General features: G+C 42.9%; 2 protein-coding genes across 2 annotated transcripts in view; one reads left to right on the top strand and one right to left on the bottom strand.

Annotated features, from left to right (window-relative positions):
* Nucleotides 1-2,674, top strand: part of LOC141157351 (haloacid dehalogenase-like hydrolase domain-containing 5) — a 27,124-nt gene extending 24,450 nt beyond the window's left edge. Inside the window, exons 7-8 of the mRNA XM_073644482.1 lie at nucleotides 623-811; nucleotides 2,152-2,674. Of these exons, the coding sequence (XP_073500583.1) occupies nucleotides 623-811; nucleotides 2,152-2,554 (592 nt within the window). The 3' untranslated portion in view covers nucleotides 2,555-2,674. The remainder of the gene's footprint in view (nucleotides 1-622; nucleotides 812-2,151) is intronic.
* Nucleotides 2,675-27,750: 25,076 nt separating this feature from the next.
* RAB43 (RAB43, member RAS oncogene family) lies at nucleotides 27,751-38,013 on the bottom strand. Its single transcript, XM_073644481.1, has 3 exons — nucleotides 37,705-38,013; nucleotides 32,178-32,361; nucleotides 27,751-28,736 (listed from the first exon to the last, which is right to left on the bottom strand). Exons 1-3 carry the CDS (start codon nucleotides 37,894-37,896, stop codon nucleotides 28,483-28,485), a joined length of 630 nt encoding a protein of 209 aa, XP_073500582.1. The 5' UTR covers nucleotides 37,897-38,013; the 3' UTR covers nucleotides 27,751-28,482.
* Nucleotides 38,014-72,089: the final 34,076 nt, after the last annotated feature.

The raw sequence follows: 72,089 nt of genomic DNA, 5'->3' as shown, positions 1-72,089 counted from the left end.
GTAAGAAACTCATTGATGGTTACCGGAAGCGGTTGTTCGCAGTTATTTTGGCTAAAGGTTGTGCAACCAAGTATTAGGCTGAGGGTGCCAATACTTTTGTCCGCCTATTTTTGGAGTTTTGTGTGAAATGATCAATGATTTGATTTTTGCTTCATTCTCTTTTGTGTTTTTTCCTTGCAAGCAAATTAAATGAAGAGAATAATACCAAAGAATTTGTGATTGCAATCATTTTCAGGAAGAAACTGAGTATTATCTGACAGAATTGCAGGGGTGCCAATACTTTTGGCCAGCACTGTATATGCTTGGTGGTTGCACACTTTACCCATGGTTGTTGTGTCCCCCAAAGAAGTTTTTATAACAAGTACCAAAAATCCTCTCTCGTATGGCTATGCAGACAGTAAGAAAAAAATTATAATAAATTATGGCTCTTGGAGGAAGGGGAATAAAATTAAATAAATATCTATATATAATCTATATCTATATCTCTCTCTATATGCAAAAAATAAAATTTAGTCTCAGTGGAAGGGGGTTTAAAATATTTTGTAAAATTTTAATATACTTATCAAATCAAAGCAAGAAACATTGAAGAAAGTTTCAAAAACATTGATATTTTTGATTGCAGGTTTGGCCATGGGATCTTCATGGTTTGTTTAGAGAACATCTATAAGAAGATTACAGGAAAGGAGCTGAAATATGAGGCCTTGATGGGAAAACCCAGCGAGGTGACTTATCAGTATGCGGAGTACCTCATCCGGACCAAGGCGGCGGAGATGCAGTGGAATAAGCCTGTCCAAACTCTTTATGCTATAGGGTAATTAACTATGTAAATGGTATTCTGCTTCACAATATCCCTATTCCATCTAGATCGGGGGAGGCCAAATAGTCATTTATCATTTACTGGCCCAAAACAAAGCAGTGGCCATGTCATGTGTCTTTTTTCAATTTCTTGGAGTGAATTGAGCTGTCACTGCAAGAAATCAAATGGAGCCTGGCTGCCTGGGGACACTATTGAGTAGCGTTGTTTGTGACGCTGTGGGTATACATGTTTGTAATAGATTTAGAAAGCTAAATTTGATATATTTCTGACATAGTGGTGTCAGTGGGGGGGGGGGGTAATCCATGCAAGTCATGCATACATAGGACTCCTACTGACGATCGCTAGCACGAAGTACAGTCTAGTGCTGCAGATTAGTGTTTTCTGTGCCAAAACGAGGCTTCATTAAAGTCATGAAATGCTTATATCTCTACATTCAGCATCTCCAGAGCTATCAATGATTTCCTCAGATCGGGCATCTTGCAGACAGGTTCTGTTTTTAAAATGATTTGTGAGACTGCAACTGACTTAGCAGCCATCCTATTGGGTGGGCTGGCATGCAGCTTTTGCTTGGCCCCCGTGGTTGGCTGACATGCAGCTTTTGCTTGGCCCCCGTGGGTGGCTGGCATGCACCTCTTTGTTTGGCTCCCTTGGTTGGCCAGCATGCAGCTTTTGCTTGGCTCCTGTGGTTGGCCGGCATGCTGCTTTTGCTTGGCCCCCGTGGGTGGCTGGCATGCACCTCTTTGCTTGGCTCCCGTGGTTGGCCGGCATGCAGCTTTTGCTTGGCCCCCGTGGGTGGCTGGCATGCACCTCCTTGCTTGGCTCCCGTGGTTGGCTGACATGCAGCTTTTGCTTGGCCCCCGTGGGTGGCTGGCATGCACCTCTTTGCTTGGCTCCCGTGGTTGGCCGGCATGCAGCTTTTGCTTGGCCCCCGTGGGTGGCTGGCATGCACCTCCTTGCTTGGCTCCCGTGGTTGGCTGACATGCAGCTTTTGCTTGGCCCCCGTGGTTGGCTGACATGCAGCTTTTGCTTGGCCCCCGTGGTTGGCTGACATGCAGCTTTTGCTTGGCCCCCGTGGTTGGCCGGCATGCAGCTTTTGCTTGGCCCCCGTGGTTGGCCGGCATGCAGCTTTTGCTTGGCCCCCGTGGTTGGCCGGCATGCCCCTTTTTTGCTTGCCCCCCCTCCCCCCGTGATTGGCTGACTTGCAGCTTTTGCTTGGCCCACCTGCTCTTTTGGGAGCCCCTGTGGCAGCCGCAATGCTCTTTTGGGAGCCCCCATGGTGAGCATATTGTTACGGTTGTATGATTTTAATAACTTTCCTTATTTCTATTTTGCAGGGACAATTTAATGACTGATATCTATGGTGCTAACCTCTACAACCGCTACCTTCAGAGCACAAACTCTAGACAAGGCTCCAAGACAATGGTACAAGCCGGCTCTGGAGCCCGAGTAGCCACAGTGCCTCAGGAGGAGGAGGCAGCTTGGGAAAGTGAGCTCGACTTTCCCAGTGCCACTCGGTGTAAGTCCGTTCTTGTTTGCACTGGGATCTACAATCCTCATGCCGAAGTGCCTGGCGATCCCTCACAATCCGTTACTGAAACAGTGTTTCACGGCCATCGGGATTTCAGGATTGATCCGGCTTTGGTGGAGCCAGATCACATCGTTCCTGATGTTAATGCTGCCGTTGATCTGATCTTCCAGTTAGAAATCTTTGTGCCAACCAGCAATAAGAGGACATAATAGAGATTTCTTTATAGCTCTATATATCAGGATATAACTCAGTAAACCTCAAACCGTTTTAATTTTTCTTTCTGCACTTTACCAGTTCCCAACTCCTTTTTCCTTTTTTTTTTTTTTTTTTTTTTCTACTCCTTTTTAATTGCAATATTTGGGCAAGTTTTTAATACTTTTTAATTGTTTTATTTATATTGTTACCTGGAATAGGAAGACTGTACAATATAAGTAAGTTTAAGTACCAGAACACTTCTTGCTTCTGGTTAAAAAGAAAAAAAAAAACCTAGACCCTCACCCTTGTGTGTACAATGTATATGATTTGTATTTCTTCCGTTGTATCCTCTATATACTGTGTGACTAAGGGCTTCTTACATGGATAAAAGATCCCCTTGGACTATCGGCTGTGTCGTCTCCAGACATGTATTCTCCACACACTGGTGACCCTTTTGGGCTTGGTGGTAGTAGGGATGAAATATTGGTCAATTGCATTCTGTCTTATTAATTTTCTACTCTTGCCATATTGGAAAATACTAGACTCGTGTCTCTAACCTGTTGATAAACTGAAGTGAGACCATATGGAACTTATTTCTACACATCTTGCCTGCTATAATTGTAAATGATGTCCTAGAGAAGGTATTGGGGCATTTCAGAAAATAACTCTTAAATATTTGATACATATGAAATTTTAATATTTTTTTTTCTTTCGCTCCAATGCATTAAAGGGAATTTATCAGCAGTTTTTTTGCTATCTTATCTGAGAGCTGCATGATATCGGGGTAGAGACCCTGATTCCAGCGATGTATCACTTACTGGTGTGCTTGCTTCAGTTTTGATAGAATCCCTGTCTTTCTCTGAATGCTGAGATGTGTATAACCCCGCCCACAACCCCTGGTTGGCAGCTTCCTGTGTATATTGTCAGCAAGCAGCCAATCAGTGGTGGGGGTGTGGTTACACAGATTGGCTGGACTGTCTGGCACATGAAACCTAGTCCTGCAGTGATAATCTCCTGCTGATAAAACACTGATTGTATAGAAAGTACAGCACACAGCCTAATAAGTGACACATCCCTGGAATCAGGCTCTCAGTCCCTATATCGTGCTGCTCTCAGATTAAATAGTAAAAACCTGCTGACAGATGCCCTTTTAAAATATTTGACTGTGTATGCATCTCTATTGCATACTGAGCTATAGGCTATACGCTTTGTATAGTCTGATTCTGCAAAATGTTAACCCCTTCCATCTGTCCCAAAATGGTCAAAAAGGGGCAGATGGAAGGAAATAACATGACTGCATCAATCTTGTACAATCTGCAAACCTATGCGTCTCATGTGCTGTGTACTAGACTTGTGTGAAAAGATTTGCAAGTCCTTGTTCCAGCGGCACATCGAAGGCCTGTGGCCAGAATCCTGTGAACCTCCTCCTACCTGTTGGCATCCCCGATACCTGGTCTGATAATTCGGACCGGTGCAATAACATGTGGCATGGTGCTACCATGATGACAATCGCTGCTGATGCCAGCAATTAGGAGGAGGTTCAGAGCTCTGTGCCAACATGGCCACTTGACCAGGTTCCTTTATGCTCAACTCTACAGCATAAACAAATTTTCTATGATATTTGTAATAAAGATTATTTTATAGTTACTGTATCTTTAGTTTTGGGTGCATTGGCACCATAGCAAATATAGTTACAATGATGCCCTTACCCAATGATGGGTACAGCAGCAATAGTGGATGTGCCAAATGCTGGGTATGGATATGACGTTGATACTCTCTAGCAATTATCACATGGATTTAGCATTTGCAATATTGGCAGATTCACCATGCAGAGCGTATATGCTTGGGATATTTGCACAAGTAGATATTTAGTCCATGTAACCCTAAGGTTATTTTATGCACAAACACACTTGTGTCCTATAGTCCATAGTCACCAGTGTACAATAAACCAAGATGGTGCTGGATCCTCTTTTTACAGATCTGCTTCTGCTTCACAGCAGGATTTTATGTCGTCGAGATAATATACGGAGACAAATGTTTCAGTGCAATATTTCGCATAAATATTTTATACAACATTTTTCACTGTTTTTAAGGGCATTTTAATTGACTGAAACTTTTTTTTTTTTTTCTTTTACTGTATTTCTGACATAGTAATGGGCAACACATGCCCAGGTTGTGACTTGAATTATTTTCTTTTGCCTGCCGTTTTGTTTAGTGCATGTTTATGTTGATATACAGCATGCATTTTGCTTATCCTTTTTGTCTGTTACAGAATATTCTCTCCATACGGTTGTAATAAAAGTGTCTTATTATAAAAATACTGTGTGGTTTTTTTTTTTTTTTTTTTTTTTTTTTTCCCTCTTCTTTTTGGAAGAGTTGAGCGTCGTCATACACATTAGACTAGACTAAAAATTGGACTGAACCCAAGGATTATCTAATGTTCATGGACGGGCCTCTCCGCTCCCCCCTGACAGATGTCGTGTAGCAAAGGATTTGGGTAGTTTGAATTCAATCCATTTTCTTCAAGCGGTGGTCGGAAATGTCTAAATGAAGTCTGTTCTCCTCCTTATTGCTATTGCAGCTGGTTGAGCTGATGGTCCATGTGTATTGTGGTGGGGAGATCGGAAAAGATTGGGCATACTACCGACAACATTCATTCATCCATCCGACTGCTATCATGTGTGGGCACCATTAGTGCTGTGCAATCATGGTAGATCACTTTGCACGATTAAACTTTAAGGGTACACTGGGAGTTGCTGTTTTTTTTTTTTTTAATGTGCCCATTTGTAAAAAAAAAAAATCCATGCTAAAAACCTGTGATTTTACAAATGCATCCTTTGCCATGAATAAAGAAGATCAAGCATTGAAAATAAAAACCCTATGGGTGCTCATTAATAGTCTGTAGCATCCTAACCCCAAATTATACTAGACAGCAGGTCATTTTCAAGATTGTGATAAATTGCTTCCTCCTGACTCCTAATTCTCAGTGATCATTTAGTCCTCCTACAAGGAGCTCATCTCTGCCAACCTTTACAAAAAACCTATGGAGTTATAAATCATTTACTTTACCAGAAAAGAGGTTATCCAAAATAATTAAAAAAACAAAAAAAAAACCTCACACAGGCAGCAATAAATCTAAAACAAGATATACTCACCCTTTTACCACCCATTGTTACAATGGATTTAGGTAAATTGGTCTGAATACACAATTCAAAGAGAAGCCGATAATTCATTTCAATAAAATCTTTTGTTACAAATGTCACATGACAAACTGTAACGTTATCGTCTGTATTACACCTCTACTGAACAGGACTTGGATCAGTACATGATTCTACGTTGGTCTAAGTCCCAGTTCTGTAGGAGTGAAGGATGTCAGGGTGTTCTAGCTGCAAGACAGATGAACAACTGTTTTCCTATAAGGCATCATTCAGACATAACTTTTTTTTTCACTTTTGTATTAATCAGTGTACAATCTGCTTCATTTTGGAGTGCCAGGTAATAATTAACAAGAGCTACCAGATCTTTTAAATGGGATTTATTACAAATGGGGTATTTACAATGACATAAGGGAAACCTATCTAAGGGGCAAGGGTACAAGGAAAAGGACAAAGTTACAGGAGAGGGTGGTGGATGTTGGGAAGTGCCTAATTTGCTTAATGTGCTACCTTATATCACATATGCAAATTGTCTCTTCAGAGAGGAAGAGGACTAGTACTCTAGTGCCACCTATTGGAAGTAGCAATCCTAAAAGTCACTATAGATCCTTAAATAGCCTTGTCACATGACTTAGGATAAGGCTATGTGCCCACGTTGCGGACCTGAAGCATATTTTTTACGCTTCTCCCTGGCGGGAAAATCGCATGCGGATATTACATGCGGTTTTCCCGCCAGGTAGAAGCATTTGTGAGGCGTCTTTGCATGCATTTCCGCATGCGGGTTATCAAGCACTTCTCCAAGCATCACTTGGAAAAGTGCTTGACAACTTGTTCAGAATGGTAAAAAATAAAAAAATAAACTTTATACTCACCTTCTGATGCATCCTCTGCCCCGTCCGGAGTCTTGAGCGGCTCACGCTGTTGTGTGCAGGACCTGCGGTGACGTCATTGAGTCATGTGGTGGGTCACATGACTCAATGACATGGCAGGTCCTTCAGACAACAGCGCGACGGAGGGAAAACATCAGAAGATAAGTATAAACTTTATTTTATTCTTTTTTTTACAGGTTCTTTGGTACCCAGGTCTGGATGAGAGTCTCCTCTCCTCCAGACCTGGGTACCATCCGCACATTGATTCCGCTGCGCTTCCGCAAAATTAATGAACATGCTGCGGATTTTTGACTGCAGCATATACGCTGCGGAAAAATCCGCAGCATGGGCATTGACATTGCGGAATGCCATTGGGGACCATGGGGTGCGGATATACATGCGTTTTTCAAGCGTTTACGCTGCGGAAATTCCGCAGCATATACGCTTGAAAAACGCTACGTGGGCACACAGCCTAAAAGCCAAACCAGAATCTCAATTTGCAGACACTGTGTGTCAGGGTCATCATAAGCAGAGTATATAAAAATAGTCAAGTTTATTAAACAATATACAAATAAATGGTAGAAGGTCCACTAAACCAATCAGGATAATTATTGTGACCTTATATGATTAAATCTTCCAAGAGAAAGCGTCAATAGGTCGCCCCCCCCCCCCCCCCCCCCACCAAAAAAAAAAAAAAAAAAAAGTGAGCATTTCCCCGGTCAGTATATAATATATGCAAAGAGTCAGTATGAAGAGTAATAATTGTCCATGAAAAATATATAGCAAGAAATGATACAAATATCAATGTTCAGAGCACCGTATAGACATTCTGAGGCCAGTAATATAGAAGGGGAGAGATACTGGGAGGGAGGCGCACAAGCACCCCGACGCGTGTTTCACCGAACTGGGCTTCGTCAAGGGTATTGCTCCTCCTCAATGCAAAGCATAAGATCTGATATGGTTGTATGAGAAGCCTCCTTACCCTGGCATGTCGCTCTCCACAAGGAGAAATATTAGCCACACAGTCATACATGGCCCATCCCTATAACCCCTCCACATAAAAGTGTGGGCGCAACGAGCCCACCAGAGTTGATGTGCAAGGCCAGATTACCGGTGCTGTAATGAACGAGCTTGGAGAATCAATAGGCAGCACACACAGTGTCCAGCAAGAGATTCTGATATAATGAAATGCACGTGGGGTTTATATAGACCCCTGAACAGAAAGGGCTTCACGCCAAGAAGCAAACCACTGTTTTGTGTGATTTAGAGACAGATGTGTCTGGTTTGATTTAATCTCTCAGGCACTTGGAATGTGTTGGGTGGGGGGCGACTTTGTGTACAGGTGCTACGTGATAGATTTAGAACATAAAGTGAGGACTGAGAAGACTCAATTGATCCTGATTTCCCACAATAGTATCATCCAGTCAGATCACAGTCTTTCGAGTTTTACAGGAACATGCACATGGGTGAAGGTGGTGCTCTTAGGTTTAGAATGGGTTCGAGGGTCTTTACAAATGTAGTTGCAGTGGTCTTCATCTTCTTATGGGTGGAGTCCTTACATTTAGGGCTCTTTCACACGTTAGCATCTCCGGTACGTGTGGCGACAGTTTTGAAATGTACTGGAGACACTGACACACGTAGACCCATTCATATCTATGGGTCTGTGCACATGTCAGTGTGTTTCCACGGACTGTGTGTCTGTGTGTTCCACATGCTGACATGTCTATTTTTTACACGCTGCACGGTCTGAAAAATATCTCACGCTGAACACACACAGATGACATCCATATGTCATCAGTGTGACACGTACCGGCGCCTGGGAATTAGAGGTACAGTTAGCGCTGTTCGCAAGCGCCGGGTGCTGATTTCTGCCCTCGTCATTGCCCCCTGCTTGCGTTGTGATCAGCATGAGCAAGGGACAATGTTGGGAGTAGTAGTTTGCTCTCGCAGTGTCCCTGTGTTAATAAAATTAAAATCCTTATACTCATCTGTTTGGAGATGTTCCCCGCTGTAATCCATGCGACCGCTGATGCTGGGGAGAATGAGCCGCTTGAGCGAGCGGGCCCTGCACTGAGCGGAGCTCACTGAGTGACAGGACACTGCTCCTGAACTCAGCGCAGCTCTGGGGCTGCCGGAGTGGCTCATTCTCCTCAGCTCCTTGGCGTCAGCTGTCAAAGGATTAGAGCGGGGGACATCTCCGGACAGGTGAGTATAAAGATTTTATTATTTTATTCTTATCTTTACACAGGGACACTGCAGGAGCAGACTACTACTTCCAACATTGTCCCTTGCTCATGCTGATCACAGTGCGAGCAAGGGATAATGATGAGGGCTGCATTCAGCACCCGGCACTTGGGAGCAGTGCAAACTGTACACTGATTCCCAGGCGCCGGTACGTGTGACCCTGATGCGGCACACTGTTGCCACACAAGGGGAACATGGATATCTCCGGTACTGTTTTTTCCGATATCAGAAATATCCAGACATATGAAACCGCCCTTAGGAAAAGTCTTTGTATCAAAAGGCCTGGGGATAGGTTCAAACTCCATTTGGGGTAGAGACAAGATGTTTATATCAAGAACAATGGTTTATATTCCAAAGCCACAGGGGTTGTGTACAGATGGACCTTACAAGAGGCCAGAGACAAGATGTCTATCTCAGGTATAATTGCACTCTTTATCAAGAGAACAAAGAGCAATACACCACAGGACACCAATTATCCTTCTTCCTCACAGGTTTTATGACCCCCACAGCACATGGTCTATCTCTTGGGGGTAGGCCTTTTGATGACCTTTAAGGCTATGTGCCCACGATGCAGAAATGAAGCAGAAAATTTCTGCAGCATTTTAGCATCTCCCTGGCAGAAAAAACGCATGCAGATTGTGCATGCGTTTTTCCTGCAGAATACATGCGGATCCACATGCGTTTCCGCATGCAGATTGACAAGCGCTTTCCAGGCGATAGCATCACTTGGAAAGTGCTTGACAACTAGGTCACACTATATAAATCCATGCAAACGGCATGGATTTATACAGTGTGAACCGTAAAAATTAAAACAAATAAAGCTATACTCTCCCCCGAGGCCCCGGCGTGTGCTGCAGCGCTCATTCCTGTCTGGTTCCCGGCTGCCGGCATATCGCGAGACAGAGCGGTGAAGGGCCTGCGGTCACATGACTGTGACGTCACCGCAGGTCCTCAAGCGATGCTGGCATTCAGAGAAAAGCCTTCGGAAAGGAGAGTATAAACTTTATTTATTTTATTCTTTATTTACAGGTACAATGGTACCCAGGTCTGGATGAGAGTCTCCTCTCCTCCAGAACTGGGTACCATCCGCACATAGAGACGCATAGAAGCCACTTGTACAAATGTACAGTCGCGGTTTCTATGCGTTTCAATGCAAGTCAATGGCGGGAGTTCCGCTGCGCTTCCGCAAAATTAAATGACATGCTGCGGATTTTTGTACGCAGCATAAACGCTGCGGAAAAATCCGCAGCATGTGCATAGAACATGCGGAATCCCCTTGGGGACCATGGGGTGCTGATTACCTAGCGTTTCACAAGCATTTCCGCTGCGGAAATTCCGCAGCATAAACGCTTGAAAAACGCTAAGTGGGCACCCAGCCTAAAGATCTTCAGAGTTCTTGGATCAAACTGTGAGCTCATGGTTGATATTACACATATTATAGATATTGTCCATGATGGCTTCCAACAATCAGTGTGTTGGAAAAGATTTTCATCAGTGTTTGTAATTTTTTTTTGCAAATGAGAAAGTCCAAAGTTTCTATGCACTACAATGTTAAAATAAAAAACAGGCGATCCATGACTTTCATGGACCCATAGACTTGTATGGGTGATTTTTTTGTTTCCCCTCTGACTCCAATCAAAAACAGACATCTCAGTGATTATTTTTATTGGCACATGGTCTGCAAAATAACACGGACATGTGAACAGCTCCATAAACTTTAATGGGTACGTGTTCTGTCCATGAAAACTACAGAACATGTACGGGATTGTAGTCTAAAAAATTATGACTTATTCAGACATCTATGAGTCACATACACATTCTGTGTTTTTCATGGACAGAACATTAAAGTCTATGGAGCTGTTCACATGTCCTTGTAAAAAAATCACAGTGACATCAGTTTTTGATACAAATCACAGATCGAATTTACCCATAAAATTCTATAGATCCATGAATATCACAGACCGCAAACAGATGACTACATTGTGTTAGAAAATTAAAATTGTATAAGGGAATAGCACACCAAGAATAGGCACAGAAAAATGTTTTAGCACACCGCATTCCTCTATATCCACTGCATGTTATACCACTGAGTACAAAGTGGACATTCTGCATTTTTTTCATCCAAGAAAGACATTCCACACATCCTGTTAACAGCCTGATGAAGGGTACATAACCCGAAACGTTATGTGACGCTCACAGCCCTCCCTGGGAAATGGGGTTACTCGGAGCAGGGTCAGTGTAGGTGTCTCGGGGTTGCAGTCGTGTCCCGGACCCGGTCCGTGCTCAGGGCGATCACATAAAAGATTTAATGGGTTTTCAGGGTTCAGTGGTATTTTCCGACTACGCCACCTACGGTTTCCGGTGATAGACACCAGCGCTGCTTCAGTCCACTAAGGCCGGTGTTACAGGCAGCTAAGATGGAACGGCTCTCCGCAGGCAGAGCAGGCCTCAGGGCAGGTGAGAAGGAATGGTGGGTGCAGTGCCGCGCAGGAAATAACAGGCTGAAGCGGGGTGTGAAGTCATCCAGGGTTTTTACTCACATTCAGATGAACTCTAGCCGCAAAGCTTCCCTCTGCTCCTCACGGCGTACTGCAGCCACCAGGAAGGGGGGTCCAGCACTTTCCAGGTAGATCAGGAGCACCTGTCGAGACCCCTCTGGTGTGTGTTCCTCTCCTTGGTGAGTTCTCCCACTAAGTCTTCTCCTGACTGTATGTGTGGTTGGAACTAGGTGCAAGGCCGGGTCCCACTGGATAAACGCAGGAAGAGAGTTACAGGTGGCGTATGCCGCTCCATCCGTATCCCTCCTGGGATCCACTAAGCCTCTGGGCTTTTCTGACTGAGACGTGAAGTAACAGAGTCAGATATTGGGGGCCGGTCACCCCTCTTGCAGCAGGAGTCCCTCTGACTAGGCCAGAGTAAGAAATACAGGTGGCGTATGCCGCTCCGTCCGTATCCCCCTGGGATCCTTTTGCCTGTGGAGCTTGTCTCCTCTGCTCCCCTCCAGGCCTTCTTAGGTAGGGACCTTGACCGGGTAGAGACAGTGGTTAACTCTGACCCGCTCCTCGCCTCAAGGCCAGAGAACGAGGATCGTGTATCTTCAGTCAGATGAGGCCTATTACTGAACTCTGGTGGGTGACCACAATCAGAGACGGAGACCACAATCACTGATGAAGATCACAATCAAAGACCTTGAACCTAAGATGGCCGTAGATTAAATATGAATTAGTAAGTGTACCCTAAAAGTGTGCTCTCCACCCTCACCCACTACATGGTTCCCCCTATCTTTGGTTCCCCCCATTTCCTATATCCCGGGCCGATGCAGCACCCTGGTGCATTTAGGCCCCCTACAGGACAGGAGTGGTGTAGTGTTGAGTGATGAAGTGGTGTCCTGAGAGATGCTCCATCCTTAGCCGGAAGAGGAGATACCACACCTCAAGCTGAGGTGCAGTACCCCTGTGGCGACTGAATCCTCAGGGGCGCCACAGTTACTATTAGTGATGAGCCAGTATGTTTTATTAACCCTTTCGCCGAGTATGCTCGGGCAAGCACCGAGTAGTTACAGCTGCTCGGTGTTATGTTTGAATCACTCCTGTGTGCATGATTTGCGACTGTTTGACAGCTATAATACATGTGAGGAATGTGTAAGAAGCAGACATTCCTCATCACTAGTCACTATACTTCACTTTGCGTTGTAATAACTTTTTGGGGGTAAGAGGGTAGAAAATTAAAAGCATTCAAAAACATTCCATTTTGTGCCTATTCTTGGTGTGACATTATGATATCTGACGAGTAAGGAGTAATGTGGCCTGCTTCATTCACAATTTTTTCCTCTCTAATTCCCTTAACCTTCTGGCTATTACAGAAACCTGGATCCAGCAGTCAGACACCACCGCCGCTGCTGCTCTCTCGTTTGGTGGGCTGAAATTTTCACATACCGCCACACCTGAGAACAGACAGCATGGAGGTGTTGGTTTGCTCCTCACAATGTGCTTTCCAGGTCATCCCCCCGGTTCCCTCACAGGTGCATCTCACTAAATTTAAATATCATCAAAAAGTTAATTTAATTCAGTTCTTCAATACAAAAAGTGAAACTCATACAGTTATATGAAAAAGTTTGGGCACCCCTATTAATCTTAAGCTTAATGTTTTATAAAAATTGGTGCTTTTGCAACAGGTATTTCAGTTTGATATATGTAATAACTGTTGGACACGTAATGTTTCTGCCTTGAAATGAGGTTTATTGTACTAACAGAAAATGTGCAATCTGCATTCAAACAAAATTTGACAGGTGCATAAGTATGGGCACCCTTATCATTTTCTTGTTTTAAATACTCGTACCTACTTTTTACTGACTTACTAAAGCACTTTTTTTGGTTCTGTAACCTCATTGAGCTTTGAACTTCATAGCCAGGTGTATGCAATCATGAGAAAAGCTACTTAAAGTGGCCACTTGCAAGTTGTTCTCCTGTTTGAATCTCCTCTGAAGAGTGTCATCATGGGCTCCTCAAAACAACTGTCAAATGATCTGAAAACAAAGATTATTCAACATAGTTGTTCAGGGGAAGGATACAAAAAGCTGTCTCAGCGATTTAACCTGTCAGTTTCCACTGTGAGGAACATAGTAAGGAAATGGAAGAACACAGGGACAGTTCTTGTTAAGGCCAGAAGTGGCAGGCCAAGAAAAACATCAGAAAGGCAGAGAAGAAGAATGGTGAGATCAGTCAAGGACAATCCTCAGACCACCTCCAGAGAGCTGCAGCATCAACTTGCTGCAGATGGTGTCACTATGCATCGGTCAACTATACAACGCACTTTGCACAAGGAGAAGCTGTATGGGAGAGTGATGCGAAAGAAGCCGTTTCTGCAAGCACGCCACAAACAGAGGCGGCTGAGGTATGCAAAAGCACATTTAGGGAAGCCAATTTCTTTTTGGAAGAAGGTCCTGTGGACTGATGAAACCAAGATTGAGTTGTTTGGTCATACAAAAAGGCGTTATGCATGGCGGCAAAAAACACAGCATTCCAAGAAAAACGCTTGCTACCCACAGTAAAATTTGGTGGAGGTTCCATCATGCTTTGGGGCTGTGTGGCCAATGCCGGCACCGGGAATCTTGTTAAAGTTGAGGGACGCATGGATTCCACTCAGTATCAGCAGATTCTTGACAATAATGTTCAAGAATCAGTGATAAAGTTGAAGTTACGCAGGGGATGGATCTTTCAGCAAGACAATAATCCAAAACACCGCTCCAAATCTACTCAGGCATTCATGCAGATGAACAATTACAATGTTCTGGAATGGCCATCCCAGTCCCAAGACCTGAATATCATTGAACATCTGTGGGATCATTTGAAGAGGGATGTCCATGCTCGGCGACCATCAAACTTAACTGAACTGGAATTGTTTTGTAAAGAGGAATGGTCAAAAATAACTTCATTCAGGATCCAGGAACTCATTAAAAGCTACAGGAAGCGACTTGAGGCTGTTATTTTTGCAAAAGGAGGATCTACTAAATATTAATGTCACTTTTCTGGTGAGGTGCCCATACTTATGCACCTGTCAAATTTTGTTTGAATGCAGATTGCACATTTTCTGTTAGTACAATAAACCTCATTTCAAGGCAGAAACATTACTGTGTCCAACAGTTATTACATATATCAAACTGAAATAGCTGTTGCAAAAACACCAATTTTTATAAAACATTAAGCTTAAGATTAATAGGGGAGCCCAAACTTTTTCACATAACTGTATATTATATAGAGTCATTACAGAGTGATTTCAAGTGTTTAGTTCTGTTAATGTTGATGATTATGGCTTACAGCCAATGAAAACACAAAAGTCATTATCTCAGTAAATTAGAATACTTTATAACAACAGCTTGAAAAATGATTTTAAAATCCAAAATGTTGGCCTACTGAAATGTATGTTCAGTAAATGCACTCAATACTTGGTCGGGGCTCCTTTTGCATCAATTACTGCTTCAATGCGGCAATGTGGCATGGAGGCGATCAGTCTGTGGCACTGCTGAGGTGTTATGGAAGCCCAGGTTTCTTTGATAGCAGCCTTCAGCTTGTCTGCATTGTTGGGTCTGGTGTCTCTCATCTTCCTCTTGACAATACCCCATAGATTCTCTATGGGGTTAAGGTCAGGCGAGTTTCCTGCCAATCAAGCACAGTGATACTGTTCTTTTTAAACCAGGTATTGGCACTTTTGGCAGTGTGGACAGGCGCCAAATCTTGCTGGAGAATGAAATTTCCATCTCCAAAAAGCTTGTCGGCAGAGGGAAGCATGAAGTGCTCTAAAATTTCCTAGTAGACGGCTGCGCTGACCTTGGTCTTGATAAAACACAGTGGACCTATACCAGCAGATGACATGGCTCCCCAAACCATCACTGATTGTGGAAACTTCACACTAGACCTCAAGCAGCTTGGATTGTGGCCTCTCCACTCTTCCTGCAGACTCTGGGACCTTGCTTTCCAAATGAAAATTGGAACTCTGGGACCTTGTGGAGTGTGTCAATGACTGCCTTCTGGACATCTGCCAAGTCAGCAGTCTTCCGATGATTCTAGAGCCTACTGAAACAGACTAAGGGACCTTTTTAAATGCTTAGGAAGCCTTTGCAGGTGTTTTTTGTTAATTATTTTAATTTACTGAGATAATGACTTTTGTGTTTTCATTGGATATAAGCCACAATCATCAACATTAACAGAAATAAATACTTGAAATAAATCACTCTGTTTGTAATAACTCTATATAATATGAGTTTCATTTTTTGTATTCTTGTATTGAAGAACTGAAATAAATTAACTTTTTGATCGTATTCTAATTTTGTGAGATGCACCTGTATGTTTCATCCCTTTGAAGTCCACACTGTGAGACTCTTCAAACCCTTCTCCCTGTGAGTGGCGGTTGTGTATCACCCTCCAGGTTCCTCCCACCAGTTCCTGGATCAGTTTGCCACCTGGATTCCTCACTATCTATCCTGTGACATGCCCACCTTGATCATGGGAGACTTTAACATACCCATCGATGATCACCTCTCCCAATCTGCCTCTCATCTACTTTCTCTAACCTCCTCATTCAGCCTCTCACAGTTTACTAACTCCCCTATGCATGAAGACGGGAATACTCTGGACCTGGTCTTCTCCCATCTCTGCTCGCTGCATGACTTTACTAACTCTTCTCTCCCGCTCTCGGATCACATCCTTCTTTCCTTCTCTGCCAAGTACTGTCTCCTCATCCGGGACACCCCCACTTACCACACTTATAGGTATACATGTACCATTAATACCCAGGAGCTTATGGACAATCTACACACATCTTTAGCTCCTATCTCCTTCCTCTCCTGTCCAGACTTCGCATTGTCACACTACAAAAATACACTGAAGATTGCCCTAGATGAAGCAGCCCCTTCTACATGCAGAAAGACCCGACACAGACAACGGCAGCCCTGACACACGATGCAAACACGTTTTCTTCAGCGTTGTTCAAGGTGTGCCGAGCGTCAGTAGAGAAAATCACTTTTAGCAGAATACTTCATCCACTATAAATTCATGCTCAAAACCTATAACTCTGCCCTTCATCTGGCCAAACAATCCTACTTCACCACCCTCATCACTTCACTATCCAACATTCCAAAACGACTTTTTGAAACCTTAAACTCCCTCCTGAAACCAAACCACAGGCCCCCATCACCAACCTCAGCGGTGAGGATCTGGCCACTTATTTCCTAGAAAAAATCAACCACATCCATCAGGACATCTCAGCCCAATCTCCTCAGTGCCTGCCGCACTTCAAGGTCACTTGCCTTCTTTGAGCCTGTCACAGAAGAAGAAGTTACCCAGCTCCTCACTTCTTCTCGGCCTACAACCTGCAACAATGACCCAATTCCCTCACATCTCCTGCAGTCTCTCTCACCGGTGGTCACCACTCACCGGACTAAAATATTTAACCTCTCTCTTTCTTCAGGTATCTTTCCCTCCTCATTTAAACATGCCATAATAACCCCGTTACTTAATCTTAATCTTTACTTAATCTCTAATCTTCCATTCAACTCTAAACTCCTGGAACGCTAGGTCCACTCCCGTCTAACCACTATCTCTCAGATAACTCTCTTCTCGACCCTCTACAATCTGGTTTCTGCTCTTTACACTCCATTGAAACTGACCTCACTAAAGTCTCTAATGATCTACTTACAGCTAAATCCAAAGGTCACTGCTCCCTGCTGATCTCCAGGATCTCTCTGGGGCATTTGACACTGTGGATCATCAGCTAATCCTCACTATGCTCTGCTTTATAGGTCTCAAGGAAACCGTTCTCTCCTGGTTCTCCTCCTACCTCTCTGACCGCTCCTTCACTGTATCTTTTGCCGGCTCCTCTTCCTCTCCTTGTCCCCTTACTATTGGGATCCCGCAGGGCTCAGTCCTAGGCCCCCTCCTCTTCTCTCTATACACTGCCCCTATTGGACTAACAATCAGCATATTTGGGTTCCAATATCATCTCTATGCTGACAACACCCAATTGTACACTTCTTCCCAGGGGCGGACACAGACTGTAGTGGGCCCCTGTTGCAGAAATGACCGGAAGTCAGGGGAATCATGAAGGCGCTGCCGCAGCAGCGCTGCACTGCTACACAAAAGAAAGCAGCGCTGAGATGTCCCGGCGCTTAGTGCTCAGCATGGGGCCGGGGGCCCAGGGCTGGCTCCAGGTTTTTGTGGGCCCCAGGCGAAAGAGTCTCAGTGGGCCCCGTTAACACATACCATTATTCATGATGCACAGATACCGAAGAGAAATATATATATAGTACAATGCAAAGATTTCACTTCTTACATTACATGAGTGATATCTATTGTAAATTCCACAATAGCTCAGAAACCAGTGAATCGCTCCACACAGTATGCTGGCTCCCATAAAATGCTCCATACAGGAGACTGGTCCCCATAAAATGCTCCATACAGAATACTGGCCCCCATAAACTGCTCCATACAGGATACTGGTCCCCATATAATGCTCCATACAGGATACTGGCCCCCATATAACGCTCCATACAGAATACTGGCTCCCATATAACGCTCCATACAGGATACTGGCCCCCATATAATGCTCCATACAGAATACCGGCCCCCATAAAATGCTCCATACAGAATACTGGCCCCCATATAACGATCCATACGGAATACTGGCCCCCATATAACACTCCATACAGGATACTGGCCCCCATATAACGCTCCATACGGAATACTGGCCCCCATATAGTGCTCCATACAGGATACTGGCCCCCATATAATGCTCCATACAGAATACTGGCCCCCATATAACGCTCCATGCAGGATACTGGCCCCCATATAACGCTCCATACAGAATACTGGCCCCCATATAACGCTCCATGCAGGCTGTTCCCCACACATAATGCCCCACGCAGGCTGTTCCCCCCACATAATGCCCCACGCAGGCTGTTCCCCCCACATAATGCCCCATGCAGGCTGTTCCCCCCCATATAGGATGTCACCCCCGCTTATAATGCCCCATGCAGGATGTCACACCCCCCCTCCCTTATAATGCCCCATGCAGGATGTCACCCCCCCTTATAATGCCCCATGCAGGATGTCACACCCCCCTCCCTTATAATGCCTCATGCAGGATGTCACCCCCCCTTATAATGCCTCATGCAGGATGTCACCCCCCCTCCCTTATAATGCCCCATGCAGGATGTCACCCCCCCTTATAATGCCCCATGCAGGATGTCACACACACCCCCCTCCCTTATAATGCCCCATGCAGGATGTCACCCCCCACCCCCTTATAATGCCCCATGCAGGATGTCACACATCCCCACCTCAACCCCCTCCCTTATACTGCCACAGGCCTCCATACAATAAGAACAAAAAAATCAAATACTCACCTCACGTCTCACCTGCTGCCGCTGCTCCGGACTCCAGCGTTGCCGGCCTCATCCCGCTCTGCGCTGTGACTGCTCAGGAGAGAGCGCGGTGTAAAGATGTCACCGTGCCCTCAAAACCTGAGACGTCACAGTGCAGCAGCCGCGGAGGATGCAGGAGCTGCGGCGGAGGCATGGGGAGGGGTAAGTATTGTGCCGGGGCCCTGAACAAGCGGAGGGGAGCGGGCGCTGACACCGATCTCCTCCGCTCACGGGTCCCATAGCGCGCGGGGGTGCCCGACGGTGAGGGCCCCCCCGCCTGCTCAGGGCCCCGGCATTTGACGCCGGCCCTGCGGGGGCCCCATGAGGAGACGCACAAGAGGGGGGCCCCAACGGGGCTCCGAGGGGGCCCCAACCAGCCGGGTCCCATACTGGAGTCAGGACAGTCATGCCCTGATGGCAGCCCTGCTGGAGGCTGGAGGGGCCCCCTCTCCCTCGGGGCCCCCGTTCAATGAACGGGCTGCACGGGCGGTAGGTCCGCTCCTGCTTCTTCCCCTGACATCACCCCTACCCTAATACAAAATACCAAGGATTGTCTGTCTGCTGTCTCTAACATCATGTCCTCCCTCTATCTTAAACTGAATCTCAACAAAACTGAACTTCATGTGTTAATCCCCTGTAACGGGGGTCAGGGTGGCAGTCGGTGGTGAATGGCATGTCAGTTTCAGTGATTAAATCCTCACCCTGGCCCGCTACAGAAAAAGGGGACCGGAGAATCCCTGGGTGTGTGCGTGTTGTGGTGTCTCCGTGGAGGATACCTCCATACTCACTTCTGTCTCGCCGTCCCGGATGTTGAGTCCCCATAGCAAGGGGCCGCGGACGTGAACAGATCCGGCATTCAAATATACTTTCTCGACGGTATCAGTCTCCTGAACCCATAGCCGTGGGAAAGCTCATAGTACCTCACTAGGCTGTACGTAATGGGGCCGGACATGGCTCCTCCCCCCACGCTCTGCAGCTCTTCACAAATGCGCTGCTCCCGCCTTTTCTTCTCGGCGATTACCCCCGCGATCCACCGTTCCTCCTCCTCTCTGGGGGTTCTCACCACTTCCTGGTAAGTAGGGGGTTGGGGGCTTGGTCCGGTACCCGCGTAGAGACTCACCGCCGCCACGGTCACCAGAGCTGGCTCTCCATCATCCGCAGGCACCGCCGCTGCCGTTGTTTCTCCGGCCGCCTCATCTGGTACCAGTACCTCGCTTGCTTCCTTGCTCGTGATCACAAGCCCCTTTATGGCCTCCGCCAGAGAGACGGTATCCCCCCGCGAAAGGTGGAAGGGATACCAGCCCGGTACAAAAGGTAGGTCGCTCTCCATGGGATAGTCATGGAGATCAAAGGCTCCCCAGCGACCGCCTGGTCACTCCTCTTTCTCCTGGCGCTCCCTGCGCCGGTTCCACTCCATCCTCCCGAGGCCACCATGATGAGACTTGAGACATGTTCCCAGGCTGTTGCTGCTTCACTGTCTCTTCCAGCAATGGCGCCACACTGTTTAGCACAAGGGATCCTCCTTCCAGGCTCCGCCTGTCAGTGGGTGGAGCCGCCTGTCCGTGAGTGGAGCCGCCTCCACCAATTCCTCCCGCTCTGACTCTGGTTCTGGAATCTTCAATGGTGGGCGGGGGTTATTTCTTCTCTGCGCCTTTCGCAGGAGGGCACCGCTCACAGGGGGTCGTAGTCTCAGCCCGGCCCGGCATCCATGCCATACAGTTTTTCGTGCCGCTTTGCGCTCAGAACGCCCACGATGGGCGGAGCTATCGCCAGCCTCCGCGCCATCATCTGCCATCTTGGGACTCACATTGCCGGCCGCCATCCTGAGATCGCCATTTTCGTCCGCCATCTTGGTTTGCACGTTTTCCACTTCTTTCTGTTTTATCTGTTTATCTCCAGGCGCCTCATCTGAGCCAGGGGCATTTTTCTTGCGGTCCTTATCCGGCATCTTCGCTCTCTTGCCACAGGACCTGTTCACCCTGCAGTTTGGATGCGAGGACTTCGCATCCTGCTGACTACGCCAAATGTAATGGGGGTCAGAGTGGCAGTCGGTGGCGAGTGGCATGTCAGTTTCAGTGATTAAATCCTCACCCTGGCCCGCTACAGAAAAAAGGTACTCGGAGAATCCCTGGGTGTGTGTGTGTTGTGGTGTCTCCGTGGAGGATACCTCCATACTCACTTCTGTCTCGCCGTCCCGGATGTTGAGTCTTTTAGCCTTCAGAAGGAGAAAACCAGACCAGCTTAAACACATAAAAACTTCTTTACTCGCAACCACAGTCACATGCAGGGAGTAACAAGTGATAGTCTCTTTGTGATCTCTTCACATACAGCGGCACTTTATCAGCGATGAAAGACATGGACACCGATTTGGACATGAAGACCAACGCCGAGCGCGCCAACTCTCTGGGTAACTCCATTCTCTGTCCCACCACCTGACCTGCTTGGATCCACCTCCCTGATGAGGCTGTCCTGTCTTGGCACGTAAGGTGAAGTTCCCACATTGACCTCTCCATGTACATCTGTTCCTGTTGTCCCCGCTGTCTAGACTGTTCGGATTCACCTTCCAGATAAGGCTGTCCAAAAACTCCCAGACTGTGACACACACACCCTTCTCCTGTACTTTCTCCTGTGTCCTCTTGACACGTCCTCACTAGTCACTGTCCCTCACTCAACTCACTCTGCCTGCAATCAGGAAGTGACTCCTTTCTTCACTAAACTTGCCACTCCCACACTGGAGCAGCTCCTAAACCCCTTAACTCTTTCCCAACCATAACGGCATGCTCTGTGTGCTACAGTGCCCACCTCTGCACTACTTCTTCTATCAATCTAATAGTCTACCCGCACCAACCTATATTGAACCTATAAGTAACCCATCAGACATTAGATCATATGATTGCTCATATATAAAAATAGAACACAGCATTATGAGGGAAGAGGCGCATGACCGTCCCGGTCACCCTTTAACACCCCTCTACTAACCTAACTCTACTTAATGTCAAAATTACCTTGGAAGGTGCAACCATAACTCCCAAGCAGCACGCACGCTGCCTTAGGGTCAAATTCGACACTAAACTTTCTTTTATTCCCTATATCGATCACTCACTCGCTCTTGCCACCTGCATCTTAAAAACATCTCCAGAATCCGACCTTTTCTCATCTTTGAAACTGCTAAAACTCTTATTGTCGCTCTTATTCACTCTCGTTGGACTACTGCAACTCTCTTCTGATCGGTCTCCCTCTTAATAAACTTTCTCCTCTCCAATCCGTCCTGAATGCAGCAGCCAGGGTTGTATTTCTGTCCAGCCGCACCACCGATGCCTCCATCTTGTGCCAGTCATTACACTGGTTTCCCATTCGCTACAGGGTCCAATATAAACTCATCGCTCTCACCCACAAAGCTCTCCACAGTTCTGCACCGCCTTATATCTCCTCTCTCATCTCTGTCTATCACCCTACACGTGCCCTCTGTTCTACAAATGACCTAAGACTAACATCCCCCATAATCCGAAGCTCGCACCTCCGACTCCAAGACTTCTCTCGTGCTGCGCCAGTTCTCTGGAATGCTCTACCCCAGATGATCCGACTGATGCCTAGTCCCCACGTCTTCAAGAACACTTTAAACACCTATCTCTTTAAACAAGCCTACCACCTCAACTACTCAGTAAACTACCTTTCCCCTGTTCCCTCCTTCTAAATATTATTCAGAATCTGTTTCCTACTATTCATCTGTCTCCACACCCTCCATGCACATGATGACGATACTTGAGTATTGCACTTAAACATACTGGCTGATGACCGGATCATGCAGCCTTATATGAAAATTCCTATTATAATTGCTAGACCTGAAATAACAAGCACTTTTCACCTATTGTGTCCCCCCATTTCCTTGTAGATTGTCAGATTGCGAGCAGGGACCTCACTCCTAATGTAACTGTTTAAACTGTCTTACCTGTATTGAATTTATTGTCTGTACATGTCCCCGCTTAATTGTAAAGTGATGCAGAATATGTTGGCGCTATATAAATAAAAATTATTGTATTATAATAAGCACGCATTTTTTCCTTGCAACATAAATTGGAGGTTGAGCAGCCAACCTTTTGTCTATTGCAACATCATTGTGCTGTCCTTGATTACCAATGTAATGCATAAAAGAAGTTTTTGCTATATAATCTAAGAGCAGCGTGATGTAGGTTACGAAACCCCGATTCTAGCGATGTTTCATTTAATAGGTTTTTTGTTGCAGTTTCAATACAATCTGTGTTTTATCAGCAGGAGATTCATTAAAGGACTAGGTGTCTTGTGCCTCCTAGTCAACTGCTCTGTACAACCCCGCCCCCACCATTGATTGGCAGTTTTATGTCAAGTGTACAGAGACAGCTGCCAATCAGTGGTGTAGCCAAGATTATACAGGGGTCAGCTATCTGAGCACTGCTAAATCTACAGCAGAGCAAAAAGGCATTGTATCAAAATGACAGCCTGAAGACCAGCAAGTAACACATCAGAGTAATCAGGGTCTCAGCCCCCACATCATAAACCTGATGACAGGTGTCAAAATGGCAGCAATTCCCCCTTCTCCTTAGAGACCTCATTTTCTATACTAAATTCCTCCAGGAATTCATCTAAGGGTGTAGTGACCTTTTTGAACCCACAGATGCTTTGCTGAACTCATTCACATGGGCACACTGCAGTGCTCAGAAGGGAAGGAACGTCATTTTGATGCGCAGAATTTGTTGAAATGGTTTGAGGGTGCTATGGCACATTTGTAGAGGACCAGCTGAGGAAAAGCAGATAGCTGGGAGTTGGTGTTATTATTCTGGGAAGGGGACAATATCCATAAAGGTTCCCAGCCTATTAATATCAGCTTACAACTGTCTGTTTAGCAGGCTGGGAAGGGATCATGGATATTGGACCCCTCCCAGACTAAACACCAGCCCTCAGCTACCCCAGAAATGGCGTATTCATTAAATGCGCCAATTCTGGCACTTAGCCTTGGCTCTTCCTGCTTTCCCCGATGTGTTGGCAAGACAGGTAATAGTTTATGGGGTTGATGTCAGCTGACATCAAGCCCATAGGTTAGTAATGGAGGGGGGTCTATCAGACACCCCCATTACTAACCCAGTAAATGAAAAGGAAAAAACTTTATTTGAATAAAGACTCCCCCACACATTCCCTAGTTTACCCATTATTAAAAATAAAGCCTCCACAGATCTGACATCCAACTAGGTCCCACGTCGTACACAATCTCACAGGTGATCACGTCAGTAACCTCATCGCCCATGAGCTATGACCGCGAGAAAGAGACAGCAGAGGTTGCATGCAGTCATTTCTCATGGGTGTAACGTCATCGCCTGTGAGAAATGACCATAACCCCTGCAGTCTCTTCTCCATGTCACATTAGCAGAGCCCTAGAGGTGCCAGAACAGCAGGAAACACCCCTGCACCCCATGCGGTACTCTGAAGCGATCCGTAAAGCAAATGCTAGGTTTTTCTGGACAGGTGAATGGTACATTTCATTTCTTAATATTCCCCTTTTGGAACATTCAGCACCTTTTCCTGCCATGCAGATTGGGGACAAGCAACAGGAAATATCCTGGTACAATCCAGGCAACTTCAGTTCCAATATTCAAAGACGGAACCAATGTAGAACGCATACATCTCCTCCACGCCAGAGCCTTTGACTAATGGAACATAAGATAATTGCTACAAAATTAACAGAAGTAAAAAAAAAAGTAGAAAAGAGAAATTTGGTAACAAAAAAAAAAAAAAAAAAAAAAAAAAAAAAAAAAGGGTATAAAAATTCAGTGAGGTCTGTTACTCTACCACTGAGGTCTGCAATCCTTACACACTAGCTATAGCGCTACTAGGCACTTTTTTGGTTTTACTTACAATTGTGGCCAACACCACATCTGCCTCCCTAATAAAAAAAAATTGCAGTTTTTAGTAGCTTTTTTTTTTTTCATTTAGTACAGGAACACCAGCACCAATAATTTAGCAGCAGTCCACAGGATCCACAAAGTAAGAAAGGTGTAAAAAAAAAAAAAAAAAAAAAAAAACACCGCACAGAGTTTTAAAAACAATGACTGATCAGTGCTTTTTTTTTTCCTATCAGTTTGGTTTCCAGTCCTTGAAGGGAACCTCTGAAGAGCAGGGATGCCATTAGCTTAACATATTCTTCCAGTAATATGTCAGTTCCAGAGAACTTGAGGGCTCATTCCACCTGGGCCATGGCGACCTCCTGGGCTGAGAAGGCGTTAGTGTCTATCGACAAGATACGTAAGGCAACATGGTCATCTCCTGCCAAATTCTATAAAAATTGCCAGCTTGATCTGTCTTCATCTGCTGATCTATCCTTTGGTAGAAAGATGTTACAAGCTGTGATCCCTCTCTAACATGTCTGTTCTACAACCCTTGGCAAAAAATTATGGAATCACCGGGCTCGGAGGATGTTCATTCAGTTGTTTAATGTTGTTGAAAAAAAGCAGATCATAGACATGGCACAAAACTAAAGTAATTTGAAGTGGCAACTTTAGGGCTTTAAGAAACACTAAAAGAAATCAAGATTAAAAATGTGGTACTCCGTAAGGGTAATTTTTTTTCAGACAAGCAGAGGGAAAAAATTATGGAATCACTCTAAATTTTCATTTCCAAAACCAACACCTGCATCAAATTAGATCTGCTCGTTAGTCTGCATCTAAAAAAGGAGTGATCACACCTTGGAGAGCTGTTGCACCAAGTGGACTGACATGAATCATGGCTCCAACACGAGAGATGTCAATTGAAACAAAAGAGAGGATTATCAAACTCTTAAAAGAAGGTAAATCATCACGCAATGTTGCAAAAGATGTTGGTTGTTCACAGTCAGCTGTATCTAAAATCTCGACCAAATACAAACATGGGAAGGTTTTTAAAGGCAAAAATACTGGTAGACCAAGGAAGACAAAGCGTCAAGACCGGAAACTTAAAGCAAGATGTCCCCAAAACAGGAAATGCACAAAACAAATGAGGAACAAATGGGAGGAAACTGTAGTCCATGTCAATGACCGAACTGTAAGAAACTGCCTAAAGGAAATGGGATTTACATACAGAAAAGCTAAACATAAGCCATCATTAACACCTAAACAGAAAAAAACAAGGTTACAATGGGCTAAGGAAAAGCAATCGTGGACTGTGGATGACTGGATGAAAGTCATTGAGTGATGAATTGCAAATCTGTATTGGGCAAGGTGATGATGCTGGAGCTTTTTTTGGTGCTGTTCCAATGAGATTTATAAAGATGACTGCATGAAGAGAACATGCAAATTTCCACAGTCATTGATATGGGGCTGCATGTCAGGTAAAGGCACTGGGGAGATGGCAGTCATTACATCTTCAATAAATGCCCAAGTTTACATTGATATTTTGGACAGTTTTCTTATCCCATCAATTGAAAGGATGTTTGGGGATGATGACATCATTTTTCAAGATAATGCATCCTGCCATAGAGCAAAAACATTCCTTGAAAGAAGACAAGTTCAATGTCAAGGCCTGCAAATAGTTCAGATCTCAATCCAATTGAAAATCTTTGGTGGAAGTTGAAGAAAATTATCCATGACAAGGCTCCAACCTGCAAAGCTGATCTGGCAACAGCAATCAGAGAAAGTTGGAGACAGATTGATGAAGAATACTGTTTGTCATTCATTAAGTTCAAGCCTCAGACTGCAAGCTGTTATTAAAGCCAGAGGTGGTGCAACAAAATACTAGTGATGTATTGGAGTGTTCTTTTGTGTGTTTTTCACGATTCCATAATTTTTTCCTCAGAATTGAGCAATTCCATAATTTTTTCCCTCTGCTTGGTCTGGAAAAAAAATACCCTTACTGAGTACATTTTTAATCTTGATTTCTTTTAGTGTTTCTTAAAGCCCTAAAGTTGCCATTTGAAATGACTAGTTTTGTGCCATGTCTGTTATCAGCTTTTTTTCCAACATTAAACAACTGAATGAACATCCTCCGAGCCTGGTGATTCCATAATTTTTGCCAGGGGTTGTATATAGATGTCTCAGGTGGTGCAGTCATGGAAAGAGGGGGAAAAAAAACAAACCAAAAAAAAAAAAAAAACACCTTACTTACTGGTAATGGTATTTTACAGAACCCATGACAGCACCTTACATTCCCTCCCTTTCATCACTAATGGTGTGCACTATGCAGAGGACAGGCACCACCTTTTTATTCAGTACATTTCCTGTCCTTGGTGGGCGGATATCCTCTCAGGTGGTGCTGTCATGGGCTCTGTAAAATCCCATTACTGGTAAGTAACTAAGATTTTTTTTTAGCTTTACAGGTAGGGTACTAGTATAGCAGACATCAAAATTTTTGATCTTATTTGCTCTTGTACCACTTGTGGGGCCGCTGTTCTCTAAGCAGCGTTGCATATTGCTAATCAGAGTCTGTGCTAAATTGATACTAATCTGAGCACTGTGCCTGCAGGATGCACACACAGAAGTGGTGCAGGAGAAAAAATATTGAGGACAGATCGGGCTTGTAAGAAGCAATTTTGCCATTTACTGCTGTTCTTTCAATATTAACACCTTTCCCTCCTTGTTTAGTGTCCATTGCCCAGGAGACCAACTGTCGCTGCTGTCTAGCTTGTAAGCATGGCATTTAAGCTGGCTGGAATTAGGAGGCAACGTCACGCTCTAGCAATCCTGGCCAGTTTTCAAAACCGCTTATAAACAAAAATAACAGGTCAATATCGCCAACGTCACTTGTCACAACAGCACAGGAGAACCAGGGAGAGAGTGCCAACAACGCTGCAATGACGGCGAGTATAGGCTTTAATTTATTGGGGCCAAACATTTAGATCAAGAAGGGGTTGCCCAAGTAGTGGACAACCCCTTTAAGCACTCCAGATTAAAATGCATGGATAATATTACCAAATCATAATCAAAACACATCATTTTCAAGTATTTTTTTTATTATTTATTTCAAATTTGCTGATATAAATATATTTATATCTATTTAAGAAAAGAAATACAAATTCCTAAGAAATAGGTAAAAACAAATCTTCTGAAATGTTAAATTGTATCTTTACAGGATTGAAACATTGCACATTATTCCCAGTCTTGAAATGTTCTGTGGTTTTAACCAACCAAAGTTTATAAAATTCAGGAATGACTTCATGTGATAACAGGCAAGAGGTCTGTCCGACGAGAAATATTAATAAAATAGATTTTTTTTCAAGTTTTAAAACACTTTAGAAAAAACATTTGCAAAAATGCAAGCGGTCTTGTGTGCAATATTTTGTGGCCATTTACCACAATGTAGAATTACTTAATAGTATATATATATAAAAAGAAAAAAACCCAAAAAACAAACATGTATCACGTTAGAGGATCATCTAGGGTTCTGAACCTTCAGAAACAGCCCATAGGCTACAAGGCATTTGGTGTGGTTAATATACAAAGTTACAGTGCATAAGTGTCTTAAACAATCTACATCACTGACTCGTGTGGAAACCAGTTCCACAACTTTTTCGGCTGTTGTCCCCCCCACTCCCTTCATGGTCATCTGCTCAATTTCCAAAAATTTCAGGTACTACATTTTTTTTTATAGAAAAAATGAAACAAATATATGGCAGAGCACTGCCAATATGATGCAACAAGATGTAGCTCTTTAACTGGCATCTCCGCATTATACAGAGGTCATCTATGATCATACTAATTGCAGGTAATTTCACCAAATTAACTACCTAACAGATATTAGGGGGGAAAAAAAAGCAGTCATCAACAAGCACAATTCCAGGAGTCTCCAGGCGCCATGTCTTTGCTGTCAAGTTTTATGCCGTCTGTGGCTTTTTCACTGAAGACTGGACCGCCGTGCCTCATCATCAGCTCAGTCGCCATATTCACAAAGGCTTCTTCCACGTTACTGGAATCCTTGGCAGAGGTTTCAAATGTGGTGAGGTCATAATGTTTGGCCAGGGTTTCAGCTTCTCCAAGCTGGACCTCTCGAAATTCATGCATGTCAGACTTGTTTCCTGTAGAGACAGCAAATAGTGATAGATAATATATAAATATATATATATATATATATATATATATATATATATATATATATATATATATATATATATATATATATATATATATATATATATATATATATATATATATATATATATATATATATATATATATATATATATATATATATATATATATATATATATATATATATATATATATATATATATATATATATATATATATATATATATATTTTTTTTTTCATGTCCACTAATGTGACTTATCAACTGAAACATCCACCCAGGCCAAGTGTGGCCATCCACCCAGGCCAAGTGTGGCCATCCAAGTATTCCAGAACAACCACCCACCTAGTGCCAACCAAGTCATTACTGCAGAACAGTGGCCTATGGGACCTATCCAGATGTCAAAGTGTGGCACATGTGCAGTACACAAGTGATGTCTAGGCCACACAAAAGCATGTTTCAACTTGTGTTTTAATACTCTACCAAGAGATTTAATTAATATTGTAGCCATAAAGCTTAAGACAAACCAATATCAAAAATGGATTGTTGGAGAAAGGTTTTTGTCGTTAATTATTTGGACTTTTAAAAAAGAAACTAAAAATGAGTAATCTTGCAATTTTCACACTGGCTACTGGAGCAGTTTTAGACTCCTACTCCCTGTTCTGTTAGGAAGAGTTTTCAGCAGACTCCTTTTCAGAGGCAACTGACAGGTAAAAGACCCACCAATCACAATAGATGTCACACCTGACCCTGCTCCACCTCCCTGCATAATGGCCTTTTCACACACATTAAATGCTTCAGTACAGAAGACCAGTTTGGGTTTTGTTGTGGGTAATATACATGTGTTATTTCCTGAAACAGCTGAGAGTTTAAAGGGAATCTGTCAGTAGGATCAACCCTCCTAAGTAGTGTATATGGGCATGTAGGTTATGGAAACTTTAATAAAATGATATCTTGATCTCTGCAATCCAAGGTCTTATTTTAGAGAAAGCCAGGTTTTTCTTAATATTTAAATGAGCTGGTAAGATCTATGGGCCGGACATAGATCTCCTCGAGAATCTGCCTCCAGAGATTATTTTAAGGGAAAAGGAGTCAAGTGAGAGAAATGTAGATCCAGAGAGCAGACGGTCAGTCAATAAAATGATCAAAATGTAGTATGTAGCCCCAAATGGTAGCCAAAAAAAAAAAAAAAAAAAAAAAAAAAAGCCACTTTGTGTGGAAACAAAACCACAAAGTTACTGTCTCGGAAAATTGACATTTGTTCATTTTAAAAAATAAGTTCAGAATTTTATTAGGCCATTGATATAGTACAATTACAGGGTTGGTTAATACACAAAAAAAAAAAAGACCCGAATAAAAAATGGCAACTTAAACCAATTCTTTGAGACTCATAAAAAACTTGTCCCACAGAAAAGTTTTTAGTTTTGATTGACACTTCACTGAACCATATAACATACCGAGAAAAATAAAATTTAATGTGAAAACGAGGTGAACTAAAAAAGAACAAACAAGTAATGGCTCTTGGAAGAAGGGGAGGGAAAAAAAGTTGAAAGCACAAAAACAAGAAAAACTGTCCTGGTCCTTAAGGGGGTAAAAAAATTGAAATGGCTAAAGAGGAAAAAAAAACAACTTAATTTATGGGCGATTTAATGGAATGTTGTTCTTGCGTCTCCGGCCTTTGTGCCTCACGAGTAAATCCAGCCTGGGCCTCAATTAATAAAAACAGTCAGAAGAAGAGCCTTCGTTGCCCATAGCAACCAACCAGATTCCAGGTTTAATTTCTGGTAAAAGTGAAAGCTGCACAATGATTGGTTGCTAGGGGCAAGAATTACTGTTTTTATAAAACCCTTGTAGCCGTGTGGCAGCAGATAGACTACAGCACAAGACTAAAGTGTGAGACTTCGAATAGCAAATAATGGCCGCCTGCCGCTGCTTTTCTTCCACAAACACCAAGACTTTGGCTGTCCATGTTCTATATCTTGTATTGCAGCTTAGCCCCTCTGAAGTGAATAGGGCAGAGTTGCAATACCAGACACATCCATGGACAAGAGTGGCACTGTTCAGCCATATCCTGGTGTCCTGCTCAACATGGCTCCAGGCTTCTGCCAGATGGCCATGGGACATGAAGCGTCAGTCAGTAGAAGTAGGACGTAGAATCCATACGGGATGGGACATCCGCAGGTGACCTGTAATTACCTCATTGATAGTCATGCAGATGCTTCCGCTTAACAACCCGATCATTTCCATCACAACAAGCCACAGAGACCAGAAGCTTAAACTACAGGACTGGAGGGGGGGGTCTGACCCCAATTATCCCCATGTTAACCATTTGTTGGCCAGTTTCAGCCATTTAAACAATATCCTCCCTCTTCTTTTGAGCTGAAAAAGTCTCCGAGCTAAAGGGTCTGCAGCCAAGATATTCTGTTCCCGTCCTAATCGCCATTCTCTTACAATCAGAGTGAAGGCATCAATGGCAAATCAGTTACAGTGAATGCTGGGGTAACCCAATGATGTCCACAGGAATTCATTATGAGTGGGAAAGGGCTGGCATGGGGGATGGGAATCTTAATAGTGTGGGGGGTAGGAAACATTTCAACTCTGCAATTTTACCTATTTAGGACTTTGAATATTACAATTAAAGTAAAAACCAGCAAAAAAAAAAAAAAACAAAGCACAGAGGGATTTTTAAATTTTGTGTACTACTCATTACCTAAGTTACTGACCACCGCTGCAGTTTATCAGATGGCCTGTTTCCCAAGTAAGGTCTTTGCTATAGAGCTTGCAAGCACTGCTCTGAAAGTGATCAGAATTGTGGATCTGGCAAGTGTCCGTGCCTTGCACTCCTCTGATGGTGCAGAGGTAAAGCTATTTTTCCTTGCAAGATGGATGAGCACACTGCTTGAGTAATCTGCTCAGCCATGGTGCCGGTCTAAATTGTTAATCTCCACAATTATATTTTATCTTTTAGGGGGCTTTATACTTTTTAGAAAAAAAGCAGACAAAGTCAGATAATACTCACCCTCCTTCCACAGGTCCAGCACCAGCTCACTGCTGCTGCTCCGGTCTTGAGAGTTGTGACATGTCAGCAGCTCACATCACCGCTGCACCCAATCACCAAGCTCAGCTGATGTATGTGGCACTAGAAGCGGAGCTCAGTGATTAGCAGCAGCAGTGATGTGAGCAGCTCACCTGCCATCAACACTGCATCAGCAGAAAGGTGTTGCTGGACCTGGTGAGGGCAAGTACTCTTATTTTACAGTCCACTTACTAAAAATGGGGCAAACAGTTAATGGCAGGATGTTTGTACTCTGAAAGGCTGTAGCACCAAGACCAGAATCCATCTGGCAGTGCACACAAAGCTGTACGGTTACCGATATACATTGTATGTATAAGGCAAGTGATGACTCTTCGTAAAGATGAAGAACGCACCGATAAGCAGCTGCACGATGTTGGAGCCGGCGTACTTCCGGACATCCTCTATCCAGCGAGGAACAGATTCAAATGACTTCTTCTTGGTGATGTCATATGCAATGATGGCTCCATTGGCGCTTCTATAATAACTCTGCGTTATGGTCCGAAATCGTTCCTGTCCAGCAGTGTCCCAAATCTGCAGCTGGTAGAGAAGAATAAATCATGTTAGAAGCAAGTCGATGCATGGATTCTCATACATTACAAGTAAAGACCAGTTGTCCAGATGGGTTGAAATTAACCCCACCCCAAAAAATGATCCAGAAATACAGATATGTCTGCGAAAATATGGGAATAAAAAAGTAACAAGGAAAACTGCAATGAATCCCCTTTTTTTGAAAAACTCATTCGCTTGAATTGGAGCATTTGACCTACAAATTGGATAATCCATAAAGACACATTGATAGAATATGTGCAAAGGAGACAGACGTCTGAATGGAATACGATATGGAGAACAAGCTACAGGACCCAGCAACAACAGCAATATTCCCACAATGAGCTTTTGATGCACCCATTAAGTAAACTAGGTTACTTGAATTTGTCAAAAATAGCCTTAGAGACTGCAAAGGTAGCCCTAAAAAAAGGGATCCGTTAAACCCTATAGTACAAAGGACCCTGCTAAATCAAGCCCTACACACAAGGTGACACTAAGCAGCTTTAGGACATTGTTTGCTGCATAACAAAAGTCAAAAAGTCCAGGTTCATCATTTGTGTGTTTTTAGTTTCTTTGTCTTGTGTTTGATGAATTTGCATACAATTTGCAAGTGCAAAAAAAACAAAGTGCAAGGTGTTTTCTTGGCACTCTGGTGCCTTTTTGGCACTTGTGCCATTTTAGAAATAAAACTTGCACAGGCCTTTAATTCACAAAAAAAAAAAAAAATGATACAATGGGGCAGTGGAGTACATTTGTACAAAAAAAAAAATATATAAAATCACTAAGTATTAAGTGAAAACACTGAAATATGGAAAGTACTGATAATCAATGTCTTTCTTGACTTCTCAATATAAAATTAATTGTTGCATCAAACCATGATATGGATATCTAATTCCAGACAATGACCCACATTACGGGCACAAGATTACACACAGCAGGAAATGGCGGTGAAAACCACACAAATATTACACAAGATTCATGCAACTTCCAGGTGCTGTAACTGTTCAGCAAAACAAAGACTTCGTGGCATTTGTATGTGAAATAATCCAATAAAGAGAAGTGCAGACTGCAGAGTCCATATATAAAAATAGCAAAAGATTATACAGACCTAACCAATATCAGGAATCCACAAGTAAAAAAATAAATACAAACCGTTACATCTCAATATGTAACAATGCCAAGTGATTTAGTTTCATGTGCAAATCACTGATGTGTTAACATGTATATCAATGCGATGGGAACTTTAATACATCACTAAATATTCCACCTAAACAGCAATGTCAATAAACAAATATTTTACCCCCATTAAATTAAAAAATCCAGAGCAATTAAGCACACTTAGAAAAAAAAAAAAAACATACCCCAGTGTGTGTTTCGCCAGTCTTTGTCAGGAGGCGCCTGAAGATTGGTGAAACGCATGTTGGGGCAGAGGCCGTTCTCTCTTCTAAGCGTGGCTGGCAAGTACTCTAGTTAAAGAGCAGTCACCAAGTGAAAAGTGACTCGTTTTTGATTATTTTATTCCCACTGTGTACCTGAATAGTTTTTTTTTTTAGTCTGATATACGGCTCCGAAGATCTAGGCCTTTTTATTTTGTGATACTTTTTATGGTCTTTACCAAGGAGGCATTGTGCACGGGGTAATTATGCAGAGGAGCCTAAAGACAAGTCCTCAGAGAATCCTGTGTCACCCTCTAGATAAAGATCAGAAAAAGTTAGCACTTAAAATGGGCCATATGTTTCCAGAGATGAAAGTTTTTTTTTTTTTTTAGAAGCAAAAAAAAAAAAAAAAAATGCTCAGGGAAGCAGCAGGAATAAATGGAGCAAAAGCTCGCCATTATGACCTAGTGGCAGGTCCTGTAATAAGTATTGGAGGTGAAACATTTATTGATCATTTATAGATTGCCATTTAGGTGGAATATTTTGTAATGTGTTGAAAGCCGCACCTTGCTTTGGTATACATGTTTACAGCAGTCTGTCTCTGTAGGTAAATCTTTAAATTTGTAAAGCTTTCTTTGTCCCATCAGATCAGCCACTTTTCTGTAAACTAGAACTTTATTGTAGACGACAAACACAGATCCACAAAAGCCTAAAAGTGGAGCACAAGGCGTGTGCCAAATTTGTGTTTGAGACCCTTGTACCCACTTCTGAGTCTGTTTACAGCTCTTCGCAGCTTACTAAAGGGCACTAACTTTATTAACTCCATTCCTTTATTTGACAAAACCATTGGTGTAAAGTACAGACAGGGGTATAAGGAAACTTTAAAATGCCTATAGAAAGTTGTTCTAAATTTTGTAATTTCATGTCCATTATTTTGACACCATTGCACAATTTATTGATTAATTATACCGCAATATTACAAGAATCTATTCACGCTATTTTCATGTCAATGAGGTAAGCTTCAGTCAGTTTTTTTTTTCTCATATGTGAAAAAATTAATTAAGTTTTATCAGTGTTTTCGGTTTGAGTTGCATCAGTTTTTCCTCATACATAAAAATGGGGAAAAAAAAAAAAAGTTTTCAACCTTCTATCTTAGTCCATGAAAAATCACAGTTAACTCGGATGACATCTGAGTGCAGTCTGATTTTTTTGCCCCCCACAGGCCCATAGACTTGCTTTGCCGATTTTGATCTAACACTCAGATCAAAATTATATATGACCCCGTGATTGAAGCATCTTTTTTTTTTTAGGTCCTGTATCAAGGCCTGTGATATGTGTCACCACAGGCCTTCATAGAGCTGGATCTTGGTTGTCCTGGTTTGGTTTGGGGGAATCCTACCCTACAGCTTGGACCGCTTTGACCTACAGTATATGCATTGAACATAGCTTATACGTCTGATGAAGGGTCTTCACCTGAAACGTAATACTGTACTTACGGTGGTGTAACCAATGGCAATGAATTACTGACAATAAATGCAGTTTGAAGCACCTTCAAGTGCCTTTAGATGTGCAGTTCCTTCACTCTAAAGTAACCCATTTACTATTATAGGTATGAGGGCTTTCCGAGAGACATGGATGGCAGTCATACGCAAAAAATTGACATCTGAATAAGGCCTTATGAATCCACCAATAAAAGTTTTGGCTCAAGACTAAAACCCCTCTAAAACCAAGCCTAGGGTATCACACTGCCAGTTGGGTTTTGTTCTTTTCTAGGAAAACCAACCCCCTGTAAACAAAAAAGCTCAGTTTTGTGACCCCTTCTGGACAGATTCCCCTTATGACAGGTGATTAAATGTATCACCTATCCCCAAGTATAGGAGACAAATGTATAATTTGGGATGGGGGTGGGCTAGGACATCCACCAATCACAACTTTGGGGTCCCCAGTGCTCTGTAAATGGAGTGGTAATGTGAGGGTCCCATCATTTGAATCTCCATTCCATAGGATAATGTCTGATTGCTGAAGTGGGAAAATCCCTTTAAATGGAACAAATTTTAAAATGTAGTGGGAAATCTCTTTAAACGTAACTAATTATAATAGACGTCATGTGATATTTTCTTTGCCAAGTGAAACAATAATAAAAAGACTGATAACCCGCTAACCCTATAACACCTGTCCTGAAGGCCCTGTCCTGGGGAAATCTGCAGTGTCACAACAGGAAGCCGGCTCCGGAGCAGCCAGATTACAAGCTGCGTAGCAGAAACAAAGGCTCCAACTCAGAAACAAAGCCACAAAGCTGAAACTACAGGACACACGGGGAAAGGAGTACATATACCTAGAAGAACACGTCACACAGAAGGGGCATCTACCCCTAAACACATGACCAAGAAGTTAAGTTCCTTCAGAGAAACACTTGGGTTTACATCAGCATTAGAATGCAGGGTTTTAAAGTTTTTGTAACAAATATCTCACATATTAAGGGCCTCATACACTTTAGAGAAAAGTTAGATTGGTCATCATCTGATGTTATGAGGGGCTCCCGGACTGCCCCAAACACACGATGTCAGAAACCCAACAAGCCAGATCCTCTTCTCCCCCCCAACGGCCGATCCTTTTCTTTGGCGCGGCGATAATCCGTTGCCACAGGAGTCAGTCTGGCAGCAACTCTGAGAACAAAGGACTGGTCAACCGAGAATCCCAGAGTATTGCGGAATCGGGGATAGTTGGCGGCTGCACAATCGTCAACCATCTAAAGTTTATGGGGGCGCTTTAATTTAGTATGAGATTATCCCACCAATAATATTTATCATGTATCCACAAGATAGATAATAAATGGATGATCATGGGGTCAGAGTGCTAAGGTCTTCACCTGATCACCATGTCTATGGAAGCAGTGGTCACACGTGCACCACCGCTGCATTCACATGGACCATCACCCTCACAATCATGGGGGGAAGGGGTCCCAGGGGACAGACCCCCACTGATCTTACATTTATCTAACCTGTGCAGAGGTGATAAATGCAATTTGTGGGATAACCTCAAAAGGGATTTCTAGCAGAGATAAAGCGAAGTAATCACCTATCCCCAGGGCAGCTGGTAAGTGGGGGATCCATGGAGGGGGTCCTCTAACCATTGCTGTTTTCTCCACTTAGAAAGAATCAAACTCCATTATTTAAATTGTGCATTACCATTATATTAGTGGTTGTATTGACCAAAAATATTGAGATAACCTCCCCCCCTGGCCTACAGCCCTTCATCTGCCAGCTACCTCCCACCCATTGTCTATGGCTATAGCCTTAGGATCACCACATTGTAGTGAAGGGGAATTCCAGCTGATTGTATCACTGATACCTTAGAAGAAAACAATGGAGGAGGAGGGGGAGGGGGTGTCAGGAGATCTGCAGCTTATTCTCAAAGTAAAAGGGACACAGATCCTATAGTAGGTGCAGGGGTTGTAATCTCACCCGGGCCCTGGAGCTTAAGGGGCCCAAAAAGTCCATATGAAAAAGATGTACAATTAAAGCCCCATAGTAGTTGGGGGCACTGGTGACATTTTACATTGGGACCCACAAGCTTCAAGTTATGCCACTGCCCTTTAGCCCCTACCCCCACTGCCCTTTGGCCCCACACAGATTTCCACCAGGTGAAATCCCTGCCATCAGTCTCCTAATATAGACCATAGACCAATTTCTGACATGTAAGAATCATGATAATAAAGAGATCTCAAATCCCCCCAAAAAGTCACAATCCATCAGTACAAAGTACTGTCCAAGTTCTGTTTGCATCCTAAAAGTAATCATGACATGCTTCTTTCAACCTGATCGACCGATAATTGTCTGAAGTGGAAATACAGTTGTTTGCACAGTTACAGTGAACTCTAAGTAAACAACTGGGACTTGTAGTTCTACCACAGCTCACACCCACGTCACCCCCCCAGATCAGCTACATTAGTTTTTACCTTAACCCGTTTCCCTTGAATGTCCAGGGTCTTCATCGTGAAGTCCACACCGATCGTGTTCCCCTGTCGCTCCACGAACACCCCACTTTTGAACCGCTGCACCACGCATGTCTTTCCCACCCCGGCATCTCCGATCAGTACGATCTTGAACAAGAAATCATAGGCATCGTCCGAGTCTATTGGAGCGGACATGCCGGGGTCCCGGGAACCGAGACCTGCTTGTGCAGCCCGTGACGTGGTGCGAACAAGCCGTGGATCTGACAACGCGGAACTGCAACAGCTTTCTAAAGAATCAGAAGGACCCCTGGGGCTGCTCATTGGTTGCGCGATAGTCTAGATACGCTGCAAGTAATACACCACTTTCACATAGCTGCCCGTATTTATGCCTGTCCGGATTATCATGTGGCAGATACACCACTTGCACATAACTGTCTGTATTGAAGCCTGACTGAAGTATTATGTAGCTAATACACCACTTGCACATATCTGCCTGTCGTAATGCCTGACTGAAATATTACCGCACTTCCTCATAGCCGTCCGCAGTAAGGCCTGTCTGAGACATTTTTTTTTCTTTTATTTTAACCCTTTTACCCCCGAAGGTGGTTTGCACGTTAATGACCAGGTCAATTTTTATAATTCTGACCACTGTCACATTATGAGGTAATAACTCTGGAACGCTTCAACGGATCCCCCTGATTCTGAGATTGTTTTTTCGTGACATATTGTACTTCATGATAGTGGTAAAATTTATTCGATATGACTTGCGTTTCTTTGTGAAAAAATCAGAAATTTAGCAAAAATTTTGAAACTTTCACAATTTTCAAAATTTGAATTTTTATGCCCTTAAATCAGAGAGATATGTCACACAATTAGTTAATAAATAACATTTCCCACATGTCTACTTTACATCAGCACAATTTTGGAACCAAATTTTTTTTAGGTTAGGAAGTTATAAAGGTTAAAATTTGACCAGCGATTTCTCATTTTTTCAACAAAATTTAAAAAAACATTTTTTTAGGGACCATATAACATTTGAAGTGACTTTGAGGGGTCTATATGACAGAAAATACCCAAATGTGACACCATTCTAAAAACTGCACCCCTCAAGGTGCTCAAAACCACATTCAAGAAGTTTATTAACCCTTCAGGTGATTCACAGGAATTTTTAGAATGTGAAAGAAAAAAATGAACATTTAACTTTTTTCACAAAAATGTTACTTTGGACCCAAATTTTATTTTTGCAGGGATAGCAGGAAGAAAATCGATTCCAAAATTTTTTTGTGCAATTTCTCCTGAGTAAGCATTTACCCCATATGTGGGGGAAAACCACTGTTTGGGCGCACAGCAGGGTTCAGAAGGGACGGAGCGCCATTTGACTTTTTGAATGTAAAATTTGCTTGAATAATTAGCGGACGCCATGTTGCATTTGGGGAGCCCCTGATGTGCCTAAACAGTGGAAACCCCCCACAAGTGACACCATTTTGGAAACTAGACCCCTCAAGGATTTTATCAAGCGAATAGTGAACATTTTGAACCCAGAGGTACGACACAGAATTTGATAACATTAGGTCATCATTTTGAATAAGTTGTCATTAGTCTTGAGCGCAAGTGCTCGCTACTTGAGTTTGCATCGGGTACTTAGGTATGCACCATGTATCATGGGTGCTCGAGTGACATGCTCGAATACCCGCCCCGCATGTTTCACGGTTGTTAGACACCCAAAAAAACCATGCCCATACAGGGACCGCTCGTGTATGGCAGGCAATCTCTGCAAGTTTTTTTGACTGTATAACAGCCACGAAACATGCGGGGCAGGGACTCGAGCATGTCACTCGAGCACTTGCGATACTTGGTGCATACCCGAGCACCCAATGCAAACTCAAGTAGCGAGCACTTGCACTCAATACTAGTAGCCATATTGTCGTCATTTTTTTCCTTACTTTTGAAAAAATCCCAACAATAATACAACCCTAACCCTAATACAACCTTAACTGATGGTGGGATGGCTTATATACTATTTTTGATAAAAAAAAGTGTTACTAAGAACCCTATTTTATTTAAATGCACTTGCTTTTTATTTACTTACAGCAGGGTTTATGTTCATTTTGCTTCTTATAGGTTTTTCTGATTCATGGCCATTGTGAAACATGCATTTATGTGCTGCATGTATACCAACTTAAACCAAGCTCACATTTTGTGTTTTTTAACCTTAACCATAACTCTAACCCTAGCACAACCCTAACCCTAATCCTAGCACAACCCTAACCCTAGCACAACCCTAACCCTAATCCTAGTACAACCTTAACCCTAGTACAACCCTAACCCTAATCCTAGCACAACCCTAACCCTAGCACAACCCTAACCCTAATCCTAGTACAACCCTAACCCTAGCACAACCTGAACCCTAGCACAACCCTAACCCTAATCCTAGCACAACCCTAACCCTAGCACAACCCTAACCCTAATCCTAGTACAACCCTAACCCTAGCACAACCTTAACCCTAGTACAACCCTAACCCTAATCCTAGCACAACCCTAACCCTAATCCTAGTACAACCCTAACCCTAGCACAACCTTAACCCTAGCACAACCCTAACCCTAACCCTAGCACAACCCTAACTCTAATCCTAGCACAACCCTAACCCTAGCACAACCCTAACCCTAACCCTAGCACAACTCTAACCCTAGCATAACCCTAACCCTAGCACAACCCTAACCCTAGCACAACCCTAACCCTAGAGTTTATTTTTTACGCTGTTTCTCGTGCGGTATAAGTGATTAGACAACTTTATTCTTCGGGTCGGTGCGATTACAGCGATACCAGAATCATATCAGGCTTTTATGATTGACAGCTGTCATGCACTAAAAAAACCTTTTTTTTGCAAAGACTAGTTTTTGCATCTCCATATTTTGAGAGCTATAATTTTTCCATATTTCGGCCGACAGAGTCATGTGACGGCTTGTTTTTTGCGGGACAAGTTGACGTTTTTATTGGTACCATTTTCAGGCACGTGACATTGTTTGATCGCTTTCTATTCCGATTTTTGGGAGGCAGAATAAACAAAAACCAACAATTCAGGAATTGTTTTTTTATGTCGTTTCGCGTGTGGTAAAATTGATAAGGCAGCTTTATTCTTCGGGTCAGTATGTTTACAGCGGTACCACATTTATATCTTTTTTATGTTTTGGCGCTTTTACTCAATAAAAGGTATTTTATAGAAAAAATATATTTTTTTGTATCGCTTTATTCTGAGAGCTATAACTTTTTTATTTTTCGGCTGATGGAGTTGTATGATGGCTTGTTTTTTGCAGGACAAGATGACATTTTCAGCGGTACCATTTTTATTTACATTCGTCTTTTTGATCGCGTTTTATTCCATTTTTTGTTTGGCAGTATGATGATAAAGCATCCTTCTTTGCTTTGTTTTTTTTATTTTTTACCGTGTTCACTAAAGAGGTTAACTAATGGGACAGTTTTAAAGGTCAGGTCGTTACAGACATGGCGATACCAAATATATGTACTTTTATTGTTTTTTTTTTTTCATTAGAATATTTATTTATGGGTACAGTATATTTTTATTTTTTTGGATTATTTTTTCATTTTTTTTAATATTTTTATATATTTTTTTCACTTACTGAGACTCTTTTTTAACTTTTACACTTTGTCCCACTATGGGAATTTCATTTTTTGCAGGCTGATCGCTTGCACAGCATAAGGATGAAGCATCAACTGCAGCCCCTGCACATACACACATGCACTGAGCATGATCTACCTATCTTGCTGATGCCTGGTGACCTGGATGTCGTCATGACGACATCGGGTCACCATAGCAACTATTTGGACCCTGCATACACAGCCCGGGATGCCGGATAGAAGGTGAGAGGCGTGCTCTTACCAGTATACAGTGGGTACGGAAAGTATTCAGACCCCTTTAAATTTTTCACTCTTTGTTTCATTGCAGCCATTTGGTAAATTCTAAAAAGTTCATTTTTTTTCTCATTAAAGTACACTCTGCACCCCATATTGACTGAAAAAAAACAGAAATGTAGAAATTTTTGCAAATTTATTAAAAAAGAAAAACTGAAATAGCACATGGTCATAAGTATTCAGACACTTTGCTCAGTATTGAGTAGAAGCACCCTTTTGATCTACTACAGCCATGAGTCTTCTTGGGAATGATGCAACAAGTTTTTCACACGGTCTTGCATGGTGCAGCACCTCCCACCATGCAAGACCGCAATCTTACCTGTCAGTCCATGCTGCACTCTTTGCTCCAGTACCTGCTCTGTCCATGTCTCTTGTCTGATTGCTTAGGGCGTCGGCGCGGTTTTCTGCTTGTTTCTTATAGCTACTGTGTGCACTTTCCTAATGCATCCCCAGCCTATTGCTGTGAGTCATTGGATACTTAAACCCCCTCCACCCAGTAGGAGGTGCCTGAGCAACACTTTCAGTTTGTCCTTGCAACTGAATTGCCAGGTCCTGTCCTGTATCTAGTCTGTTCCGCCACCCTGGGGGCTGTATACCCAGGCCTGTTACCTGTCTGTTCTGCCACCCTGGGGGCTGTATACCCAGGCCTATTACCTGTCTGTTTCCGCCACCCTGGGGGCTGAGTTCCCAGGCTCGTTTCTGTATCTTGTTTCTGTTTCAGTTCCTGTCTGAACAGTGTCCTAGCCTGTTTCTTGTTTGTTTCCATGTTTGTACCTTCCCTTTTCCTGCAGTGTCTGAACCTGCACCTAACTCCAACTCGTTGTCTCTGTACTTCTGTTTGTGAGTTTTGTGTCCACTCGCTACTTCATTGTAAGTACCTTGTGTGTATCTGGTTCGGCTCGTTCTGTTTCCCTGCCTCCGTATTTACCTCCTGTGTTCTAGCTATCTTCCTGTATCTTCCAGTCTGTTCCATGTGAACAGAGCCCTGTCCTGTCTGCCGGAGAGAAAAAAAGCAAAGGGTAGAGTAGGCACCAGGCATAGTAAATAATCAAATATGGAGGCAGTGTATTGAAACCATTGTAGAAATTTTATTGTAGAAAAGACATACAACACCACTTAATTAAAAAAATACAGTTAAAAAACATATAAGACAAGAAAAAATGCATGGACAAAAAATAACCCCCTAGAGAGTTCTAACATGTGAATCCAATATAGTGTGCATACAGATATCTACATCGGAGAATATATGTCACAAATATAATGTGAGATCCAATGATCCTGGTAATATAAGAAAAACTGCTATGATAAGCCCTCTGAATGATCTGTATGACGTATGTATAATATAAGATCCAATAATCCTAATATTGCGGACAAATTACTATAATGAGCCCTCTAAATAATTAATAGAAATATCACTAAAATAGTGAATTCAAACCTCAGGGAAGAATATGTCCTCCCAGAAATAGGTGCATATCTGACAGGTAAGAATCTAACAAAGAGGCTACACGAATCAATCAAAAAGTATGATACTGACCATGTGGATTCACAATAGGATACAGGGGATGTCACCGATGCGTGACCCTATGCGTTACGCCATTAGATCCTGGCTTCCTCAGGGGTAATTAGATCCTGGCTTCCTCCTGTCTGCCTTCACCTTCTGCTCTGCTTGCTCACCGCTCCGGCAGTTCCGCTCTGCTCCGCTTGTTTACCGCACCTGCAGTTCCGCTCTGCTCTGCTTTTTCACCGCTCCGGCGGTTCCGCTCTGCTCTGCTTGTTTACCGCACCTGCGGTTCCGCTCTGCTCTGCTTGTTTACTTCTCCGGCGGTTCCACTCTGCTCTGCTTGTTTACCGCTCCGGCGGTTCCGCTCTGCTCTGCTTGTTTACCGCACCTGCGGTTCCGCTCTGGTCTGCTTGTTTACCGCACCTGCGGTTCCGCTCTGCTCTGCTTGTTTACCGCACCTGCGGTTCCGCTTTGCTCTGCTTGTTCACCGCACCTGCGGTTTTGCTCCGCTCTGCTTGTTCACCGCACCTGCGGTTTTGCTCCGCTCTGCTTGTTCACCGCACCTGCGATTTTGCTCCACTCTGCTTGTTCACTGCACCTGCGGTTTTGCTCCGCTCTGCTTGTTCACGGCACCTGCGGTTTTGCTCCGCTCCGCTTGTTCACCGCTCCTGCGGTTTTGCTCTGCTAGTCCACCGCACCTGCGGCTCTGTTCCTGTATCCCACTTTGTACTGGTCCCTATCCAGCCTACATTCATACCTGCCAGTATCTGCTTGTCTGCATTCCAGCCGTGCCTGTCAGCACCCGCCTGCCTTCATACCAGCCGTGCCTGCTAGTACCCACCTGCCTTCATACCAGCCATGCCTGCCAGTGCCCACCTGTCTGCATACCAGCTAACCTGCCTTTTCCTGCATTCCCCGGTGTGGGTCAACAGCTGTGACCGGGGTCTGACCCGGAGTAGCACCTGGTCCCTCTGCTCGGTTCCTCCCTGGTTCACGGAGTTGACTGAGCCGCCGTGTGACCTTGGTCGGATCGGGTTGATACTTAGTTATGCCCCTCCAGGCACTCCTCGGTTCATGGTACAGTGGGATCACTAATCACGCTCACGCCAGTCAGTCCGGGCGCGAGCGTAACAACTTTGTGGAACTTTCTCCCATCTGCCTACTGCATCTCTGGGGCTCAGCCACAGTGATCTTGGGGTTCTTCTTCGCCTCTCTCACCAAGGCTCTTCTCCCACGATTGCTCAGTTTGGCTGGACGGCCAGGTCTAGGAAGACTTCTGGTGGACCCAAACTTCTTCCATTTAAGGATTATGGAGGCCACTGTGCTCTTAGGAACCTTGAGTAATGCAGAAATTCTTTTGTAACCTTGGCCAGATCTGTGCCTTGCCACAATTCTGTCTCTGAGCTTCTTTGGCAGTTCCTTTGAGCTCATGATTCTCATTTGGTCTGACATGCACTGTGAGCTGTGAGGTCTTATATAGACAGGTGTGTGCCTTTCCAAATCAAGTCCTATCAGTTTAATTAAACACAGCTGGACTTCAATGAATGAGTAGAACCATCTCAAGGAAGATCACAAGGAAATGGGTGTCTGAGCAAAGGGTCTGAATACTTATGACCATGTGATATTTCAGTTTTTCTTTTTTAATACATTTGAAAACATTTCTACATTTCTGTTTTTTTTCAGTCAAGATGGGGTGCAGAGTGTACTTTAATGAGAAAAAAAAATTAACTTTTTAGAATTTACCAAGTGGCTGCAATGAAACAAAGAGTGAAAAATTTAAAGGGGTCTGAATACTTTCCGTACCCACTGTATAAACCAGTAAGATACGTATTATTACTCCCTACGTCACAAAGGGGTTAAAGCAACAGTTTTGTACGAGACTGTACATATCCTGTAATGTTTATTTTACTGCTTTAAAGTAAAAGTGGACATAGATTTCAAATTTTGGAAACAAAAGGAATATATGTTAACAGGAAAATGTGCTGATTTCCTATTTGGAAGACATGGGAAGGCTGCAGCGGTCATATCAAGGGAAGACACAACATTAGAGCAACCTGTGCAGCCAGACCCCTGGGTCATGTGACCCCTCAACCCTCCCTCCCAAAAATAAATGCCTGTCGGGATCTGGTGTGGAGGTTGGTGGTCATAGTGTGCCCATGTCTGGGGGTGGTCAGTATCAATTTTGCTTACATTTATTATACTGAACACTACTATGGAGTAAACCATTATCTTATGAAGTGTCTATGAAGTCCGATGTATACGCTTCTGCCCTGGAGCATCATCTAGTACAGGGATGTCAAACTCAAACACACAGAGGACCAAAATGAAAAACTTGGACAAAGTCATGGGCCAAACAGTACACAGTATAATGGGCACCACATAGTCCTCCATACAGAATAATGGTCCCTCATAGTCCTCCATGCAGTATAATGGGCCCCACAAAGTCCTCCATACAGTATAATGGGTCCCACAAAGTCCTCCATACAGAATAATGGCCCCACATAGTCCTCCATACAGAATAATGGCCCCACATAGTCCTCCATACAGAATAATGGCCCCACATAGTCCTCCATACAGAATAATGGGCCCGACATAGTCCTCCATACAGAATAATGGCCCCACATAGTCCTCCATACAGAATAATGGGCCCCACACAGTCCTCCATACAGTATAATGGGCCCCACACAGTCCTTCATACAGTATAATGGGCCCAACATAGTCCTGCATACAGAATAATGGGCCCCATATAGTCCTCCATACAGAATAATGGGCCCCACATAGTCCTCCATATGGAATAATGAGCCCCACATAGTCCTCCATACAGAATAATGGGCCCCACATAGTCCTCCATACAGAATAATGGGCCCCACATAGTCCTCCATGCAGAATAATGGGCACCACATAGTCCTCTATACATAATAAGGGGTCCCACATAGTCCTCCATACACAATAATGGGCCTCACATAGTCCTTCATACAGAATAATGGGCCCCATATAGTCCTCTATACATAATAAGGGGCCAAACATAGTCCTCCATACACAATAATGGGCCTCACATAGTCCTCCATATAAAATAATGGGCCCCACATAGCCCTCCATACAGAATATTACATACATACAGTATGTGAGGTGTCCATGTTAAAATTGGATATCACACAAACAGCACAAACACCAATGTTAGTCAATTGGGCTGGTTAGAAGACTTTTTTCACACGGACAGAGTATCCTTGTGCAGAAAATTGCAAGATGCACTGGTGTCTTCCATATTGAAATCTATGGGTGCACAAAAAAAATCAGATCCCATAAGGATCATCCGTATTGCATCCAATTTTTATGGATACACTGTAATTCTTAACATTGGAAACTGTATCTGGTCTTGTAAATTTTATTTACTGCTGATGTATAAAAATGGATGTCATACAGATGGAAAAAACGTACACATGGATGACGCACGAATGGAATAAAGGTGACAATAGGTATCAAAAATCATCCGTTTTTTTCTGAATGAAAATCGGATGATTTTCCATAAGCTCATCTGAACCTGACATTATGGCAAGTGACACATCCTCTCTAAAGCAAATTGATCCATTCCTAATCCAATTTATACCTCATTACACAATAGTTAAATGCATTTCTCAAAAAAGACCACTAGATGGCAATAGCGTTACACTGCAAAGTTCCCTAAATTAGAGAAAATGCTCTTTTTTTCCCCCCAGAATGTTTCACCACGTCTTTATAATTATTTAAATATATTTTCAGCAGAGACTTATTTCACTCCCTTATTTAACAAACTGTCAAGTTTGTAAAAAATTAAATTCACCAATTACGTGAACTGAATTCCTCTGGATGTTTCGGTGAAACGTTTTTGTGTTTTTACTACACAAAATCTAAATGATGTGTTTGTTGCTGATTCAGGGAGACTGCAATGCAAGGCACAAATGGATTTTGTTTGACTTTTTTGATGCTGATCAACAGAAATATCATATTCCTACCACTGCAATGATTACAGTTATTATAAAATAATTTAATGCAAAATAATTTAACCATTTGAGTCAACATAAAAAAAGGTTGTTTGGAAGATTTCAGCTGTGGCTCATTTTGCAGCCACCCAGACATTTCTCCTGGAAATATAAAAATACAAGTAACATGAACAGAGTGTCTTGAGTGGCTTTGAGTCAAGGGTCCTAAGTGTGGGACCCCTCCTCTACCATGTCTGAGTCCTTATATCATTCATACCTCCCAACATGCAAAGATAATGAAGGACACAAACTGCTATGTGTGCACTGACAGTGTATAATTTACACTAAGACGTAAGCTTTTCCAGTCTTTTATATGCCACCACATAGAAATATTGCTCCTAGTGAAGCCCGTTAGTGTTCCCACATAGTATAGTACCATTTTCATTGCCCACACAGTGCTCAGCATACACAGTATTATACCCCCACAGCGCACACATTATAATGCCCCCATAGTGCCTCACAAACACAGTATGAATCATGTACTGATGGTGTTTCTGCCGCTGCATTCATGTACTGACTGTGTTTTTGCCTCTGTATTTATGCACTGATGGTGTTTCTGCCACTGAATTCATGTGCTGACGGTGCTTCTGCCGCTGCATTCATGTACTGATGGTGTTTCTGCCGCTGCATTGATGTACTGATTGTACTTCTGCCAGTGCATTCATGTACTGACTGTGTTTCTGCCACTGTATTCATGCACTGGTGGTGTTTCTGCCTTTGCTTTCATGTACTGATGGTGTTTCTGCCACTGCATTCATGTACTGACTGTGTTTCTGCCGCTGTATTCATGCATTGATGGTGTTTCTGCCTCTGCATTCATGTACTGATGGTGTTTCTGCCGCTGCATTCATCTACTGACGGTGTTTGTGGCTCTGCATTCATGTACTGACTGCATTTCTGCCACTGCATTCATGTACTGACTGTGTTTTTGCGGCTGCATTCATGTACTGATAGTGGTTCTGACGTTGCACTCATGTGCTACAGTGGTTCTGATCTTGTACACATGTAGCAATCCATAACATGTTTCATGGCTATGTTAAAACTTAAGAAGTGTCAACATTTGGAGATTTGAGATTATGAGGAGGATATGGTGAGTTTCTGCTCCAAAGAACTCAGCTGAAGTTAACGAATGTTCACACTCATTTTTTTTGGAGCAGAATCTGAGCAGACACTCTCCAACTCCTCCTCAAATACTCAAAATTTTGTTCTGGTGATGTATTAATGTACTGATGGTGGTTCTGGTGATGTATTTATGTAACTACCCCTTTAAAAATGTTTGCGGCCCTTGGGATTGGTTCAGTATGACAATGTGGCCCTTGGACCAAAAAAAAGTTGTGCACCCTGGTTTACAGTGAATGCAGCTGATGCCTTCATTTCAGAATTATTTGCTGTAGACATCACTTATATCACTTATAATGATTCATTATGGGTTTTCCAATGTGTCTGCAAAAATATTGTCTGTCTGTGATTTTTTGATATGCTGTCCAGAAAAAATAAAAAGATAAGTTGACATAAAACTGCCCTCTCTTCACATGCTATAGTCTAATTGCATCCTATATAACAAGCAGGAATCATTGGAGACCAAAGCAGCATCTCATAGGATAAGATTTAGCTCGCAGCACTCAGCAGCCGCTCATTTTCTGCAGCGATTATATTATATTATTTATGTCAGGAGACCAGTGAGGGACACAGGGCTGAGAGTGGAGGAGCGACGGAAAGTAAGTATAATTTAGGTAGGACCCTGGGTCCAATAATAAGGGGTTTTTAAGTACTTGACAACCCCTTTAATGATGGGGTTCAAAATGTATGAATGCAACTGAGCTTGGATGTCACAAATTAAACAGCTAGAATATATGGCTGGAATGCTACTATAAAGGAGCTTTGTAGGATTGTGTGTTGGAGACCTATCATTTACATAGACCACTTATGAAGGATTTATAGTAGTCTAATCCCTTGGGCACATTTTATTCTGTACTTGGCCCTGAATTGCTCATATGCATAGACCTAAGATTTCATTAGATAGTAGCCAAGAAGAAGCCAATTGATCCATAATTAAAGGGCATGGACATATTGCTTATGATGGTCCATAACAACTATGCAAAGGAGCAGTATAGAAGCAATAGGAAATTTGTAATCCAGGGATCTAGGGCAATTTTAATTTGGAAAACGTTGGTGGTCTGAGATTGAAGAATTCACCTCTATTATATTTTGACATGTGAGTGGTCCATATTGAGTGGGTTTCCTCTTTATAAAAAATCTGTCACAGAGGTATTCATTACCTCCTCCTCTTGTTGAGAACATTGTGACTCAAGCTTTAAAGGGGTTTCCCCGTGAACAAAGTAGATTTTAATCCATAACTAGATATGCTTTAAAAAAATGTTCCTGTGCTGAGACGATCCTATAAATGTGCCTCTAATATATGTGCTGTATTATTTGCTGTGTATACTGGTGACACAGCAGGGACTCTCAGCTGCATGTTTGTGAGTTAACCCATTTGGTGGACTGTTTGTTTTATCACAGGAGTGAGAGTTTCTGCCATGTCACCAGCTCTCTGAACTCATCACAAATTAAGTCAGTGATATTTACTTATTCTTTATCTCCTGGCCAGGAGCTGCGTATGTGCGACCATGAACTGCAGCAGCTCTACATGTTCAAACGCAGTAAATAACACAGTACACAGAAGGAACACAATTATAAGATTTTCTCAGCACAGGAACATTTTTTTAAACACATCCAATTGTGGAATGTATTAATATTACAAGATCTATTCATTAAATTGTACTTTGTTTGTGGGACATCCCCTTTAAGCTATGGAAACAACAGTATCATTGAAAAAGATTGCGTCGTCATCTCTGAGAATAATTGTATCAACTTCTTCAGGGCCTTTGGTGACTGAGTCCCAGTGGGCCCATCTTTGCTTTCAAACTTTTCTCCTTGCTTTTTGAGAGCTATAACTTTAATTACTTTTCTGTTGACATAGCCATATGAGGGCTTGTTGTTTTGAGGGACAAGTTGTAGTCTTGAAGGACACAGTTTATTTGACTACAGTACAGACCAAAAGTTTGGACTCACCTTCTCATTTAAAGATTTTTCTGTATTTTCATGACTATGAAAATTGTACATTCACACAGAAGGCATCAAAACTATGAATTAACACATGTGGAATTATATACTTAACAAAAAAGTGTGAAACTGAAAATATGTCTTATATTCTAGGTTCTTCAAAGTAGCCACCTTTTGCTTTGATGACTGCTTTGCACACTCTTGGCATTCTCTTCATGTCACTTTAAGAAGAAAATATCCACTGCGGGTCAAATGTTTTCTCTCTACTATATGTAAAATATATTTGAATAGTCCTGCTGAGTCCACCAGGGCAGGAACAGGTTTTTGCCGCAGCGCTACACTGTGACTAATATGAGGATGTTGAGCAGAGAATGATCCTCTCTGACACAACAGGACATGTTGATTGACTGTCGAGTTTAATGTGTAAATTACTAGAAAAGTTAATTTTTTTCCTTGCATTTTGAAGGTTTATGGGAAAATATAACTGTTCCTTTAAAACCTACTGCTCTAGTTTTTCCTACCTGATGTAAGACGGCCTATGAAATCCTCCTGATAGACAGCTACATGCATAAAACATGACCATTTGTAACAGCTGGAGACCCTATTTATATATCTGAATCCCGGGGCCGGCAGAGCTCTTGCTACAACCTGCATACACAAAAATCAATGCACTAATCCCAAAATATGTTGTGTGGATTGATTTCAATGAAAAGGACACTTGGTCGGCTCAGACACTGAGAAAATGCTAAGAAGCGCTTGCTGATATTGTCAATCTCCTAGCAGGGAAGGAGAAATATCTCAGCCCCCAGAGGCGTCCGCCAGAGAGTCTCAATGGGAGATATTAGATAGGGTTAGAAAATTTCCTCCAAGATATGTCAGCAAAATCAGGTAAACCTATTGTGCTCTAGAAATACATTTCTGGCATTTTAAAACCTATTTTGTGCGCAATGTAGTTTTCCTCTAAAAATGTTAAAATGGTTGGTTATTTTATATTATGATTTCCCGACACATTATTAAAGGAAATGTGTCATCAGAAAATTATCTATTGTTCAAATCAGGTTTTTTTGGCAATTTTTTTTTCTATCTCACAATCCATATTGAAAATAAAATAAAAGTTGAACTTGCAATTTTAATACTAGTAAAATTTTAGCTTGTAACTACCTATTGTTTTTACTAAATCCATGTGTAGCTGCGATGAACAGATCCCGACCCTAACCTTTGTATTGAAGCATCTGATGCAAAGGTCAAGGTGGAGCTGAGACATCGCCTACTATGATTGGTGGATCCTGTTATCAGCTGTGTACAGAGGTGTCACCTGTCATTGTAAACCTGTCTCTGCTGATAAGGAGTCTGCTGAAAACTCTTCCTGAAAGGGCAGGAAATACAATTGAAAAAACCCCAGTGGCCAGTGTGAAATTAGCAAGATTACATTTTTTTTAATAAAAATAATGATATGATAAAAAAAAATATATATATATATATATATATATATATATATATGCAACACAAAAACCTGATTTGTGATTTTCTGATGAGACAATCCCTTTAAGACAATTTCAGAAAATTACTATTGCGGGGTCCAGCAACTGACTGGTACATTATATATATATATGGTGCACCCATGGGGTATATTGAAATCAGTGGCTTATAGTTAGGGGTGTAGCAGCCTGACCTGCACGCAGGTGCCTGATGGAGCCCAAAGTTTGCTCTGCCGTATCAGAATTACAAACTGTACATGGTATGTGGGGACCCTGTTGCAGATTATTGAGGCTCAGGAGTTTTGATCTACGCCATCTACACATCTGGTTTTGTTTATCTGAGGTTAAAAATGTCTAGTTCAAAAGTCAACCAGACAAAGGGGACCTTGCCTCTAAAATGGTTCGGACCTCGTTGTTCAAGGCTTTGTTAATGATCACAGCTCCCTGACCTTGTTGGCAACAGTTCTGAATTTGCCAGGGAATGTCCCAATTTATTGGATACAATCTTGACTAATTCAGGGATTTCCCAGGCAGATAGGGGACGGGGTTTATGGAAACCAAACCCAAAAGTAGGCAGTCTTGTTTAGTTAGGGGGAATTCCGCGGTGAGGTTGGGGCCTTCCCAAGAGGACAAAAAGTGGAACCTACACATCCAATTCTGCCAACATCAATAGTGGTAAGAGTGTCAATCTCAGTGTGACTAGTGTCTTAATGATGTTAAAACATTAAAATAGTAAAAACACAGAGACTAGCTTTTCATAAAAAATTCTCAGATCTTGAGGAATCATGATTAGATTTTTCATTTTTACCAGGTGCAAAAATTTTGTGTGATTAATGGATCATTGGCTCTATCTAGACCTCCACTTGGTATATGAATATTGGGTATAATAATGTCATATAATGATGGATCCCAAGTAAAAGGGTGACAATAATAATCCTTTAGGGAAGATCTGGATGGGACAAATGCGCACAGATAGGGCAGTATCATAAGGAGCAAGATGGGAGTGAGGTTGATGGTAGCGCTCACCTGTAAGGGTTGTGTAGGACACAACGCCTTAAAAAGCCTGATGTGCCGTAGCTGCAGCCTCACGGGTAGAGGAGAGTATAGTCCACATAACAGTTTGGCAAAGCAGAGATTATCACGATGTGTGAACTGCGCTGACAAAATGGATGAAATCCAGAGAGTGTAAACTAGGTTTTTTATTCAACCAATGCGTGTCTGCGTCTTTCTCACAGTAAAAACACTTGTTTTTCTACGTTAAAAAAAGTGCTGGTCTGATGCCGAAACGCGTTGGTGAATAAAATAACCTTGTTTATACTCTCCGGATCTCATCCGTTCCAAGAGCGCAGCCGACACATTGTGATAGTCTCCACTTTGCCAAAATATTTATCCTTTAGGCTCTGTTCACAATTTTCTTCACTTTTTTGTTTATATTGGCAGAAAAAAAGAAATTGTTAATCAAACATAATTCCGTGTTGGACTAGGGTGCTAAGGGCCCACCAGTAACTAACTCCAGGGCCCCACTTTTCAGCTTCATGCAAATGTAACATTATCCTTAATCACAAATTTATATAACAATGAACTGGTTAGATTGTTAATGAATAAGTTGCTGCCTTTGTCTGTACATAGTGATTCAAGTACCGTATTTTTCTGATTATAAAACACACTTTTTTCCCTCCAAATTTGGGAGAAAAATTGGGGATGCATCTTATAATCTGAAGTGAGCTTACCGGGGGGTCAGTGGCAGTGTAGCAGGGTCACAGGAGGCAGGGTCGCTGCTTCAAGAGGCCAACAGCGGGAGGAACCGGGCGATGCTGCGGTAACTGGGCGCTCATTAGATGTCTCTCCCAAGATCTCAATCTGTGCATGCACTGCCTTCGGGGGCCATTTTCCCGAAGCCCACCGCAGGGAACTGAATGGCAAATGGGACTCTGCTCATCGGCGTAGACATTTAATGAGCGCCCAGGCACCACAGCATCGCCCCGCTCCACCACCGCCGATTCCCCCGGTAAGCTACTGTTAAAACAGGTTATAAGGAGCACCCTCATTTTATTTAAAAAAAAATTAAAATGTTCATTTTTAATTCTTTGAAGCAGTGTCAGATTGGGGTGCCAAGGGCCCACCAGTAACCAACTACAGGGCCCCACTTTTCACCTACACGCAAATGTGACATTATCCTCCATGAGAAATTTATATAACAATGAACTGGGTAGATTGTTAAATGAATAAGATGCTGCCTTTGTCTGCACATAGTGATTCAAGTATATTGTGCCAAGTACTGGTCATATAAGATGGTGATGGCCCACCGGAGGATTCTCCTGTTCTCCTGTGAGACAGTCCAAACCGGCCAACATTCCATGATAGCTTCAATTGATACAATCATTCTTTTTTCCTTACAGAGTTATGACACTGACTGACTTGTTAAAGGGCCGCCCAGTGTTGCACCAGTATGTTGTTCTGTCTGGATAATCAGCAATATTCTGTCTCTTCTCTGCATTTCATAGATGGCGAGCATGAACAATGGCATCCTTGGGTTCGTTAGCAAAAAAGTGCAATGGACGAAGTATGAAAGGACACATTATTTTTGTCACAGCCAAGGGGAGATAGACTATTTTGAAAAATAGCAGCTTCAGGGGGTAGCCACGTGGTCCTGACTGCTGCCTGCCCACAAACCTACGACATGGAGACAATGGGGCAAGAAAATATGCAAATAATAGAAAAATGGCCCATTGGTGCAAACAATTAATACATATGATGAATTTTGTTGGATTTAGGAAGCTTGCAACAAACCCCTTTAAAATGTATACAGATGTGAAGAAGTTCTATGATGGAAGACGAATGGATGGCAGTAGGGGTAGGGGAAGTTGGCAGCTGCTTAGGGGATGTCACAGATGGAGTGAGAAATTAACCAATATGTACGAAAAAAGCAAGGCTCTGCCTTTTAATTTCTTGTACATTTCTTGAATATTAGTTGTTGCATCCAAATGATGACAACCCAAGAGCCAGGGTATGACGAGCATTTCCCTTTCATACATTGTCGAGTACTAAGGATCCTTCAGTAGTAATTCAGATCCAGCTGTGACTACAAATGTCTTTTGCCGTTGGGTATTACTGACATCCGGCGGCACGTGTTAATAATCACATATTCTTTCTAAAATATTGATAAGCTAATTACAAACAAAAGCTAAAATATGCCAAGCAATTAAAGCCATATTATAATGTCATTACTTTCACCATACATCACCATAGCACATTTTATATGGAGCATTTCCCATGTATTTTTTTTTATATTTCCTAATTATTGTATCGTGTATCATCTTTCTATTATTCTCGTTTTTTCTTCTAGAAAATCAGTGCTAAAATGTTAAAATGGCTGCAGGACATGCCATTAATTCCAATGAGAGAAGAATAAGATACTTTAGTTTTTATGAGCAAAATACGTCTGGTTCCGGGAGGAAATTGTTCCAAAAATGTGGTGGACATGACATTTTTGCAGCTTTCAGAGGCAAAGTTAAATGCTCATGGGTCCTTGCGTAAAAGCTCAGCTTTGCCAATTTTAGTGGATGCTGGATCCAGTTCTTCTTTCTAGAAAGTGTAATTGGTACCAGAAGCTGACATATCATTGGTGCAGCCTGTGCAACCGCACATGGACCCAAGAGGTAAGGAGGCCCACTTCTACTTCTATAATTGCAAGGAGCTTCTGTCATAGCAGAACTATTGGACTGCAAAGGGCCCATATATTGTTCTTGCACTGGGGCCCTTGTCTGTCTATGTCCGGCCCTGATGGGTACATCATTGACACCCATTTCGGGGTCAGATTGGACACACTGACTTGGGTGATGATGAGGATTCCACTTGCAGTCAGTAATCTCACTCAACCACATGTCCAGGGCACACAAACTGTGCTGAAGAGGTTCAGCATCCACACCACACTGGATGCTCAGAAAACGCTAGCAATGATCAACCAGAATACATACTAATTCTTACTAATTCTGCGCTTGCAGCCATGAGTGCAGGTGGGTCCAAGGACTCCATGGATCGCCCTTGTAGCAACAATGCTGGCCAGCCCGAGAATTCAACACCATTCACTGCTCTGCTCACAGGTCTGTCCTCCCTGTTTGCACCTAGCATGCCACTTCTTTCCATTACATCAAACACAATGTATGTACTGTCTACAGCTCGCATTGGTATAACAATTCAGCACGACATAACTATCTAGTTGACCGCACTGGTAAGAGTAATCTGTGCACAAAGGGGTTTACACATTTGAGCTATTATTTTTTTTCTTCAAAACAGCTTAAAATACTATAAAAAGAAAAGTATAAAAAACTGACCAGCACTTACATACAGAAAAAGACCAGTGTGAAGAGGTGCAAGCTCTATGTATCTATGAAACACTATAATATGTAAACATTGAATATATGAAATTGGAACTGCGTTACTGCTGTAGAAAACATGTTAAAAAATGAAGGTACTTAGCACTCAAATTGACCAATTTGTGTGAGCCCAACTGCCAGCGACAAGGCGTACTCCTTTGTTGGGACCCTAAATCTAACATGATGTCTCTCCTGGGATTAAAGCCTACAATTATATGGGCAGGTAGGATCAAATTCTATTTAAAAACGCCTTAGGCTTTCATATTATAGCATTTCAGAGTGCAGCTTTAATTTGTTAGATAAAAAGAAAAGTAGTCATACTCACCTCACCTTCACTGCTCTATTGCTGATACTTCATAATCCCCTGATAGGCTCTGTATTGACATATAGTTACTCACATGCCGACTGCCTACATGTTTTCTGCATTAAATCATTAGTTTCAGCAAAGAGCCACTACTGCCAGTAACTGGCTGCAGCTCTCACATGGATAGAAGGCATGTGATCAGCTGCAGGAAAGTATGAAGACAAGTAGAAGACCGGGTAACGTTGGACCTGGGGAAGAGAAGGATTGATAAGGTAAGTATTACTTTTTTTGTGCAGAAAGAGTCTGCATCCTAGCTAACTAGCAAGTCGGGAGGAGTAGTACTTAGTATACAGTGGTGTGAAAAAGTGTTTGCCCCCTTCCTGATTTCTTATTCTTATGCATGTTTGTCACACTTAAATGTTTCCGTTCACAAAACAAATTAAAATATTAGACAAAGATAACACTAGTAAACACAAAATGCAGTTTTTAAATGATGGTCTTTATTGTTAAGAGAAAAAGAAATCCAAACCTACAGGGCCCTGTGCAAAAAAAGTGATTGTCCCCCCCCCCCCATTAAATCCTAAATTAAGTGTTTTATCACATCTTTGGGAAACTGAGTTCAATTTCCCTAGCCACACACAGGCCTGATTACTGCCACACCTGTTCTCAGTCAAGAAATCACTTAAATAGGACCTGCCTGACAAAGTGAAGTAGACCAAAAGATCCTCAAAAGCTAGACATCATGCTGCGATCCAAAGAAATTTAGAAACAAATGAGAAACAAAGTAATTGAGATCTATCAGTCTGGAAAAGGTTGTAAAGCCATTTCTAAAGCTTTGGGACTCCAGCGAACCACAGTGAGAGCCATTATCCACAAATGGCGAAAACATGGAACAGTGGTGAACCTTCCCAGTAGTGGCTGGCCAACCAAAATTACCCCAAGCGACGACTCATCCAAGAGGTCACAAAAGACCCCACAACAACATCCAAAGAACTGCAGGCCTCACTAGCCTCAGTTAAGGTCAGTGTGCATGACTCCACCATAAGAAAGGAACTGGGCAAATATGGCATGTATGGCAGAGTTCAAAGACAAAAACCACTGCTGAGCAAAAAAAACATAAAGGCTTGTCTCAGTTTTGTCAAAAAACATCTTGATGATCACCAAGACTTTTGGGAGAATACTCTGTGGACTGACGAGACAAAAGTTAAACTTTTTGGAAGGTGTATATCCCATTACATCTGACGTAGAAGTAACACAGCATTTCAGAAAAGGAATATCACACCAACAGTAAAATATGGTGGTGGTAGTGTAATGTTTTGCTGCTTCAGGACCTGGAAGACTTGCTGTGGTAAATGGAACCATGAATTCTGTTGTCTACAAAAAATCCAAAAGGAGAATGTCCAACCATCTGTTTGTGACCTCAAGCTGAAGCGCTCTTGGGTTATGCAGCAAGACAATGATCTAAGACACCCCAGCAAGTCCACCTCTGAATGGCTTAAGAATAACAAAATTATGACTATGGAGTGGCCTAGTCAAAGTCCTGACTCGATTGAGATGCTGTGGCATAACCTTAAAAAAGGCAGTTCATGCTTGGAAACCCTCCAGTGTGGCTGAATTACAACAATTTTGCAAAGACAAATGGCCAAAATTTCTCCGTTGTAAAAGACTCATTGCCAGTTATCGCAAATGCTTGATTGCAGTTGTTGCTGCTAAGGGTGGTCCAACCAGTTATTAGGTTTAGGGGGCAATCACTTTTTCACACAGGGCCCTGTAGGTTTGGATTTTTTTTCCCTTAAAGGGGTATTCCCAACTCCAAAATCCTATCCCAATATGTAGTAGGTGTAATAATAATAATATTAGCAAATACCTCCAATTAGAAATGTAGTGTACTTTTTCTGATTCACTATGCCTCTTTCCTCATGTGCAGGCATTGCAGGACCTTGGGTATCCATGGTTATGACCACTAGCAACTAGCTAACTGTCACTATATCAGTGGTCGTAACCATGGATACCTAAGGTCCTGGAATGCCCTGCACATGAGGAAAGAGATATAGCGAATATCAAAAACTATACTACATTTCTTTGGAGGTATTTGCTAATATTATTATTATTACACCTACTACATATTGGGATAGGATGTTGGAGATGGGAGTACCCCTTTAATAATAAAGATCTTCATTTAAAACCTTCATTTTGTGCTTACTTGTGTTATCTTTGTCTAATATTTTAATTTGTTTTGTGACCTGAAACATTTAAGTGTGACAAACATGCAAAAGAATAAGAAATCAGGAAGGGGGCAAACACTTTTTCACACCACTGTATATTGTGGTGTTACCCCAGGGTTATAGTAAGGGCCACAGAGGAGTTAAGCTGGATGATCCTGTAAGTACTGGTGCCCTTTGGTCTGTCTAAGATGAAGAAGACCAGCACACCTGCAAAGGAGTCTACTGCTATAGAGAGAGGGTAAAAACTGTAAAAAAAATACATTTTAGCCATACTAGAGGGAGTCTGTACGCTCGTCTGTGAGTAAAGAGGTATGCCACCCCTGAGACATCAAGGAGACTAGTGCCTATGTTTCAGAAGGTGTCCACATCTACGGCTTGTATAAGCAGGAATATATTTGGGCTGCTTTCAGGCTTCCTTAATAAATTTGGCTAAAACTACATCTTCTTGGATACTTTTCAAAGTTACTGAACAATGGGAAAAGTGCAAAATTTAGCACAAGTTTGCCATTATGTTTCTAGTTTTTTTAGAACTCTTACCACCAAAAACTGGCATTCACTTATTTTTTTTGCCAGCTTTCTCTTGGGTACCAACGTATTTAGACCCTTTCCTTTCGCTCCTGTTCCTTGGCCCCCATCCCAGCTTGTCCCTGTCTGAACATTACTTTTGTTCAAAATTTGAAATGTTATCAAGAACTTTCCGGGCTGCACTGTAGCACTTGTGTCTTGTACTTGTAGAAGCATGGAAGCAACGTAGCTCTGTTCATTAATCAGACACAAGACTATTTTGTTCATAATTGCTTTTCCTTTGATGTATCCTCACTCATATCCCCAGGCCGTATACACAGCCTTCCTCGTCTAGTAATAATCAGGAGTTTTGTATTCTGAGCCAGCATGTTATAGATAGATTTATTGATCAACCTATTTAATTAGTTTAGCTCTTAAATTGGAAAATTGAATTTCTTTTAATAGACAGTTATGTTAATAAAGGTTTCTGTGATCCGTATCATAGAGCAGAACGGCTTAAGGGACGTAAGAAATACTTTAGAGACCGTTGTGTTAACATTGAGCTTGTGGCGAATGTTTTTTTAGTTTCCTTATTTTATAACAAGACACCGTGTTAAGTAGTGATGTACACAAAGTGGATTGACCTATAAAATGTAATTATAAGACTTAGGCTTGTTTCAAGGTTAGGTGTCCATAATGTGAAGCTGCAATATGAACATGTTACCGAAGAAATTAGAATTGAAACCAGATGTTTACATACACTATATAAAAAGACACATATCAGAATAAACATTTCCTGTTTTAGGTCAATTAGGATTACCATAATTTTTAATATTTGCCAAATGCCAGAATAATGAGAGAGAGAGAGAATGTTTTAAGGCATTTTTATTATTTACTGCAAAGTCAAAAGTTTACATACATTTCATTAGTATTTGGTACCATTGTCCTTAAACTGAATAACTTGGGTCAAATGTTTGGGATATCCTTCCACAAGCTTCTCACAATAGTTGTTCGGGATTTGGGCCCATTCCTCCTGACAAAACTGGTGTAACTGATCCAGGTTTGTAGGTCACCTTGCTCGCACCAGCCTTTTCAGCTTTGCCCATACATTTTCAGTAGGATTGAGATCAGGGCTTTGTGATGGCCACTCCAAAACATTGACTTTGTTATCCTTAAGCCACTTTGTTACCATTTTGGCAGTATGCTTCAGGTCATTGTCCATTTGGAAGACTCATTTCTGCCCAAGCTTTAACTTCCTGGCTGATGTCTTGAGATGTTGCTTCAGTATTGCCACATAATCTTCTTTTCTCGTGATGCCATCTATTTTGTGAAGTGTAGCAGTCCCTCCTGCAGTAAAACAACCCCACAACATGATGCTGCCACCCCTTTGTTTCACAGTTGGGATGGTGTTCTTAGGTGTCCAAGCTTCTCCCTTTTTCCTCCAAACGTAACGATGGTCATTATGCCCAAAAAGTTAAATTTTAGTTTCATAAAACCACAGGACATGTCTCCAGAAATTAAGGTATTTGTTCCTGTGTGCATTTGCAAACATTAATCTGTTTTTTTTATATTTCTTTTCGAGTAATGGCTTCTTCCAGGCAGAGTGGCCTTTCAGCCCATGTTGATACAATACTCGTTTCACTGTGGTTATTGACACAATCTTAACAACTTCCGCCATCATCTTCACAAGGTCTTTTGCTTTTGTCCTTGGGTTGATATGCACATGTCCAGGACCAAAGCACGTTCATCTATGGGACACAGAATCCATCTCCTTCTGAGCAGCATGATTGCTGGACATTCCCATCTTGTTTGTACTTGCGTATAATTGTTTGTACAGATGAATGAGGCATCTTCACATATCTTGAAATTGTGCCCAAGGATGAGCCAGACTTGTGAAAGTCCACAATTCTCTTCCTGATATCTTGGCTGATTTCTTTAGACTTTCCCATGATGCTACACAAAGAAGCAGTGTGTTTCAGGTGTGCATTAAAATACATCCACAGGTGTGTCTCTAACTAACTCAGATGTTGCCCAAAAAAATATCAGAAGCTTCCAAACACATGACATCATAATACAGGCAGTCCAGAATTCTTTAAAGGCATAGTAATCTTAATGTATGTAAACATTTGACTTTGCAGTAAGTAATAAAAATGCCTTAAACATTCTCTCTCTCATTATTCTGCCATTTGGCAAACATTAAAAATTATGGTAATCCTAATTGACCTAAAACGGGAAAGGTTTATTCTGATTACACGTCAGATATTGAGAAAAACATTCATATGTGTCTTTTTATATAGTGTATGTAAACTCATGTAACTGGTTTCAACTGTACATATGTAGGTTATTAATATTGCGCTAGTATCACTGAACAGTTATCTGATCATCAGTGACACCATCAGGGCAGTACACCTGGTACTGTTGTCAGAGGGTTAGCCACATGATGAAAAAGAGACTTGCTTGTCACCACCTGCTGAATCCCTCCTTCCAGAATAAGCCCTGCCTCGGGTCTTCTCCTTGCTCCACGACAAAGCCTCTGCACACCCCCTTCTCCCCTTACCCCTCCTCTCAGCCCCTGCCAGGTTGTTTGACCCCCTGCTCCACCTGCCTCCACATTACTTTCTAATCCTTTCCTAATGTCTTCCCTTGCCCCGTCAGCTGGCATCTCACCTCTTGTCCACTACTGCTACTTTCTGTGTCCTACCTTATTATATTCAAATTGAACATACTACATTATGTTCCCATATTACCGCGTACTAGTACTAGTAGACATAGATGGAAGAGAGCCCCTGTGCAAGAACAATATATGGGTCTTTTGCAGTCCAGTAGTTCATCATAATACACAATTCCACCTGCTTTGTAGGTATAAATGGGCCCCCTTACCTCTTGGGTAGTGTTGAGCCACCCCCGTAGTGTTCGGGTTCGGTTCGGTTCGTCGAACACCGGGATGTTCGAGGAACTGTTCGTCGAACTGTTCGTCGAACACCTTAGAACACCGTCGAACACCGTTAAAACCAATGGCAGGCAAACAAAAACACATAGAAACACATAGAAAACACCTGCAAAGGTGTCCAAAAGCTGACAAACTGCTCAGAAGACACTCTCTTTAAAAAAGCCGGCCGGCAAATTCAGCAGCGGCATACACCGGTACCCGACAATTTAGACAAGAAGGAATAGAGCATCACACATAGATTAGATAGATAGAAACATGTCAGTCACACATATTAGAAGCACAGTGACAGTGTTGGTTACTGCACTTGTCATTTAGTGTAAAGGATTTATTAAAAAAAATATTAGTATTTTCATGCACCGTCTCTTTAAAAAAGCCAGCCGGCAATTCAGCATCTGTACCCGACAATTTAGAACAGAAAGAATAGAGCTTCACACATAGATTAGATAGATAGAAACATGTCAGTCACATATATAATAAGTACAGTGATAGTGTTGCTTACTGTACTTGTCATTTAGTGTAAAGGATTTATTTAAAAAAATATTAGTGTTTTCATGCACCGTCTCTTTAAAAAAGCCGGCCGGCAATTCAGCATCTGTACCCGACAATTTAGAACAGAAAGATAGAGCATCACACATAGATTAGATAGATAGAAACATGTCAGTCACATATATATGAAGTACAGTGATAGTGTTGGTTACTGTACTTGTCATTTAGTATTAAAATAAAGGATTTATTATTAAAAAAATTGGCGTGGGGTTCCCCTTAATTTTAGTCTCTAGCGGAGGTTAAGCAGACGGCTGGGGCAGATGTTTGAAGCCTGGGAAGGGGGTAATACCCACGGAGCTTCCCAGGCTACTAATATCAGCCCCCAGCTGAATACATAGCCTTTACTAGCTATTAAAATGGGGGACCCCCCAAAAAAAATGATGTGGGGTCCCCCCTAATTTAATAGCTAGCAAAGGCTAGGCAGACAGCTGGGGGCTGATATTAATAGCCCAGGAAGGGAGCCATGAATATTGGCCCCCTCCCAGGCTAGAAACACCAGCCGTCAGCCGCCCCAGAAATGGCGCATTCATAGGATGCGCCAATTCTGGCACTTAGCCTCGCTCTTCCACGCTTCCCTGGTGCGGTGGCAGGGGGTAATAGGGCTGGGGTTGATGTCAGCTTATAATGCCAGCTGACATCAAGCCCAGGTTAGTAATAGAGAGGCGTCTATAAGACACCCCCATTACTAACCCCATAGTCAAAGTTAAAAAAAACACAAACACCCAGAATAAAGTCCTTTAATTGAAATAAAGACACAATCCTTTATTGTTCTAAATTAAACCATACTTACCGTCACGCCCATTCCAGCTGAAGCCAACGATCTCCTGCAATAAAAGAAAAATAATAAAGCAACCTCATCCTTACCTTTCCATGGTTCCCACGACAGCTTCAGCTCTGCTACATCGAGATGACAGGCTGGACCGCAGCAGAACGCTGCCATCCAGCCTGTCATCCCGCAGACACTGAGAAGCGCAGGCTTGCTTGCGCTGCTCAGCGTCTCTCTGTGACGACATCCAGATGAGCCGAGTTCATGTCCAATGAACTCGGCTCACCTCATGCACGTCACTGACAGCGTGGGAAAATTCTCACGCTGAAGCGCTGATTGCAGGAGAATTTTCCCACGCTGTCAGTGACGTGCAGGAGGTGAGCTGAGTTCATTGGACATGAGCTCACCTCATGCACATCACTGACAGCGTGGGAGAATTCTCCTGCACTCAGCACTTCAGCGTGAGAATTTTCCCACGCTGTCAGTGACGTGCATGAGGTGAGCCGAGTTCATTGGACATGACCTCGGCTCATCTGGATGCCGTCACAGCGAGACAGTGAGGAGCGCAAGCATGCCTGCGCTTCTCAGTGTCTGCGGGATGACAGACTGGATGGCAGCGTTCTGCTGCGGTCCAGCCAGTCATCTCGATGTAGCAGAGCTGAAGCTGTCGTGGGAACCATGGAAAGGTAAGGATGAGGTTGGTTTATTATTTTTCTTTTATTGCAGGAGATCGTTGGCTTCAGCTGGAATGGGTGTGATGGTAAGTATGGTTTAATTTAGAACAATAAAGAATTGTGTGTTTATTTCAATTAAAGGACTTTTTTCTGGGTGTTGTGTTTTTTTAAAATACTTTACTAGAAATTCATGGTGGTCATGTCTAATATTGGCGTGACCCCATGAATTTCGGGCTTAGGGCCAGCTGATAATGCCAAGCTGGCCTTAACCCCTTTATTACCCAGTGAGCCACCGCACCAGGGCCCTGGATGAGTTGGGTACAGCGCCAGAAGATGGCGCTTCTATGAACGCGCCATTTTCCGGGGCGGCTGCGGACTGCAATTTGCAGCGGGTGGGGCCCAGAAAGCTTGGGCCTCCCTGCGCTGCAGATTCCAGCCCCCAGCTGCCTAGTTGTACCTGGCTGGACACAAAAATAGGGCGTAGCTCCACGCATTTTTTTTTAGATTCATGAAATTCATGGAATAATTAAGAAAAAAAGGGCTTCCCTATATTGTTGTGTCCGGCTAGGTACAAATAGGCAGCTGGTGGTTGGGAGCAGCCCGTTCCTGCCTGCTGTACCTGACTGGACACAAATATAGGGCGAAGCCCCACATCAATTTTTTTTTCATTATTTCATGAATTTCCTGAAATAATTTAAAAAAAATTGACGTGGGGCTTCGCCCTATATTTGTGTCCAGTCAGGTACAGCAGGCAGGAACGGGCTGCCCCCAACCACCAGCTGCCTATTTGTACCTGGCCAGACACAACAATATAGGGAAGCCCTTTTTTAAAAAAATTATTTCATGAAATAATTAAAAAAAAATTGACGTGGGGCTTCGCACTATATTTGTGTCCAGCCAGGTACAGCAGGCAGGGACGGGCTGTCCCCAACCACCAGCTGCCTATTTGTACCTGGTTGGACACAACAATATAAGGAAGCCCTTTTTTTCTTAATTATTCCATGAATTTCATGAAATAATTTTAAAAAAAAATGCGTGGGGCTTCGCCCTATTTTTGTGCCCAGCCAGGTACAACTAGGCAGCTGGGAGCTGGAATCCGCAGCGCAGGGAGGCCCAAGCTTTCTGGGCCCCACCCGCTGCAAATTGCAGTCCGCAGCCGCCCCAGAAAATGGCGCGTTCATAGAAGCGCCATCTTCTGGCGCTGTACCCAACTCATCCAGGGCCCTGGTGCGGTGGCTCACTGGGTAATAAAGGGGTTAAGGCCAGCTTGGCATTATCAGCTGGCCCTAAGCCCGAAATTGATGGGGTCACGCCAATATTAGACATGACCACCATGAATTTCTAGTAAAGTATTTAAAAAAACACAAACACCCAGAATAAAGTCCTTTAATTGAAATAAACACACAATTCTTTATTGTTCTAAATTAAACCATACTTACCATCACGCCCATTCCAGCTGAAGCCAATGTCTTCTGCAATAAAAGTAAAATAATAAACCAACATCATCCTTACCTTTCCATGGTTCCCAGGACAGCTTCAGCTCTGCTACATCGAGATGACAGGCTGGACCGCAGCAGAAAGCTGCCATCCAGCCTGTCATCCCGCGGACACTGAGAAGCGCAGGCATGCTTGCGCTCTGCAGTGTCTGGCTGTGACGGCATAAAGATGAGACAAGTTCATGTCCAATGAACTCGGCTCACCTCATGCACGTCACTGACAGCGTGGGAGAATTCTCCTGCACTCAGCACTTCAGCGTGAGAATTCTCCCACGCTGTCAGTGACGTACATGAGGTCAGCTGAGTTCATTGGACATGAATGAGCTCACCTCATGCACGTCACTGACAGCGTGGGAAAATTCTCACGCTGAAGCGCTGAGTGCAGGAGAATTTTCCCACGCTGTCAGTGACGTGCATGAGGTGAGCCGAGTTCATGTCCAATGATCTCAGCTCACCTCATGCACGTCACTGACAGCGTGGGAAAATTCTCCTGCACTCAGCGCTACAGCGTGAGAATTCTCCCACGCTGTCAGTGACGTGCATGAGGTGAGCTCATTCATGTCCAATGAACTCAGCTGACCTCATGTACGTCAATGACAGCGTGGGAGAATTCTCACGCTGAAGTGCTGAGTGCAGGAGAATTCTCCCACGCTGTCAGTGACGTGCATGAGGTGCGCCGAGTTCATTGGACATGACCTCGGCTCATCTGGATGCCGTCACAGCTAGACACTGCAGAGCGCAAGAATGCCTGCGCTTCTCAGTGTCTGCGGGATGACAGGCTGGATGGCGGCGTTCTGCTGCGGTCCAGCCTGTTATCTCGATGTAGCAGAGCTGAAGCTGTCGTGGGAACCATGGAAAGGTAAGGATGAGGTTGCTTTATTATTTTTCTTTTATTGCAGGAGATCGTTGGCTTCAGCTGGAATGGGCGTGACGGTAAGTATGGTTTAATTTAGAACAATAAAGGAATGTGTCTTTATTTCAATTAAAGGACTTTATTCTGGGTGTTTGTGTTTTCTTTTAACTTTGACTATGGGGTTAGTAATGGGGGTGTCTTATAGACGCCTCTCCATTACTAACCTGGGCTTGATGTCAGCTGGCATTATAAGCTGACATCAACCCCAGCCCTATTACCCCACTGCCACCGCACCAGGGCAGCGTGGAAGAGCGAGGCTAAGTGCCAGAATTGGCGCATTCTAAGGATGCGCCATTTCTGGGGCGGCTGACGGCTGGTGTTTCTAGCCTGGGAGGGGGCCAATATTCATGGCACCCTTCCTGGGCTATTAATATCAGCCCCCAGCTGTCTGCCTAGCCTTTGCTAGCTATTAAAATAGGGGGGACCCCACGTCATTTTTTTGGGGGGTCCCCCATTTTAATAGCTAGTAAAGGCTAGGTATTCCGCTGGGGGCTGATATTAGTAGCCTGGGAAGCTCCGTGGGTATTACCCCCTTCCCAGGCTTCAAACATCTGCCCCAGCAGTCTGCTTAACCTCCGCTAGAGACTAAAATTAAGGGGAACCCCACGCCAATTTTTTTTAAAATAAATCCTTTATTTTAACACTAAATGACAAGTACAGTAATCAACACTGTCACTGTACTTCATATATATGTGACTGACATGTTTCTATCTATCTAATCTATGTGTGATTCTCTATTCCTTCTATTCTAAATTGTCGGGTACAGATGCTGAATTGCCGGCCGGCTTTTTTTAAAGAGACGGTGCATGAAAACACTATTATTTTTTTTTAATAAATCCTTTACACTAAATGACAAGTACAGTAAGCAACACTGTCACTGTACTTCATATATATGTGACTGACCTGTTTCTATCTATCTAATCTATGTGTGATTCTCTATTCCTTCTATTCTAAATTGTCGGGTACAGATGCTGAATTGCCGGCCGGCTTTTTTAAAGAAACAGTGCATGAAAACACTATTATTTTTTTTAATAAATCCTTTATACTAAATGACAAGTACAGTAAGCAACACTGTCACTGTACTTCATATATATGTGACTGACATGTTTCTATCTACCTAATCTATGTGTGATTCTCTATTTCTTCTATTCTAAATTGTTGGGTACAGATGCTGAATTGCCGGCCGGCTTTTTTAAAGAGACGGTGCATGAAAACACTATTATTTTTTTTAATAAATCCTTTACACTAAATGACAAGTACAGTAATCAACACTGTCACTGTACTTCATATATATGTGACTGACATGTTTCTATCTATCTAATCTATGTGTGAAGCTCTATTCTGTCTGTTATAAATTGTCGGGTACCGCTGCTGAATTGCCGGCCGGCTTTTTTAAAGAGACGGTGCATGAAAACACTATTATTTTTTTTGATAAATCCTTTACACTAAATGACAAGTACAGTAAGCAACACTGTCACTGTACTTCATATATATGTGACTGACATGTTTCTATCTATCTAATCTATGTGTGAAGCTCTATTCTTTCTGTTCTAAATTGTCGGGTACCGGTGTATGCCGCTGATGAATTGCCGGCTTTTCATGTTTCACTGTGAGCACTGTTCCCATCGATTTGGGCAATCACTGTAATGCCACAACCACCATGGCTGTGGCATTACAGTGAGTGGCAGACAATCCCTGCATGATTGGTGCTCTAAATAGCGCCAGACATGCAGGACACGCTTTTGGTGCACGAACAGTTATCGAACATAACCTCGAACAGCCGAATTTTTTGCAAATCGTTCGGGTTCGTCGAACAACTCGAACACCGCCCAAAACAGCTCGAATTTGAGATTGGCGAACAGTTCTAGTCGAACACCGCTCATCTCTACTCTTGGGCCCCTGAGCAGCTGCACAGGTTACACCAATGATATGTTCACCTCTGACCCCTCGGAGGCCCTGAAAGCTACATTTATATATCGCTAGAATAAACACACTTCATGGGCAAGATAGTATATAAATCACCATATGAGTATATATATATATAGACTATTATAAGCTCTATAATTAATACTACCTAATATTGGACTGAATAAGCTCCATCGTCAGAAAAAGTATACAAAACAGAAAAGGAAAAAAAAAAAAAAAAAAAAACGAAACCAGAGCCTCAGAATATATAAAGATATAAGTTCACAAGTTTATTATAAATAGGCAAACAAAAAAGGGGGTTATGTGTACAAAATATGCGAAGTATAAAATAACCCACCCCACATGGCACGACTTCAAGACAGGTCCTATATTCCACCCGATAAGATCATATATATATAGTAACATATAAAAGATAAAGACGTCACTATAGTAAAAAAGATCCACATTGTGCATTCATTTAAATGTCCATATAATAGTGCGCATAACAAAATTGTTGTGCAATTGTTGGAAACGCAATATATCAATATTAGTTCATAAGTGGCTAAATGGATGCACCTAGTGTTATCCACTGCCCTCTACTGCCTCCAACTCTAATCTACAGTCATTCATAGCACGGTAATATTATACATACCAGGGGCATCAAAGGATCACAGGGCAGTCGAGGGGAAATAACAGGTCCGTCCAGAGAGTGCACACGTGGGGCGGGGAAAGCCCCGACGCGCGTTTCGGTCTTCCCTTCGTCAGGGGGCGTATAACTGAAACAGTGTGTCAGAATTTATAAGTGCCGCACGGCACTGAAGACCGGAAGTGACGCATGCGTCACCATGGGGAACAAGACGCCGGCCGGCGTCCGCGTCACATGACATCCGGAGGCGGGGCAAGAAGAGGCCCCGGCGCCGAACGCCAATCAAGACACGGAGAGCCGGAAAGCGCCGAGACCCACTTAGTGCGCATGCGTGCCTGGTCTTAAGTAATGTAAATACACATAGGACTTCGTGCATAATGGAAGAGCAAGAATTTCAACTACAGGGTCTATCGCAAACGAGGTGAACGATCTCAGCACATCACATCAATGTGTTTAGGGTCACCTACAGTTAACCTACATCAAGGTCCAAGAGAACCCCTATTTGGGTGTGGGTACAGAGATATATATATCTAAACAGTCACCAATATTCACATGGGGAATACAACCACATTCCTTTACATAGATATAGATGTATATACTTATCCATTTACATATCATACAGGTCATTAGTAAATATTATACAATGGGATAATATATAAAAAGGCCATAGGTATATAAGCCACATAAAACATTGGTGCATGTATTCCTCTCTTGTCCATATTCATCCATAGTATATATTCACTCATAGTCCCATCAGGACATAAAGACTTGATGAGAAGGGGGCGAAGATCCCAACGAAATGCAAAGATAATAGCAAAAGAAGAAGAAAAAAAGGTCCTACATGAACCAGGGGAGGAGTCCTGAAGAGATAATTTGCATATTTCCACTGCATTTTGGGGTAAGTGAAGAGTCTCCGCGAGCTCAAAGAACACTGGATTTTGGCTTTTGGAGCTGAAAAGAGGACATCGGTAAACCAGGGGAGGAGTCCTGAGGAGATAATTTGCATATTTCCACTGCATTTTGGGGTAAGTGAAGAGTCTCTGCGAGCTCAAAGAACACTGGATTTTGGCTGTTGGAGCTGAAAAGAGGACATCGGTAAACCAGGGGAGGAGTCCTGAGGAGATAATTTGCATATTTCCACTGCATTTTGGGGTAAGTGAAGAGTCTCCGCGAGCTCAAAGAACACTGGATTTTGGCTGTTGGAGCTGAAAAGAGGACATCGGTAAACCAGGGGAGGAGTCCTGAGGAGATAATTTGCATATTTCCACTGCATTTTGGGGTAAGTGAAGAGTCTCCGCGAGCTCAAAGAACACTGGATTTTGGCTGTTGGAGCTGAAAAGAGGACATCGGTAAACCAGGGGAGGAGTCCTGAGGAGATAATTTGCATATTTCCACTGCATTTTGGGGTAAGTGAAGAGTCTCCGCGAGCTCAAAGAACACTGGATTTTGGCTGTTGGAGCTGAAAAGAGGACATCGGTAAACCAGGGGAGGAGTCCTGAGGAGATAATTTGCATATTTCCACTGCATTTTGGGGTAAGTGAAGAGTCTCCGCGAGCTCAAAGAACACTGGATTTTGGCTGTTGGAGCTGAAAAGAGGACATCAGTAAACCAGGGGAGGAGTCCTGAGGAGATAATTTGCATATTTCCACTGCATTTTGGGGTAAGTGAAGAGTCTCCGCGAGCTCAAAGAACACTGGATTTTGGCTGTTGGAGCTGAAAAGAGGACATCGGTAAACCAGGGGAGGAGTCCTGAGGAGATAATTTGCATATTTCCACTGCATTTTGGGGTAAGTGAAGAGTCTCCGCGAGCTCAAAGAACACTGGATTTTGGCTGTTGGAGCTGAAAAGAGGACATCGGTAAACCAGGGGAGGAGTCCTGAGGAGATAATTTGCATATTTCCACTGCATTTTGGGGTAAGTGAAGAGTCTCCGCGAGCTCAAAGAACACTGGATTTTGGCTGTTGGAGCTGAAAAGAGGACATCGGTAAACCAGGGGAGGAGTCCTGAGGAGATAATTTGCATATTTCCACTGCATTTTGGGGTAAGTGAAGAGTCTCCGCGAGCTCAAAGAACACTGGATTTTGGCTGTTGGAGCTGAAAAGAGGACATCAGTAAACCAGGGGAGGAGTCCTGAGGAGATAATTTGCATATTTCCACTGCATTTTGGGGTAAGTGAAGAGTCTCCGCGAGCTCAAAGAACACTGGATTTTGGCTGTTGGAGCTGAAAAGAGGACATCGGTAAACCAGGGGAGGAGTCCTGAGGAGATAATTTGCATATTTCCACTGCATTTTGGGGTAAGTGAAGAGTCTCCGCGAGCTCAAAGAACACTGGATTTTGGCTGTTGGAGCTGAAAAGAGGACATCGGTAAACCAGGGGAGGAGTCCTGAGGAGATAATTTGCATATTTCCACTGCATTTTGGGGTAAGTGAAGAGTCTCCGCGAGCTCAAAGAACACTGGATTTTGGCTGTTGGAGCTGAAAAGAGGACATCGGTAAACCAGGGGAGGAGTCCTGAGGAGATAATTTGCATATTTCCACTGCATTTTGGGGTAAGTGAAGAGTCTCCGCGAGCTCAAAGAACACTGGATTTTGGCTGTTGGAGCTGAAAAGAGGACATCGGTAAACCAGGGGAGGAGTCCTGAGGAGATAATTTGCATATTTCCACTGCATTTTGGGGTAAGTGAAGAGTCTCCGCGAGCTCAAAGAACACTGGATTTTGGCTGTTGGAGCTGAAAAGAGGACATCGGTAAACCAGGGGAGGAGTCCTGAGGAGATAATTTGCATATTTCCACTGCATTTTGGGGTAAGTGAAGAGTCTCCGCGAGCTCAAAGAACACTGGATTTTGGCTGTTGGAGCTGAAAAGAGGACATCGGTAAACCAGGGGAGGAGTCCTGAGGAGATAATTTGCATATTTCCACTGCATTTTGGGGTAAGTGAAGAGTCTCCGCGAGCTCAAAGAACACTGGATTTTGGCTGTTGGAGCTGAAAAGAGGACATCGGTAAACCAGGGGAGGAGTCCTGAGGAGATAATTTGCATATTTCCACTGCATTTTGGGGTAAGTGAAGAGTCTCCGCGAGCTCAAAGAACAC

The sequence above is a fragment of the Phyllobates terribilis genome, unplaced genomic scaffold (genome assembly GCF_046119375.1).
Source record: "Phyllobates terribilis strain yellow unplaced genomic scaffold, ASM4611937v1 Scaffold_8__6_contigs__length_399053987, whole genome shotgun sequence".
NCBI classification, from domain to species: Eukaryota; Metazoa; Chordata; class Amphibia; order Anura; family Dendrobatidae; genus Phyllobates; species Phyllobates terribilis.
The sequence above is the reverse complement of the archived record's forward strand: the minus strand, read 5'-3'. Positions and strand labels throughout refer to the sequence as shown.

Bases quoted from the DNA above. Each gene is read 5' to 3' on its own strand.
- RAB43 (XM_073644481.1), bottom strand. From the start codon at position 37,896: ATGTCCGCTCCAATAGACTCGGACGATGCCTATGATTTCTTGTTCAAG. The intron at 32,362-37,704 runs GTAAAAACTAAT...CTTCTCTACCAG, and splicing joins TTCAAGGGAAACGGGTTAAG to CTGCAGATTTGGGACACTGC. The intron at 28,737-32,177 runs GTGCGTTCTTCA...CTGTCTCTACAG, and splicing joins CATCGTGCAGCTGCTTATCG to GAAACAAGTCTGACATGCAT.